General features: G+C 41.5%; 1 protein-coding gene across 1 annotated transcript; it reads left to right on the top strand.

The window, feature by feature from the left end:
* The first annotated feature begins 34,230 nt into the window (after positions 1-34,230).
* On the top strand, positions 34,231-65,742 carry LOC126482055 (odorant receptor Or2-like). Its single transcript, XM_050106030.1, has 3 exons — positions 34,231-34,374; positions 51,499-51,603; positions 65,563-65,742. The coding sequence occupies exons 1-3, from the start codon at positions 34,231-34,233 to the stop codon at positions 65,740-65,742; spliced, it is 429 nt and encodes a 142-aa protein (XP_049961987.1).
* Positions 65,743-72,089: the final 6,347 nt, after the last annotated feature.

Here is a 72,089-nt window from a genome sequence, read left to right as displayed (position 1 = left end):
CATCCGAATTCCCACGAACTTCACTCAGTGGAAGAGGAGTGAAAGTAAGCAGACACATGTCTCGACTTATCCATAGACACTCGACCTTGAAGTACTTTATATCACTTTGACCGCCCTATGTTCACCATTCAAATAATGGCTCAGTGATAACCATCGTGGCATTTTAATTTTGTGCCCCGTGTTCGAAGCCAGATTTTTGCTTTTTTTAATTTTTTAATTTTTTTTCCTACCCACGTCCGTAGAAGATTGCTACGCCAACGTTTCTTATCAAATTAGGGGATACAAGGGCGTTATACTAATTGTAAAATTACAATATATTTCACAGTAAGTGTCTCCTACTTATTATTATGTAACATATGTGCACAAAAAGCAATTTACAATTTGTACAGAAATCAGATTACAATTATAAGAGTCGAGGGACATGAAAGGGAAGCATTGCTTGGGAAGGGAGTAAGACGGGGTTGTAGTCTCTCCCCGATGTTATTCAATCTGTATATTGAGCAAGTAGTAAGGCAAACAAAAGAAAAATTCGGAGTAGGTATTAAAATCCATGGAGAAGAAATAAAAACTTTGAGGTTCGCCGATGACATTGTAATTCTGTCAGAGACAGCAGAGGACTTGGAAGAGCAGTTGAACGGAATGGATAGTGTCTTGAAAGGAGGATATAAGATGAACAGCAACAAAAGCAAAACGAGGATCATGGAATGTAGTCGAATTACGTCGGGTGATGCTGAGGGAATTAGATTAGGAAACGAGACACTTGAAGTAGTAAAGGAATTTTGCTATTTGGGGAGCAAAATAACTGATGATGGTCGAAGTAGAGAGGATATAAAATGTAGACTGGCAATGGCAAGTAAAGCGTTTCTGAAGAAGAGAAATTTGTTAACATCCTTCTGTATCTGCTTAGTGTATTCATCTCTTGGTCTCCCTTTACGATTTTTACCCTCAACGCTGCCCTCCAATGCTAAATTTGTGGACCCTTGATGCCTCAGGACATGTCCTACCAACCGATCCTTTCTTCTAGTCAAGTTGTGCCACAAACTTCTCTTCTCCCCAATCCTATTCAATACCTCCTCATTAGTTATGTGATCTACCCACCTAATCTTCAACATTCTTCTGTAGCTCCACATTTCGAAAGCTTCTATTCTCTTCTTGTCCAAACTATTTATTATCCATGTTTCACTTCCATACATGGCTACACTCCATACAAATACTTTCAGAAACGACTTTCTGACACTTAAATCTATACTCGATGTTAACAAATTTCTCTTCTTCAGAAACTCTTTCCATCCTATTGCCAGTCTACATTTTATATCCTCTCTACTTCGACCATCATCAGTTATTTTGGTCCCCATATAGCAAAATTCCTTTACTACTTTAAGTGTTTCATTTCCTAATCTAATTCCCTCAGCATCAACCGACTTAATTCGAATACATTCCATTATCCTCGTTTTGCTTTTGTTGATGTTCATCTTATATCCTCCTTTCAAGACACTGTCCATTCCGTTCAACTGTTGTTCCAAGTCCTTTGCTGTCTCTGACAGAATTACAATGTCATCGGCGAACCTCAAAGTTTTTATTTCTTCTCCATGGCTTTTAATACCTACTCCGAATTTTTCTTTTGTTTCCTTTACCCCTTGTTCCATATACAGATTGAATAACATCTGGGAGAGGCTACAACCCTGTCTCACTCCCTTCCCAACCACTGCCTCCCTTTCATGATCCTCGACTCTTATAACTACCATCTGGTTTCTGTACAAATGTAAATAGCCTTTCGCTCCCGGTATTTTACCCCTGCCACCTTCAGAATTTGAAAGAGAGTATTCCAGTCAACATTGTCAAAAGCTTTCTCTAAGTCTACAAATGCTAGAAACGTAGGTTTGCCTCTCCTTAATCTTTCTTCTAAGATAAGTCGTAAGGTCAGTATTGCCTCACGTGTTCAAACATTTCTACGGAATCCAAACTGATCATCCCCGCGGTCGGCTTCTACCAGTTTTTCCATTCGTCTGTAAATAATACGCGTTATTATTTTGCAGCTGTGACTTATTAAACTGATAGTTCGGTAATTTTCACATCTGTCAACACCTGCTTTCTTTGGGATTGGAATTATTATATTCTTCTTGAAGTCTGAGGGTATTTCGCCTGTCTCGTACATCTTGCTCACCAGATGGTAGATTTTTGTCAGGACTGGCTCTCCCAAGGCCGTCAGTAGCTCTAATGGAATGTTCTCTACTCCCGGGGCCTTGTTTTGACTCAGGTCTTTCAGTGATATGTCAAACTCTTCACGCAATATCGTATACCCCATTTCATCTTCATCTACATCCTCTTTCATTTCCATAATATTGTCCTGAAGTTAATCGCCCTTGTATAGACCCTCTATATACTCCTTCCACCTTTCTGCTTTCCCCTCTTTGCTTAGAACTGGGTTCCCATCTGAGCTCTTGATATTCATACAAGTGGCTCTCTTTTCTCCAAAGGTCTCCTTCATTTTCCTGTTGGCTGTCTCTATCCTACCCCTAGTGAGATAAGCCTCTACATCCTTACATTTGTCCTCTAGCCATCCCTGCTTAGCCATTTTGCACTTTCTGTCGATCTGGTATTTGAGACGGTTTTATTCCTTTTTGCCTGCTTCATTTACTGCATTTTTATATTTTCCCCTTTCATCAATTAAATTCGATATTTCTTCTGTTACCCAAGGATTTCTACTAGCCCTCGTCTTTTTACCTACTTGATCCTCTGCTGCCTTCACTACTTCATCCCTCAAAGCTACCCATTCTTCTTCTACTGTATGTCTTCCCCCCATTCCTGTCAATTGTTCCCTTATGCTCTCCCTGAAACTCTGCACAACCTCTGGTTCTTTCAGTTTATCCAGGTCCCATCTCCTTAAATTCCCATCTTTTTGCAGTTTCTTCAGTTTTAATCTACAGGTCATAACCAATATATTGTGGTCAGATTCCACATCTGCCCCTGGAAATGTCTTACAATTCAAAACCTGGTTCCTAAATCTCTGTCTTACCATTATATAATCTATCTGATACCTTTTAGTATCTCCAGGATTCTTCCATGTATACAGCCTTCTTTTATGATTCTTGAACCATGTGTTAGCTATGATTAAGTTATGCTCTGTGCAAAATTCTACCAGACGGCTTCCTCTTTCATTTCTTAGCCCCAATACATATTCACCTACTACGTTTCCTTCTCTCCATTTTCCTACTGTCGAATTCCAGTCACCCATGACTATTAAATTTTCGTCTCCCTTCACTACCCGAATAATTTCTTTTATCTCATCATACATTTCTTCAATTTAATCGTCATCTGCAGAGCTAGTTGGCATATAAACTTGTACTACTGTAGTAGGCATAGGCTTCGGGTCTATCTTGGCCACTATAATACGTTCACTATGCTGTTTGTAGTAGCTTACCTGCACTCCTATTTTTTTATTCATTATTAAACCAACTCCTGCATTACCCCTATTTGATTTTGTATTTATAACCCTGTATTCACCTGACCAAATGTCTTGTTCCTCCTATCACCGAACTTCACTAATTCCACTATATCTAACTTTAACCTCTCCATTTCCCTTTTAAAATTTTCTAACCTACCTGCCCGATTAAGGGACCTGACATTCCACGTTCCAATCCATAGAATGCCAGTTTTCTTTGTCCTGATAACGACGTCCTCTTGAGTAGTCCCCGCCCGGAGATCCGAATGGGGGACTATTTTACCTCCGGAATATTGTACCCAAGAGGACGCCATCAACATTTAACCATACAGTAAAACTGCATGCCCTCGGGAAAAATTACGGCTGTAGTTTCCCCTTGCTTTCAGCCGTTCGCAGTACCAGCATAGCATGGCCGTTTTGGTTAGTGTTGCAAGGCCAGACTGTTGCCCCTGCAACTACTGAAAAGGCTGCTGCCCCTCTTCAGGAACCACACGTTTGTCTGGCCTCTCAACAGATACCCCTCCGTTGTGGTTGCACTTACAGTATGGCTATCTGTATCGTTGAGACACGCAAGCCTCCCCACCAACGGCAAGGTCCATGCTTCATGGGGAGGGGGGGATAACTATGTAAGAAATGCATTTTCAGTGACATGTGGCAACCAAGCTTTTCATAAGATGGCAACATGTTATACAAATTGTTACAAAAAGGTAGGGCCAAACTTTCAGGAAACATTCCTCACACACAAATAAAGAAAAGATTTTATGTGGACATGTGTCCGGAAACGCTTAATTTCCATGTTAGAGCTCATTTTAATTTCGTCAGTATGTACTGTACTTCCTCGATTCACCGTCAGTTGGCTAAATTGAAGGAAGGTAATGTTGACCTCGGTGCTTGTTTTGACATGCGACTCATTGTTCTACAGTACTAGCATCAAGCACATCAGTACGTGGCATCAACAGGTTAGTGTTCATCACGAACGTGATTTTGCAGTCAGTGCAATGTTTACAAATGCGGAGTTGGCACATGCCCATTTGATGTATGGATTAGCACGGGGCAATAGCCGTGGCGCGGTACGTTTGTATCCAGACAGATTTCCAGAACGAAGGTGTCCCGACAGGAAGACGTTCGAAGCAATTGATCGGCGTCTTAGGGAGCACGGAACATTCCAGCCTATGACTCGCGACTGGGGAAGACCTAGAACGACGAGGACACCTGCAATGGACGAGGCAATTCTTCGTGCAGTTGACGATAACCTTAATGTCAGCGTCAGAGAAGTTGCTGCTGTACAAGGTAACGTTGACCACGTCACTGTATGGAGAGTGCTACGGGAGAACCAGTTGTTTCCGTACCATGTACAGCGTGTGCAGGCACTATCAGCAGCTGATTGGCCTCCACGGGTACACTTCTGATAATGGTTCATCCAACAGTGTGTCAATCCACATTTCAGTGCAAATGTTCTCTTTGCTGATGAGGCTTCATTCCAACGTGATCAAATTGTAATTTTCACAATCAACATGTGTGGGCTGATGAGAATCCGCACGCAGTTGTGCAATCACGTCATCAACACAGATTTTCTGTGAACATTTGGGCAGGCATTGTTGGTGATGTATTGATTGGGCCCCATGTTCTTCCACCTATGCTCAATGGAGCACGTTATCATGATTTCATACGGGATACTCTACCTGTGCTGCTAGAACATGTACCTTTACAAGTACGACACAACATGTGGTTCATGCACGATGGAGCTCCCGCACATTTCAGTCGAAGTGTTCGTGCGCTTCTCAACAACATATTCGGTGATCGATGGATTGGTAGAGGCGGACCAGTTCCATGGCCTCCACGTTCTCCTAATCTCAACCCTCTTGACTTTCATTCATTGGGGCATTTGAAAGCTCTTGTCTACACAACCCCGGTACCAAATGTAGAGACTCTTCGTGCTCGTATTGTGGACGGCTGTGATTCAATACGCCATTCTCCAGAGCTGCATTAGCGCATCAGGGATTCCATGCGACGGAGGGTGGATGCATGTATCCTCGCTAACGGAGGACATTTTGAACATTTCCTGTAACAAAGTGTTTGAAGTCACGCTGGTACGTTCTGTTGCTGTGTGTTTCCATTCTACGATTAATGTGATTTGAAAAGAGTAATAAAATGAGCTCTAACATGGAAAGTAAGCGTTTCCGGACAAATGTCCACATAACATATTTTCTTTCTTTGTGTGTGAGGAATGTTTCGTGAAAGTTTGGCCGTACCTTTTTGTAACACCCTGTATACAGTCTCCTTGTAATTTATTGGTCGTTTGTTTCCTAAGAACTGTAAAGAGACTTCTTAAAACATTCCCATGCATACTTCTGATCATCTTGTATGATTCCATCAAGAGTATGGTCTTCAAAAAGCTCTCGAATCTGTGGACATACAAAGATGTCCTCCTTTACGTTGGCATCACTTAAGTAAGGGAATTTTTACTTTAAGTACTTTAACTTATCACCATCTTCGTTCATTCCCTTAACAAAGTTTTTCATGGGACCCAACTTGATGTGCAAGGGCGTGAGCAGAATCCTTTTGCTGTCTACTAGAGGTTCACTCTTAATGTTCTTTATAGATGATTGAAGAGATTTTCTCGTGGGCGATTCACATTTACTGCAAGGAGATGCACGAGCTCGGTCATCCCATTCAGAGAGGAAGTAGCAATATTTAGTATACCCTAACTACATACCTAATAGCAATGCAACCGCTTTCAAGTCCCCACAAATCTGCCATTGAGAGTCATTATACTTGATGGCTTCTTGAAAAATTTTCATGTTTTGGTATGACTCTTTCATATGCACAGTATGCCCAACTGGTCTAGAAGGAAGCTCATTACCAATATGTAAAAGCAGTGCTTTTAAGCTCAACTTTGACGAATCAATAAAGAGTCTCCACTCATCAGGGTTGTAATTAATTCTGAGAGCTTTCATTAGACCATTTATGACTATAGATGCCACAAGACTATCTTGCATGTTAAAAAAAAAGAGTGAATTGTTGCTCTCTTCTGCGGTAAAATGAATCATTTACATTACTTTCCAGAAAATTGCGCTGCTGCAGTTTTGTTACTAAAATCTCAGCCTTAACTTTAGAGAACTCCAAATCTCTTATGAGATCACTTACCTCATTTTGAGACAATTTTTGTGGATCATCAGTTGATAATATATTTGGAAGAAACTCTGGATCTTGTGATGTACATGGTTCAGGATATTCAGAATCCCCATCAGAAGTAATCTCGTACTCTGTCGGTGGTTCAGGTATTGACACTCATTACCCATGTAGAACTGGACGTATGGCAGATGGAATGTTAGGATAGATCACTGTCCACTGCTTCTTCTTAGATATTCCCTTCTTGATAGGAGGAACCACACGAAAGTAGTAGTCAATGACATGATTGGCTGGTTCACGCTATTTCATGGGCACTGCAAAGGGCATTTAGCATCCTTTCCCATGCATCCAGTTCCTGAGGTTGCTGGCACAAGTGTTGCAGATTACATGTGGAGCCCAGGATTTATCCTGATCACCTATTTTGCACCCAAAATAACAACTGTAATCTTTTTTTAATCACTGGAATTATTTACTGTTTTTGTGAAGCAAATGGTACTTCTCCACACACACACAGCAAAATGTGTCAGCACTATTAACTCAAACTCGTGGAATTTTTGTTCACTTCTGTAGCTGTCAACTTGAACTACCGGTAGTTAATCTGGTAACAAATGTGTAAAACTTATTACATGCATTAATAAAGTCACTGAAGTTGAAGAGGAGGGAGACAAAAAGATCACTGAAACTGGTATCAAAATGGTTACATCCAAAATATTGCACACAAGTAAGACCAGGGACAATAATATAATCGATTGTTACTAGTTATTATGACTCTGACAAACCATTATAATATTTGATTTTAAACTTAACTTACAAATCCGTATATAATTATCTCACCGTTAAAACAGTGTAAAATGAAAACTAGACCTAATTTTGAATTGTCTTTGTGATATTGGAGGTCAGCACATTAGAATTTATAGGAATTGACTATTTTTATTTAGTTTACATTTTCATTGTTGCACAGTGTTATTTATGATTCCTGCTATTGGTTGAAGGTACGCGACGAACTCTACCAGTGGGCGACTGGTGAGTCTGATGCCGCACTGGTCGCGGATTCGTCTCGGCGCATGCGCAGTTTCACGCGTCTCTGCGCTCGCGCTGCGCTGGTGGCCTCTCTGTGCTGGTTGTGTGTTCCGCCGCTCCTTCACGGGGCCTCGTCGAAGGGCCTGCCCTTCATACTGGAGCTGCCCTTCAGCGTAGAGGGCCGGCCGTGGACCTTCCTCGCTGCCTGGACCTATTGCGCACTCGGCACATTCCACGTGGCCGTTGTCAGCGTCATCGCCGACACTCTCAACGTCAGTATCATAGTACAGCTCTGCACACAGCTGCGTATTCTGCGCAGGCACCTCGACGACTTATGTGAGCTAGGTGCGACTTCCCTTCTACTTGGGCATAATTACTGCCTTACGAAACAAGTGTTGGAAGCTTTATAATTCATCCAGATTTCGACCTGTGTCATTCGTCCAAAATATCTTTCTAGTCTGCCAGTCTCTTCGACTCTGTGTGCCAACAACCCAACAAATTGTATTAGATATTACAGTTATTTCGCCGGCCGCTGTGGCCGAGCTGTTCTTGGCGCTTCAGTCCGGAACTGCACTGCTGCTACGGTCGCGGATTTGAATCCTGTCTCGGGGGCGGATGTGTGTGATGGCCTTAGGTTAATTAGGTTTAAGTAGTTCTAAGTCTCGGAAACTGATGACCTCAGATGTTAAGTCCCATAGTGCTTGGAACCATTTGATTTTTTGAACAGTTATTTCGTCTTCCCCTGCCGTTTTCTCCCTTCATTGCTCTGTCTGTAGCTAAGGAAGTAAAAAGCGGATCACAATCCCTAAGATCTGGGATTGAAACCTCAGGTATTTCGCTTGTTTCACATCTATTCTTTAATTTGTAAAGGTAGCTGTATGTCCCCCATAAGTGGCTGGATAAGTCAGTTCATTCGTCAGTCGGAGGCTGGGCCAACAGTCTCTTCTCTGGTTTGTTACGGCCCGCCGGGAACTCCTCCCTTGTGGCAACCTTTTGCCACTTGCACCCAACGTCTTCAATTATTTGTTGAATATAGTCCAACACCTATCTGCCCGCACAGTTTTTACCATCTTCAGTTCCCTAACGTACCTTGGAAGCTGTTCCTTGATGATACAACACGCGGCCTATCAAAGTGTCCCTTATAGTTGTCAGTGTTTTCCACATATTCCTTTCTTCAGCTATTCTGCGGATCACTTCCTCTTTCTCATCTTATCAGTCCATCTAATTTTCAACGTCTTTCTGCACCACATCTCGAACGTTTCGATTCTCTTTTCCAACGGTTTTCCAACAATCCTTTCGTACAATACTGTTCTGAAAGGGTGCATGCTCAGGAATTTCTTTCTCAAACTAGCACCGATGTTTGTTGCTAGTAGACTTATTTTGTCCAGGAATTCTGTCTTTGTCTGTGGTAGTCTATTTTTTATGTCCTCCTTCGTTCGTCTGTGATTTTCTGTTTTCTTTCCAAGGAACAAGAATTCGTTAACCTCGTCTACTTTATTGTCATTTTTATGCCATGTTTATTGCTAATATTATTTCTGCTGGTCTTCATTACTTTCGCATTTTTTCCGTTTTTTATCAATCCATAATGTGTGCTCATAAGAATGTTCGTTCCATTCAACCTCTCCTGCATGTCTTCTTCGTGTTCACTGGGCATAGCAATGTCATCAGCGAATCTTATCGGTGATATTTTTTCACCTTGAATTTTAATCCTATTTCTGAAGTCATGTTTATTTCAATCATAACTTCTTCGATGTGTAGATCTACAACATCCTTGTCTTATACCATTTCCAATTTGAATATTTTGTTGATGGTCTTCCAATCTTAGTTTCCCTTCTCGGTTCCTGTACATACTGTACGTTACTCCCTGCCCCTATATCATACACCTATTTTCCTGAGAAATTCCATCGTCTTGGACCATTTTACATTATCGAACGTTCGTTTTAGGTCAACAAATCCTATCAATGTCTTTATCTTTCCTAGGCCATACTTCCGTTACCAAGTGAAACGTCTGAACTGTATCTCTGGTACCATCAAACTTTCATAAAGCAAAGGAATTGGAAGAGCAGTTGGACGCGATAGGTATTTTCTTGAAAAGACGTAATCAATATCAACAAAAGTAAAACAGGTGTAATGAATTGTAGTCGAATTAATTCTGGCAGTGCAGAGAGAGTTACATTACAAAATGAGACACGAAGTGTAATATATAAATTTGTCTATTCGGATTAAAAAACTGACGATTGTCACAGTACAGAGGACATAAAATGCAGATGTACAATAGCAAGGAATGTGTCTGCGAGGAATAGGAGTTTGTTAATATTTACCTAAAATTAAATTTCCGGAAATCTTTTCACAAGATATGTCTATGGAACGTAACCTTGTACGAAAATGCGACGTGGACGATAAGCAGTTTGGACGAGTTTAGACAAAAAAAGAATAGAATCTTTTGAAACATGATGCTACTGAAGAATGTTGATAATTAGTAGGTAGATCAGACAACTAATGAGGAGGTACTGATTCGAAATTGAGTAAAAGGTAATTTGTGACACAATTTGACTGAAAGAAGGGATCGGTTAATAGGACTCATCCTCAAGCATCAAGGAATCATCATATTTGGAAGGGAAGGACGTGGGTAGTAGTAATTATGCATGGATGAAGAGGCTTGCGGATGATAGACTAGTATGAAGAGTTGCATCAAACCAGTCTTCAGTCTGAAGTCCATAAGAACAGCAACAGTAATTTCTAACTCTCATGAGAGGAATTAAGTGAAAGAACAGCAACAGTAATTTCTAAATTTTATGAGATGTATTAAGTGTAACCTGTAACAGGTTTATCGGTTTGTCATACTAGAAGTCGTATATATAGAATGCGTGGTTAGTTGTAAGACAGTGTGTGATAACCCTAATCATGCCAGCATAAATAAATAAATAACTCGCCATCGGCAATATAATCTTTTCTGTGAACTGAAGGTAAGGTATATAATAAAAGTAGTCATCCCGTTGATTGAGTGGTAAGTGGACCAATGTTGCAAAATCAGGCCGTAGCGACTAAGTCACTGTCATGCCTACAATCTCTTGTGACTTCTACAAGTCCATATAGTGGTTAATTAGCTGTACATCTCTATCTCTATGCCATTTACGATCAGGACCATAGCACTTTCTTCCTCCTTAGTGTTCTGATCGGTCGCTTTTTTAATTGTGATCCACAAAACTACTTGTGAGTAAGATAAGATCTCTGATAACTTCAGGTGCTTCGGTTGGCGACGGCACTGAGGTAGCGAGACGTCGGTTACAGTCCTGCGTGCGCCACCATAACAACATCATTAGGTGAGCTTGACATCGTTGCAGTCTTGGGAAGGATATGCAAAGACAATTGTAGCAAATAGTTCTATTTAGTCTGTTTTCAGTGGATCTTCAGTGTTTTCCATGGAGCAAAAGATTATCAAAAATCCGATCAAAAATAATGTTTAAGTTTGACCATTGAACCAGCACCTGGTGTGGTAACTAACAGACCTGTGTCCATAGGCGTCCACAAGGGGAAGGCAGGAACTACACTGACCCCCTGGAATCTGGATTACAGAGTTTTTGTCCATTACAGAATTCTTACTCACGTCTAGAAGTGAGTAGATAACCAACAGGTCTCTGGGATATAAAAAGATTTTTCTGTCTCCTATAAAAAGAAGAAAGAAAATGGCGTTCTACGGATCGGAGCGTGGAATGTCAGATCCCTTAATCGGGCAAGTAGGTTAGAAAATTTAAAAAGGGAAATATATAGGTTAAAGTTAGATATAGTGGGAATTAGTGAAGTTCGGTGGCAGGAAGAACAAGACTTTTGGTCAGGTGAATACAGGGTCATAAATACAAAATCAAATAGTGGTGGAATGTCAGATCCCTTAATCGGGCTGGTAGGTTAGAAAATTTTAAAAGGGAAATGGATAGGTTAAAGTTAGATATAGTGGGAATTAGTGAACTTCGGTGATAGAGGGAACAACACTTTTGGTCAGGTGAATACAGGGTTATAAATACAAAATCAAATAGGGGTAAGGCAGGAGTAGGTTTAATAATGAATAAAAAAATAGGAGAGTAGGTAAGCTACTACAAACAGCATAGTGAACGCATTATTGTGCCAAAGATAGACACGAAGCCCATGCCTACTACAGTAGTACAAGTTTATACGCCAACAAGCTCTGCAGATGATGAGGAAATTGATAAAATGTATGATGAGATAAAAGAAATTATTCAGGTAGTGAAGGGAGAAGAAACCACAAAAAGGTGGGAATTTAAGTAGATGGGACCTGGATAAACTGAAAGAACCAGAGGTTGTACAGAGTTTCAGAGAGAGTATAAGGGAACAATTGACAGGAATGGGGGAAAGAAATACAGTAGAAGAAGAATGGGTAGCTTCAAGGATTGAAACAGTGAAGGCAGCAGAGGATCAAGTAGATAAAAAGACGAGGGCTAGTAGAAATCCTTGGGTAACAGAAGAGATACTGAATTAAATTGATGAAAGGAGAAAATACAAAAATGTAGTAAGTGAAGCAGGGAAAAAGGAATACAAACGTCTCAAAAATGAGATCGACAGGAAGTGCAAAATGGCTAAGCAGGGATGGCTAGAGGACAGATGTAAGGATGTCGAGGATTATCTCGTGAGGGGTAAGATAGATACTGCGTACAGGAAAATTAAAGATACCTTTGGAGAAAAGAGAACCACTTGTATGAATATAAAGAGCTCAGATGTAAACGCTCTAAACAAAGAAGGGAAAGCAGAAAGGTGGATGGAGTATACAGAGGGTCTATACAAGGGCAATGTGCTTGAGGACAATATTACGGAAATGGAAGAGCATGTAGATGAAAATGAAATGGGAGTTATGATACTGCTTGAAGAGTTTGACAGAGCACTCAAAGATCTAAGTCGGAACAAGGCCCCGGCAGTAGACAACATTACATTAGAACTACTGATAGCCTTGGGAGAGCCAGCCACGACAAAACTCTGCCATCTGGTGAGCAGCCTGTATGAGACTGTTGGAATACACTCAGACCTCAAGTAGAATATAAAATTCCAATCCTAAAGAAAGCAGGTGTTGACAGAAGTGAAAAATACCCGAACTATCAGTTTCATAAGTCACGGCTGCAAAATAATAACGGGAATTATTTACAGACGAATGGAAAAACTAGTAGATGCCAACCGCGGGGAAGATCAGTTTGGATTCCGTAGAAATGTTGGAACACTTGAGGCAATACTGACCCTACGACTTACCTTATAAGATAGATTAAGGAAAGGCAATCATACGTTTCTAGCATTTGTAGATTTAGAGAAAGCTTTTGACAATAATGACTGGAATACTCTCTTCCAATTTCTGAAGGCGGCAGGGGTCAAATACAGGGAGCGAAAGGCTATTTACAATTTGTACAGAAACCAGATGGCAGTTATAAGAGTCGAGGGACATGAAAGGAAAGAAGTGGTTGGGAAGGGAGTGAGACTGGGTTGTAGCCTCTCCCTGATGCTATTCAATCTGTGTATCGAGCAAGCAATAAAGGAAACAAAAGAAAAATTCGGGGTAGGTATTAAAATCCATGGAGAAGAAATAAAAACTTTGACGTTCGCCGATGACATTGTAATTCTGTCAGAGACAGTAAAGGACTTGGAAGAGCAGTTGAATGGAATGGACAGTGTCTTGAAAGGAGGGTATAAGATGAACATCAACACAAGCAAAACGAGGATAATGGAATGTAGTCGAATTAAGGCAGGTGATGCTGAGGGAATTAGAGTAGGAAATGAGACACTTAAAGTAGTAAAGGTGTTTTGCTATTTGGGGAGCAAAATAACTGATGATGGTCGAAGTAGAGAGGATATAAAATGTAGACAGGCAATGGCAAGGAAAGCGTTTCTGAAGAAGAGAAATTTGTTAACATCGAGTATTAATTTAAGTGTCAGGAAGTCGTTTCTGAAAGTATTTGTAAGGAGTGTAGCCATGTATGGTAGTGAAACATGGACGATAAATAGTTTAGACAAGAAGAGAATAGAAGCTTTCGAAATGTGGTGCTACAGAATAATGCTAAAGATTAGATGGGTAGATCACATAACTAACGTGGAGGTACTGAATAGAATTGGGGAGAAGAGGAGTTTGTGGCACAACTTGACAAGAAGAAGGGACCGGTTGGTACGACATGTTCTGAGGCATCAGGGGATCACAAATTTAGTACTGGAGGGCAGGGTGGAGGGTAAAAATCGTTGACGGAGACCAAGAGATGAATACATTAAGCAGATTCGGAAGGATGTAGGCCGCAATAGGTATTGGGAGATGATGAGGCTTGCACAGGATAGAGTAGCATGGAGAGCTGCATCAAACCAGTCTCAAGACTGAAGACCACAACAACAACATAAAAGTGCCCAACTCATTTAAATCAAAATTGGCAGTTTAAAAGTCTTGTGTTCTTCCCCGGCCCACGGATACAATTCTGGGGACGCTCTTGGGGTGAATACATTCCTTATTTTTCATAAGAGTGCTCTCTTTCGAAAGGATACTGGCAATAATCTGACGGAAAACGTAACTGCAGAGTAAGATTAGTTACTGAAGAATGCATGTTTACAGTGCTTCACATCTTGCAGAGTACGATCAGACAAGTGCGGTGAAATAAAACACTTTTGGTCGCAAACCTTGGGAAATACCTTAAAATTGGCCCTGCAGTTTCGAGACCAGTGACTTTTTAGCTCAGTCAGCTAATCAAAAGTGGCCCTTGTTGTCTATCCAGTGGTTGCTTCGATCTTAGCAGTTATTCCGGAGTTACTGCAGTTCATAAACATCCATTTGTGTATGGAATTCACCATAAAATTAACACCACATTAGCAGATAAAAACATAAAGTAGACTTAATTTAATACGAAATACCTTGACACCATCATAAGTTTATGCAACAGTTTGGTCGGAATATCTAACAATCACAGTTCATGATCCATACTAATATTATAAATGCGAAGGTACCTCCGTCTGTTCTCACGACTAAATTATTGAACCCAATTCATTGATATCTGGTAGGGAGAGAGTCTGAACCCTGAGGAACAACATACACCTTCCGAAAGCGTGTAGTACAAGACTTTAACTGATTTGAAGAATGTAAGGTGAATTGGTGTAAAATAATGACCCTTTGAAAAAGATATTTACTCTTTGACATTCGAACTTTATCACACTTGTGACAGTACTTTTAGTGGTTGGTATATCCTACGTAACACGATTCAACGTACAGAATAGAATGCTTATAAAACCTCAACGTGTTTCATCCATATTTCCATACTAAAAATACAAATATGTTTTCACGACTAAATCGCTAAACTGTTTTCTGAGAAACTAGCTGTCCAGCATACTCGAGCCCTGTGGAAGAACATAGTCTAGAAAGTGAAAATAAAAGAAAAAAAACATATTCTAGAAAGTGAAAATAAAAGGAAAAGAAAAAAAATAGACTGCTAAGAGGATAAAGTTAGGAATGGAGCATCTTTTCTTTTACATTGGTGGACATAAACCATATTAAAAATTACTAAATTTGTTGCATAATGTACACACTGTGTAATGTATAGATACTCCAATAGCACAATGAATAGATACAAGCTCTTGCCCACACCCCTGTCCATCTATTGCTCAGTTCCGGCACCGCACGTGTCACAAAATCGTGCATTGTAGCAGTTGGTGAGGAGGTGGTAGTGAACCCACAACGGGAACTATGCTTCCCAAAACTGCCGTTATTGCTTACTTACTCACTAAAAATCATCACAATAAAACTACTAGCACAAGCATAGTAGAGGGTAACAGCTGGTATAAAATAAATCTGTTTTTATTGTTAAACAAATTTTTATTTAATCTGGAATGGACAGTCACCCTTTAATAATAAAGATTTAAACTACAGCGTGACATTGCACCATTGGCTTGAATGCATGTATTACTTTTTCTAATTACTGTATGCACACTTTGGAAAACACAATCACAGCTTGGATGTCTCTTGCAGCTGTATCAGGTTGAGCAACCAGAGCCATTTCAGAGCTAATGCGGTTGCTGTAAATAAGTTATTTTGCTTAGAAGAAAACAAAAAATCTGATTTTATGCCACTTCCGTGCATAGTAACCAGATAAGTGGTCCCCCATGAAATTTCCCACTGACAGAATATTGTGCAGATACACAGTTATGTTCAATTGTACTTGGAGGGGAACTGAACTGCTATGCCACATTCTGCAGGCATGGAAAACTATAGTCACCACGTTGAAAATATGTTAATTAGAGGTTAACATACCTTTGAGGCTAGCAAAGGTATTAATTAATTTTGAACTTAATTTAACCAATAATTTTATGTTTGATCTCAGGGCGAACGCAACATAATAAATAGACAGTAACGATGCACTGGTATACAGGTGTAGTCCATATTTTCTTTTCTCATTATAGTTGGAATTAATTCATAAATTGGAAGTTCTCGCTGGGATTGCGTTTTCCACTGCGAGGGAGATCTTTGAGCGAAATGTGGACGGTCATACGCCCAATAATACACCAGAGACACTCCAGAGAAGAATTTCTGGTCGTTGGAAGAAGACAGCATCTGGCAACCTAACGCAGCTAAGCAGCCTGCCCAAAACTGTGTAAATGAGCGCAGTTAGGGTGGCTGTGGAAAGCAGTGTCCTTTGCGCCGTGCTCCATTTCTTCGAAACGCAAGCTTTTAAATAGCACTCACAGCAAGAGCTGCCTCACTGGGACCTGAGTCTTTCTGCAGTCAATCCGCGTTTCTGTGGCTGATGTAGTCAGTTTTCAGACGAAATGCTCATAATGTTCAGCCCCAATATTGAAACAGTTTAATCTCGCTATATTGTTCCCTTTTACTACACAAATATATTATTTGGATCAACATTACCTGACATTAAAATACCAGAAAAAACTTCTGCCAACAAACCTTTTTCGTACAGCCGGCCGCGGTGGTCTCGCGGTTCTAGGCGCGCAGTCCGGAACCGCGCGACTGCTACGGTCGCAGGTTCGAATCCAGCCTCGGACATGGATGTGTGTGATGTCATTAGGTTAGTTAGGTTTAAGTAGTTCTAAGTTCTAGGGGACTGATGACCACAGCTGTTAAGTCCCATAGTGCTCAGAGCCATTTGAACCATTTTTTTTTTTCGTACAGTTGTTGACATCGTTATATATCAATATGTTGGTGAACAGTATAGTCTTGCCTTATTGTTCACTTGGGTCAACATGATCAAACATTAAAATACCAGAAAAAGCTTCTGCCAACAAACCTTTTTCGTACAATTGTTGACATTGTTATACATCAATATGTTGGTGAGAATAATAATAATAATAATAATAATAGCAGAAGTAATAATAATAATGATCAAAACTTTATTTTAAATATTTCTTTTACTAATAACAATAATGTACACAACTTTATTTAAGAAAATTTCTTATTTTAAAATTGACATATGATAAATTTGGAACAACAGACAGTTTTCAGTAAGGCATCTTTCTTAGAAAGCATTGCACTATTTTTCTTTTCTTACAATTTTTGGTTACTTTACTCATTGCAGTTTGGACACAAATAACCACATAAATATCGACAGAATCGTAAATATGAAACAATAGTTTTCAACACAGGCAATTATTAGGCCTTAACTTTTTTCTAAATTTTATTCTTGCTCATTGCGATTTGGTCACAAGTAGGTGAGACGTTTTCTGCAAACATGTTTATTACATAATCCTCATAACACACTAATTTGAATGTCATTGATATCTGGACACAGCTTACAGTATGCACGTTTAGAAGATTTCCTTGCTGTCAATGATTTTGCCACATCTGCCGGAGCTTCAGGGTTAAGAATGCACATGACAATTCTCAGAGAATCTTCTGTTCTTGTAAAGAACTATCGTGATACAGTGTGTTCTGCTACCAATGACTTTCGAAGCTACTCCACGAATATTTGACATCTCTATTACTTCATTTTGGAAATGTGCACAAAATACTTTTTACGTTATTTATTGTGCTGGTTGCATACCTAGTTCCTTCCATTTGCTCCTGTTTCTGTTATTTTTTCGTTTAGGTTATATATTACTATACCTCTCCTTATATCTTGATTTCGTTTTCTAACTTCCCTTGTCTTTTCTTCCACTCTTCTCATTTTTCGAGCCCGTATTCTACTTGCTTGGTGTTTTGCTGTCGCCCATGCTTCACTTTGGCAGGTAAGGATTGGTACTGCTGTTGTTTTATAAAACTTCAGCTGTGGTTCTTTCCTTGTTTTATTCTGCAAACTTTTTACGATAACTTAACATATGGAAGCAAATGTATTTAATTTTTGGTTCACATCATGGTCATGGACAAAAGTAGAATACAAGCTAGTGAAATGAAGTTCCAGAGGAGCAGGTTGAGTGTAACAAGACGAGACAGATTGCGAAATGTGTATGTGAGGGAAAGACTAAAGGAGGAACCAGTACAGGACAGGATAGAAAAATCAAGACTGCAGTGGTATGGACACATGAAGGGAATGGATGAGGGAAGAATTCCAAAGAGGATGTTTGATCTGCAACTGGAGGGGAAGAGGCCCAGGGGAAGACCAAGAGATAGATGGGTGAAGGGAGTGAAGGAATGTGTGACGAGAAGAGGAGAGAACTGGACGAAGGTGGAAGAGGGGGAATGGTGGAAAGACAGAACACGATGGAGAGGCTTGTGTTCCCGACAGACCCAGCCAGTGGCTGGAAACTGTCCAAGATGATGATGATGATCATGGTCATATTCATAAGTGATGTCTCATCCGAGATATTTAAAATGTTTTACTCGTTCCAAGATTTCATTAGCCAAGACTATTATAGTTCTCTCTGTTGTCCGCCCTGAAATGCCATCACTTTCGTTTTATCCACCTACAATGTTAGATTGTAATCTGAGGCTGTCTGTTCCAACATATAAACTCTCATATGAAGGTCATCTTCTTTCTCTGTAATCACAGTTAGGTCATCCGAACGTAAAATTGCACTACTAGCCATTAACACTGCTACACCACGAAGATGACGTGCTACAGACGCGAAATTTAACCGACAGGAAGAAGATGCTGTGTTATGCAAATGATTAGCTTTTCAGAGCATTCACACAAGGTTGGCGCCGGTGGCGACACCTACGACGCCCTGACGTGAGGAAAGTTTACAACCGATTTCTCATACTCGAACAGCAGTTGACCGGCGTTGCCTGGTGAAACGTTGTTATGATGCCTCGTGTAAGGAGGAGAAATGCGTAGCATCACGTTTCTCGTTTCCGACTTTGCTAAGGTGGGTTGTTGTAAAACAACAAGGCCCATCGCGATTGCGGTTTATCGTATCGCGACATTGCTGCTCGCGTTGGTCGATATCCAAGGACTGTTAGCATAATATGGAATCGGCGCTTCAGGAGGGTAATACGGAACGCCGTGCTGGATCCCAACGGCCTCGTATCACTAGCAGTCGAGATGACAGGCATCTTACCCGCATGGCTATAACGGATCGTGCGCCCACGTCTCGACCCCTGAGTCAACAGATGTGGACGTTTTGCAAGACAACAACCATCTGTACGAACAGCTCGACGAAGTTTGCAGCAGGAAGGACTATCAGCTCGGAGATCTTGGCTGCGGTTACCCTTGACGCTGCATCACAGACAGGAGCGCCTGCAATGGTATACTCAACGACGAACCTGGGTGCACGAATGGCAAAACGTCATTTTTTAGGATTAATCCAGGTTCTGTTTACAGCATCATGATGGTCACATCCGTGTTTGGCGACATCGCGGTGAACGCACACTGGAAGCGTGTATTCGTCATCGCCATACTGGCGTATCACCCGGCGTGATGGTATCGGGTTACACGTCTCGATCACCTCTTGTTCGCATTGACGGCACTTTGAACAGTGGACGTTACATTTCAGATGTGTTACGACCCGTGGCTCTACCTTTCAATCTATCCCTGCGAAACCCTACATTTCAGTAGGATAATGCATGACCGCATGTTGCAGGTCCTGTACGGGTCTTTCTGGATACAGAAAATGTTCGACTGCTGCCCTGGCCAGCACATTCTCCAGATCTCTCACCTATTGAAAACGCCTGGTCAATGGTGGTCGCGCAATTGACTCGTCACAGTACGCCAGTCACTACTCTTGATGAACTGTGGTATCGTGTTGAAGCTGCATGGGCAGCTGTACATGTACACGCCATCCAAGCTCTGTTTGACTCAATGCCCAGGCGTATCAAGGCCGTTATTACGGCGAGAGGTGGTTGTTCTGGGTACTGATTTCTCAGGATCTATGCACCCAAATTGTGTGAAATGTAATCACATGTCAGTTCTAGTATAATATATTTGTCCAATGAATACCCGTTTATCATCTGCATTTCTTCTTGGTGTAGCAATTTTAATGGCCAATAGTGTACATTCAATCTAGTTTTATGATTATAAGAATTCCATTTATTATCAGCATTTTCCATTTGCTGATAGCCTCACCTGTCTCCACGGTGAGTCACGTAAGACTTTTACCCCAAATAGTGCGGAAATGGAAAGTTCTGTACACAGAATGCATTGGCAGTCAGTGGTTTGTAATGTTAGCCAACATACTGATTGTACAGATTGTAATAATACTCAGAAAGTGTATTTTTGTACAGACGTACACTGCCTTAAATGGAACAATGCACATTGACATTAACAAACTAAAAGTGGAGTAAATTAGAGTGTCAGGATGTTTATTGCAGGATTCTAGTGAGAGTCGTTCACGAGATGGTGTATTGTTCCGTTGAACCTGCGTGGTTGCTAGGTACAATGTTGTTATGTTTGCTGGCAGTGAGCTTGTGTATCCCTTCAGGTCACTGCAACTTCCTTGTCGGATAATGTGTGACAGTCCAAGCAGTAGTTTGTGAATGGACGGTGGACTCGCACGAGAAAGTGGCATGAGTTAGGCAAAAGTGTCCTTCGCATTCTCCATCGACATAGGTTACAGCCCTATCGCACCTCTTTACCAAGAGCCGCACGGAAACGATTATGATAATCGTGTTATCTTCCGTATACGTGCATTACTACAGCGTACTCCAGGTGTATCATGTATCTTGTTTTGCGATGAAGCCATATTTACCAATAAGAGCTGAAACATGCGCTATTCGTCTGTTGAAAATCGCCTTTGGCTTCCTCAGGTGGAACATCAGCGTTCGCGCCGTGTAAATGTGTGGTGTGGGATAGTGAAGCATCAGCCCGTAGGCCGTTTTTCATAGACGGAACACTGAACGCGCACAAATATCGCAGCCTCCTACCAGACCTTCTTCCACGAATGCTAGAAGACGTTCTTCTGCAGACTATGAGGAACCTGTGGTACCAACATGACGGTTATCCAGCCCATAGTGCACGAATTACTACAGTTTGTCTTCAAGAATTAGTTCCAAATTGTTGGACTGGACGCAAAGGATCTGTACCTTGCCGGTCCGCTCCTCGGATTTGACTACCAATCCATTCTGTGAAAACCGCACATCAATGGCACTTTTATTTCCACAATATTTGCGGTGAAGTTCTAGGTGATTCACCCTGTATACAGGGTGGTCCATTGATCGTGACCTGGCCAAATATCTCACGAAATAAGCGTCAAACGAAAAAACTACAAACAAGGAAACTTGTCTAGTTTGAAGGGGGAAACCAGACGGCGCTTTGGTTGGCCCCCTAGATGGCGCTGCCATAGGTCAAACGGATATCTACTGCATTTTTTTAAATAGGAATCCCGATTTTTATTACATATTCGTGTATTACGTAAAGAAATATGAATGTTTTAGTTGGACCACTTTTTCGCTTTGTGATAGATTGTGCTGTAATAGTCACAAACATATGGCTCACAATTTCAGACGAACAGTTGGTAACAGGTAGGTTTTCTAAATTAAAATACAGAACGTAGGTACGTTTGAACATTTTATTTCGCTTGTTCTAATGTGATACATGTACGTTTGTAAACTTATCATTTCTGAGAACACATGCAGTTACAGCATGATCACCTGTAAATACTACATTAATGCAATAAATTGTCAAAATGATGTCCGTCAACCTCAATGCATTTGGCAATACGTGTAACGCCATGGTATGTGTTTCGACGACCAATCCACCTGTCATGAAATATGCTCTTCAATACCACTTCAACCCCACGCGAGCTATGTGCCGGACATCCATCATGTTGGAAGTACATCGACATTCTGTCATGCAGTGAAACATCTTGTAGTAACAACGGTAGAACATTACGTAGGAAATCAGCATACACTGCACCATTTGGATTGCCATCGATAAAATGAGGGCCAATTATCCTTCTTCCCATAATGCCGCACCATACATTAACCCGCCAAGGTCGCTGATGCTCCACTTGTCGCAGCCATTGTGGATTTTCTGCTGTCCAATAGTGCATATTATGCCGATTTACGTTAACGCTGTTGTTGAATGACGCTTCGTCGCTAAATAGAACGCGAGCAAAACAAAAAAACAAAAAAAAAAAACAAAAAAAAAAGTCCTCCATACAATTCCTGGTGCATACAAATATGGTACGGGCGCAATCGATGTTGATGTAGCATTCTCGACACCGACGTTTTTTAGATTCCCGATTCTCGCGCAGTTTGTCTGCTACTGATGTGCAGATTAGCCGCGACAGCAGCTAAAACACCTACTTGGGCATGATCATTTGTTGCAGGTCGTGGTCGACGCTCACATATGGCTGAATACTTCCTGTTTCCTTAAATAACGTAACTATCTGGTGAACGGTCCGGACACTTGGATGATGTCGTCCAGGATACCGAGCAGCGTACATAGCATACGGCCGTTGGGCATTTTGATCACATTAGCCCTACAGCAACACGATATCGACCAGTTCCGCAATTGGTGAACGGTCCATTTTAACACGGGTAATGTATCACGAAGTAAATACCGTCCGCACTGGCGGAATTATACGTGATACCACGTACTTATACGTCTGTGACTATTACAGCGCCATCTATCACAAAGCGAAAAAAATGGTCCATCTAAAACATTCATATTTCTTTACGTACTACACTAGTATGTAATACAAAATGGGGGTTCCTATTTATAAAAAAACGCAATTGATATCCGTTTGACCTATGGCAGCGCCATCTAGCGGGCCAACCATAGCGCCATCTGGTTTCCCCCTTCAGGGCAGACGAGTTTCGTTCTTTCTAGTTTTTTCGTTTGATGCTTATTTCGTGAGATATTTGGCCTGGTCACTATCAATGGACCACCTTGTATATTGAGGAGTGTTGAAGGAATACATCGTCCTGGTCGTATCGCATTGTTCGTGTACATCGGCTGCGTTGTTGTATTTCCCATATCTACAACAATTTCGTTTACCGTGAAGTATAACAGGAAACTGCCGGCCGTTGTGGCCGTGCGGTTCTAGGCGCTTCAGTCCGGAAGCGCGTGACCGCTACGGTCGCAGGTTCGAATCCTACCTAGTGCATGGATGTGTGTGATGTCTTTAGGTTAGTTAGGTTTAAGTAGTTCTAAGTTCTATGGGATTGATGACCACAGATGTTAAGTCCCATAGTGCTCAGAGGCATTTGAACCATAACAGGAAACTGAAAAATATTTGACAGCAGAGCAGTGATATTTCTGTCGAGTCATTAAGATCCGAAAGTTACTCGTACATTTGTAATTATTAATGTTTATAACAAAACTGCTAAAAGTAATTTAATATATTTTTAAACGCGTAATGCTTACACGTTTTCACAGAAATTCACTAAATTTCATAATGTTATCTTGGTCTTTAAATAACGAAAAACAAAATTTACAACCATTTCGGATCATATAGACCCACTAATGAGTGATGCAGGAACCAGAAAGGTCGATAATATATCGGTAATTGCAACAATCAGATCATCGTGATTCACGATGACAACTCGCATCCCGACGACTGCTGCCTCCACTACAGCAGTGTGCCACGTTCTACTACCACGTGCCACATTTAGACAGTATCTCTCTCTCTCTCTCTCTGTCCCTCAATTACGTGTCTTATTTATTTTGTGTTCTCTGACTACTTACGTATTTGGTTTTCTTGACTGAGCGAGCGTCGTCCACCGGTTGAAGAAAAACGTTCTTGTACGCAGCACTTCTTCCACCAATTCAAATGCCCTTTTACCTTACGCAAACTGTGAGCTTCATTTTTAATATGTATATATACGTGTTAAATTAGATTGAAGTCGACTCTGGTTTAAATAAAGTTGTGCTATCTCTTCCGTCCTGAATGTATCCGCTGTGATTGCGAAGACAAGATCTAATCACAATTGCAGCAGGAAATGAATTCGTTTCTTTAGGCACAGTCAGGGCAAGGAGAAAGGCGTTGGGTGCCCGTTTCCAAACCACACAGCCGAGAATGCCGTTTCACCTTCACACGGAATGCTCTGAAGTATTTCTGAAAGGACTTCCCCCAAAAAGTTCAGTTAATCGTGGCCTTTTAAACTGTTTGGTAAAAAATACGTGCTATAACACAGTCAACAAAAACGTCCTCCTACACAATAACTCTCAAATTAATTCGGCACACTTGTGTGCAGGTAGCACGTACTTTCATCGAGGCTCAATGGATTTGCTTGTTTTTGTAAAAAATACATTCTTCAGTGAAAGTTATCTCGTCACAAATCAACGAAGAAAAATGAAGTTCATAATTGTACTTGACCTCCGTCGAGACATATACACTTCAACAAGCACCGTCATCTAGATCTATACTGTGTTCATAACACTGCGACAATACCCTACGTGTTCGCAGACTCAAATATATAATGTATGATTCAACAAGATTATCATTCTACCAGCAAGTACTGCAGAAACGTGTTGTTTACTTATCTACACACTAATGGTGTCTAGAAGCCGTCAGTAAACGATGCGAAAGAAAAACTGCATTTTAAAAATGCGGGAGGAAATTTTTCTCCACAGGACCACGTTACTTGAAGTACATTACAATTAGATAGATCGTTACACAGATGCATGTCCGCCAATTCATGAAATGTACGCTGATTTGTTCTACTAAAGGAAATTCGCCTTACTACTCAGTGTGTACAATCGTAAAGCTACAGCTGTATGAAAGAAACAAGTTACATGGCTAAAGACAAAACCGCTGTGTGTTGAACCACTTTTAAGACTTTTGCGACGTTGTTTTCAAAGCTGAGTGTATTCTACAAATAATTTGACTCCCCGTAATGGATTCAATTACAATTATTAAATCTGAATGATTATTTGTCACAATCGCTATCGTGGTGTTTTAGTGTTAAGGAATCACGACGACATTATTACTAGTGTTTATCTGTTTAATAAGTATGATCACGTCACTTATGGGAGTGTTATTTATAGCCAAATAAACACTAGTGCATATAATGCAGGATTTGTACTTTCAGTGGCACACTCGACGAAATTAATGCTGAGGGTGTACACAGACGATTGATCATAATCAGTAGTGCCTGCAATTTCAAAAAAATAACATCTATGATCTGAGCATTTGTAAACTAACATTCACATACAACATATTACATATGAAATATCATTAGAATATACTCGCAGTAAAAATAACAATCACTTTACCAAACAGTGTAGGTTAATTGATTAGTGACTGATGATTGGCAAATCATACGTGATCAATATTCAATAATTTGTAAGAAAACTTAGCATTTTTAATCAGTCATTATCTTTAAGTATAAAGTTATTTAAAAGTTAACATAGCCAACAAACGCAGCACGGAATTTATAAGTAAACTAATAATTACTGAAACAACTACTTGAACAGTTACGTTGAAGTATCTGCTTCTCAACAGTCACTTCAGTACGAATTCAGAATACCTATCTGATCTGCATCACGTAGGAGCAACATTTACCCGCTGATGGCTAGTACTATATATCAATCAGAACAGAAGGTGAATATATATTGGCATCTCTTACAATATTTTGTCTCAGCTCGCGCTAGTATTTCAAAATACATAAGGACTCTTTATTTATAGTACAAACCGACACACTTTCTTAATTACTAAATAAATGCTAGTAATTAACAGCAGTTAACATAAACCTGGCGTACTGAGAGCTACCATATTCCAATAAACGCAATGAGCAGTCGGCAAACTGCAGAATAATTTAGCATCCTCGCTGCACACATGAACTACATGTCATTATAGCGAAAGGCTATCGAAAAACAAATCTGTCGTCCAGTTCGTGTCAACAGCAGAGGTGGTTCGATCAAAGTTCGCAGTTGCTCTCACACCTCGTTACAAAAAAAAATGTTTGCCTTTGGTTATTGTCAGACTGCATATTGCGCTGACGAATCTTTTTGCCAATAAATACGGTTTGTTATACAATATTTGTTTCTGATAAGTCAGCTATACATTCTGTTTGCAGTTCCCACAGTAATGTTGTTATTAAAAACATGGGACATTTACAGAACTGTAGGCATAGGCTCTGCATGAAGTAATTTAGTTAGTACAGTACTGATATTTACTTTGGCCGCTGTCAGATGACATTTCTTACGATATAAACTTACGCAACATGTTAATATTAATGTTTACTACTTCACATGAAAGGAAAGAAAACTCTACGATCAGGCCCTGAAGACCAGGTGATAGTCGACCGACCACCGTGTCATCCTCAGCATTCATCATCGTATGCGGAATGGAGGGGCATTAGGTCAGAACAGCCTGCTCCCGAGTTCCGGCCGTTGTCGGCGTTCCGACCTCCATCACCTCTCAATCAGGTAGTTCCTCAATTGGCGCTACGGGGCTGAGTGCAGTTTGGTGCAGTCCTTCTACCAAAGAAAAATCTCCGGTAGTACCAGGAATCGAACTCAGGTCCCCTGGAAGAAGATCTCTCGCGTTGACCACTTGGCTACAGAGGCAGAGACAGCTCATCATCAGACCGATGACCTCGCAGTTTGGTCTCTTCCCCCAAACAACCCACCCCAACAGCTCATCATCAAGTCCAGTTTAGGCATTCTTGCCTGTTCCAATCTCGAGTAGACTGCAGCTTATCTTTCCACCTTTTCTTAGGACGCCAAGGATTCCTTTTCCCGTGAGGTGTATACTAATTTAGGTGTTCGTTCTACTGAGATCCTTTGAATGTGTTCCTGCCATTTTTTCTGTACTTTTCTGTTTTTTGATGTATGCTTTTGACACCCAATTCATTCCGTAGTTCACTATTTTTATTCGATCTATGAGTTTGTAATCAGCTAGAGGTCTTAGGAGTCTCATCTCTGCTACATCAATTCTCCTGCTTTGACTGGCGGTTAGAGTCCAAGTGTCTGATCCATACATTGGAACTGGTGCTGCCATCACATTTAAAATTTTAGTGCTGTCTCTTTCATAACTGTTTTGAGTAGAGTGCGGTTTACAGTACCTACCAACCCCTGGAGCGTTGCAGTTTGTATGCTTGAGCACTAGGCATAATACACTGATAAGCCAAAACTTTATGATCACTGCCCACCGCGACGTTGGTTGCGCGCGCGACGCGTTAACAAAAGTATAAAGCGGAGCAGACACGGTCGGGGGATCAGTCTAATGAACACATGGGCCGCAAATGGGGATATCCATCGAGAAAAGCGAGTTTGACACAGCGCAGATTATTATTACGCAGAGCCTGTCAACGAGCATCTCGATAACGTCGAAGATGGTCAAATGTTCACGAGCTGCTGTCGTGAGCATCTACAGATAGAGGTAGAAGGACAGGGAAGCTACCAGTAGTTGAGTAGTTGCTAAGGTAGTTGGACGTCCACGACTCTTCACATAACGCGGGGTTCGGAGACTTGGTGCTCTGTAAAGTAGGATAGGTGGTGATACGTGGCTTCTTTGACGAAAGTGCACAATACTGGTCACGCACAAGTATTTCAGAGCACACCGTTGATCGTACATTGTTGAACATGGAGTTCTGCAGCAGACCATCCCTAAGTGTTCAAATTATAACGTACAATATATGCAACACGTACGTGTCTGTTCATCTGTGAAACTGGACTGGATAAGCAACCTGAGCAATCAGTAAATGGAATCTAACCTGCATAAAAAAAACTATGTGCATGTTGTATGAGTGTGAGTTTCACTGTCATTTAAGCCCTCAACAAATCGTTACATGAAAAACTTAAAACTGACAAATCGATGAGCTGTCTGATGGCGTATTTGAATATGAAAATCTACAGGAACAAATGAACGTCTAACAATGAACGCCTAAACTATCTGACTGCGTTTTCGAACAAGAATTTACAAGTGATACAGAGTCTGACTTGTGCAACGGAATTTACTGGATTACATGAGATTTGTGGTGTGTCAGTGTCTCTGATTTGGCCCTAAATTTTGCAGTCACCTCTTTAGATGACTGCCTTTTTCCATGTGGTTTACAGCAATTCGCAGCAGCATGCAGCAGCAGCGGCTAAAGCTTTTTGTTACTAAGAATGAATTTAATAGAAAGGAGTTTGCTTGGGTCCTGATAACTACTAAATAACTTGTGAGAAGGCATTTCATAATTTAAGTCTATTAAAACTTCAGAAACTAATAATAGACAAGGACAATAATAATGGCTGAAAGCCAGATTAAGAAATTATTTCAATTTCAAAGTTAAATTAACATTTAATAACCACAACATACTTAGTAATTACATGTAGAGAACAATTATTATTATTTGGAGGATAAGGAGACTTCTGTAACTGACAATCAAAACATGGTATTATTGCGAACTCGGACTAACAACTACGAGCCTAACCCTGCAATTGCATTGTACGCTGTGCTTACGAATATTGCCTTGAATTCCATCTACAAGCGTAGTTAAGCCATCTAAATCTCTCCTGGCTATATAAATGAAATCAGACCTTGAGTTTGGTAAGATCTGCCATCGCCCATGTGAGAGAACGTGACACGACTTCTGTCTCCCAGCTCTCGATCGACACTACTACTTTCACTCTCACAGACAGACCTCGTCTCACAACAATGCTTAGAATCGCGCTCCCATGTTTCGCCCTCACATTGTTATTATCGATATCTGAGTGCTTACACGATGCAAAGAATAGCGTTGACTATATTGTTTTCAATGTAATGGAGAGTTCTGACACACAATATGCGGAAAGCACAATTACAATCGCAAGATGACACCACTCCCAGAAAATGATTAGTGCTAACTAATACAAGAGGGCTCAAAGGAATTCCTCTATATTGAAGTAAGTAAATGAGCGTAAGATGCCTTGAGGGCCCACCGTGGACGCCTCCAACACTAAACATTTTGTAAGAAGGTCTGTGGAACACGCTTCGATTATTATATTATTAATAAGTCGTCATTGTTACGATTATTCTAGGCTAAGCAAACTTTTACTAATGAGTCAATGGAATCTCACAGAAATAGTTCAGGGCATAGCTAGAGAAGAAAAAAACGGAAATGTTGACAATGAAAATTATGAAGAAAGGTAAAACTAAAACCGTGGAACAAGGTAACATTTGGGTTTGTCTCGCATAGTTTTCCACTGTCACTAATAAACGTAGGCAAATACAGCGTTGTAGAATTTATAATGCATATATGTATGCCACTAATGAAATCTTTTCAGATAATAATAGAAATCAAACACAAACGGAAAGGACCAGAGATGGAAGTAAATCATAATAAAGTGAAAGCAAGCGAACCACAAAGGGTTAATTAAAAAACATGAAAATAATACCTGTACTAATAATCCTTTTGCAGGTGTCAGACGAAACTGAACTTGGCAGTCATTCAACAAAGAAGAAAACTTATTACTTGTTAGCTTAGACACTAATGAATTTCTTCCTTTAGAAACCAAAATGAGTACAATAAATGTTCCAGCACCCACTGAAACGTAAACCTTGAATGTGAAAATAGGAAGTAATAATAGTTTCTCGAAATAACAGGAGCTGATGATCTCCATGAGAAGAAAGAATTTTATGTAACTTTTATACTACTGCTAGTATAAGGTCTAATCAAATTTTTTCAGATAAAATGACAAGAGAGATCTTATATTGAACAGAATTCCATAGTGAATACAACAATGAAAAAACTAACTATCCCAGTCCCCTTTACTACATCCATATCCTGTAGAAAGGTGGCTCCGATTTATGTGTAATGTAGACACCGGTATGTTTTGTGGTAGTTGTGGTGATGGTAGAATAGTACTTCCATTCCCCAACAAAAGTACACTTCTGACTACACAAATAACTATTGAATAGTACTATATTATTCAATATATGATTATTAAGACATTAAGGTTACTTATGTAAAACACTGATGTATGTCACAGTTAAGATTTTTAATCAGTATGTGCCAAGTACTGACTGTGCTGACCAATATTTTTTAGCGTTCTTGCATATAGCTGCCTCACGCAGCATATCTTACGTCCATATATATACAAAGCATTTATTATGCAGTATAATATTTTTGTGTCATTTTGTGTATGACGCTGAAATATGCAAAGCTTTTCTTATGCGGTAAGTTTTTTTGTCATTTTTTTTTGTAACGCTGTACAATGCAGCACATTTTGTTTAATGTTTATGTTATAAGGAAATACTGCCTGTGCAGAATTACTTAATATTCAATTTATACTTCATGAGCAGGTAACTTAATTAGTAATGAAACACTTCTCATAATGCCACACATTTGAGTTTCATGTACAATAATCTTAGATTCATGTTAATATATTTGTTTCTCATATGAAACAATTTACAAACTTTCATTCATAATAACTGCATGTGCAGTTACTTGCTTGACTATTTTCACTTATGTTTACAGGAATATGTATACAAGTTTTGTAAAATTGTTACAATAAGTATGTTCTGTTTGTATATTTCCAAGTAACTGGGACCTGCCAGGCCACAAACATATGCACATGCACATGTGATGTCTGCAACAACGTTTCACTTCCAATGATGGCAGCAACAAAGGAGATCTGTCATAATGAAGGATGTCTGCAATAAATATCTGTTCTTGAGTGTCAATCAGCGACCAAGGCTGAGCTTTACCTTCGAGAGCCACAATTACACAGTGCTGTCTCAGTGAAAGGACACTGATAATATAAGCCACTGTGTCACCAAAAGTGCAATTTCCCCCAGTAAAGGTGCCAGTGAACTAGACACTGTACACACCACTGCATGATTCTGCTACACTCTACGTTGAGGTGTTAGTGATAGAGACACTAAACACACTTCCACACACAGTTAGCAACATTGCATCTCCTCTCATATTTCTACAAGTGTGCAAAGTGCATAACAATACAAAACTCCCTGTGCAGTGAATATTCCCTTTTTTTAAACAATAACACTCTACGTGTATTTCTTGTTATTTTTCTAAACTTTACAGGTTGAAATTTTTCATGTATTAAAATGTGCGTATATACTTTTTTTTAAAAGGATCCCAAACTGGTCACAAGATAATTGAATCAATAATGAACAATCTGTTTAACATTAATAGAACTTCTACATCTTTATGTATTTTGCTTAAATATTTCACCACTTTTAGTAAGCAGGAAATGGTTCACTATATTCTTTGTAAGAACAACATTTACTTTCTAATATATATATATATATATATATATATAATTTGAAAGGGACTTATGTACAAATACGACAAAAATCCTTAATTATCATATATATATATATATATATATAAGTCCCATTCAAATTCTTAAAGATTCGACAGGGAGGCTGTTAAGGAGTGTGCCAGAACTCTCCATCACAATAAAACAATACAGTCAACTTAGCGCTATTCTTTGCACTGTGTAAGCACTCAGATACCGAAGCGACAATCTGGGGACGAAACATAGGAGGGACTGCGAGAGTGGAAGTAGTAGTGTCGGTCGAGAGCTGGGGGACAGAAGACGTGTCACGTTGCCCTCACGCCTGATTTCATTTATATAGCCAGGAGAGATTTAGATGGCTTAACTAAGCTTGAAGATGGAATTCAAGGTAAAATTCGCAACCATATCGCAAAAGCAATTGCAAGGTTAGGCTTGTGATTGTTAGTCCGAGTTTGCAATAATCGTATGTTTTGCTTGTCAGTTAAAGAAGCCGCGTTATCCTCCAAATAATAACAATTATCCTCCATATCTCATTAATAAACAAATTCTGCGGTTATTGAATGTTAGTGTAACTTTGAAATTGAAATAATTTGTTAATCTGTCACTCAGCCATTACTGATACCTATGTCATTGTCTATTATTGACCATGGGTTACGATGATTCTGAAGTTTTAAACAGACTGAATGTATGAAATCCCTTCTCACGAGTTATTTAGTTGTTAACAGGACACAAGAAAACTCCTTTTTATTAAATTCATTCTTAGTAACATAAGCATTAGCCGCTGCTGCAGCATGCTGCTGAGAACTGCTGTAAACCACATGGGAAAAGGCAGTCATCTAAATATGCGAGTGTAAAACTTAGGACCAAAACGGAGACACTGACACACCACAAAATCTCATGAACTCTAATCCAGTAAATGTCGTTGCACAAGCCAGTTTATGTATCACTTGTACATTCTTGTTCAAAAACGCAGTCAAGGTAGCTTAGGTATTCATTGTTAGAGGCTCATTTGTCCCTGTGGTTTTACATATTCAAATACGCAGTCATATACCTTATCCAAATGTAAGTTTAAGTTTTTCATGTAACACTCTGTTGAGGGCTTAAATGACAGTGAAACTGACACTCATACAACACGCACACATGGAGATTTCGATTACTGATAGCTCAGGTTGCTTTTAGAGTCCAGTTTCACAGATGAACACAGTCACATATGAGTTGCATATACAACATATTGACCCAATGACATCGTCAGTTACGACTGCAGCGGGTTCGGGACCGTAGGGATGCGGCCGCCGATCAATGGAAATGTGTTGGCTCTTTGCGTGAATTACACTTTTACTGCACTAGGTCGATGGTCCTCTTCACAAACGCCGTCACGTGGTGAACGGTGACTCGAAACGTGCAGCGTACCACGGACGCAGGCTGGTGGGAGCAGTATTATGCTTTGAGAGACATTGTCCTGCGCCGGCATTGGACCTGTGACAGGAACCGAAGACACGCTGACAACTCCGAACCACATGCATCCCTTCATGCTTGATGTCCTCCCCGACGACATAGTCATCTCTCAGCGAGATAATTGTCCGTGTCTCGGAGCCAGATCCATGCTACAGCTGTTTGACGAGCATTATAATGAACTCACGTTGATGTCTTGGCGACCAGATTCACCTTATATAATTAATATAGAACCTAACTGTGTCAATTGCAAATCGGCCGGCCGGTGTGGCCGTGCGGCTCTAGGCGCCTCAGTCTGGAACCGCGCGACCGCTAAGGTCGCAGGTTCGAACCTGCCTTGGGCATGGATGTGTGTGCTGCCCTTTGGTTAGTTAGGTTTAAAGTAGTTCTAAGTTCTAGGGACTGATAACCTCAGATGTTAAGTCCCATAGTGCTCAGAGCCATTTGAACCATTTGAACTTGCAAATCAGCGGCCCATTATTTACGCGAATTACATGACCTATGCGCAAACATCTAATGCCACATATCCTCAAAAACCTACCTACAAACTGTCCCTGATACGCACAATTAGTGATGTGTTTCGTTCCAAAGACGCACAGACAAGTTATTAAGCAGGTGGTCATAATGTTTTGACTCATCAGTTTATCTGAGACCACACATCACAGGTAATTTAAAATGCTCCTTGTCATGGAATGTCATTATCTTAGTTTTAGCTTTAGCTGTTGTCGAGCTATGATGGAGGGAATGCCAGATCCTGGTAGGGCCACCCAGCTAGACAGGTCGTTTGGACAGGAGTCAGACGAAGAGCAGTCCACAACATAGGGGGACAGAATTGGGTGGGGGGGGTGGGGGGGGAGAGGGGGGAGGGTGCGTAGTGAGGCCGACCCTCCTAAAGGAGTTCAAAAATGGCTCTGAGCACTATGGGACTTAACATCTGTGGTCATCAGTCCCCTAGAACTTAGAACTACTTCAACCAAACTAACCTAAGGACATCACACACATCCATGCCCGAGGCAGGATTCGAACCTGCAACCGTAGCAGTCGCGCGGTTCCGGACTGAGCGCCTAGAACCGCTAGACCACCGCGGCCGGCCCTAGAGGAGTCAACCTTGATTAAAAACAGGGAAGGTCAGTCTAAAAATCTAACTTGACGGATAGATAACCGTAGTGAAGGTAACCACGTAAGGGGAGACAACCTCTAAAGAAAACAGATGTGCTGGGACACTCGGAGGTGGCAGCCTTACCTCCTAGCTGCCCTGACTACAAGTCGGTGTCTTGTAACGGAGGAATTACAACATAACTCACAAAAATTAAGTTGAAAAACGGGCTGATCTTTTGACGATGACCAAATAGATGTGTGAAGGTGGACACTGCTTACCATATTAACTAAAAATGCAAAAATAGACTATAAGAAACCAATTACTGGTAACATGCTCTGCCGTTAGAAAACCTAGTATGTAAGAAAGAGCAATATTATCTACGCGCCACATATTTGTGGCAATAAGTCGTTATCGCCAAATGTCTGATCGAAATACATCTTTGTTGTACCTCATACAATAGTTCTATTTTTCTTGATACAGATTACAAATATATTTCACTACGCCTATACCTTTTAGTCGCTTCAGCTGGCACGGTTTTGATGTACACGTTCCTCCTTTAAGAAATGTCCGCCACATTCCAGAGGATCAACCACTTGTGGTGTTTCAGGAACGCCCGGCTACTACAGGACGTGGTGAGCGGTATGCTGCTGGCACAGAGTTTCTCCATTGGCGTGTCCCTCTGCTTCCAGCTGTACCAAGTGGTGACGGTAAAAAATAACTCTTACAACACTTTAGTAGGCTTCTAGCTTACCATGTACTTTTGGTTCAAATTGACTGTTAACTACACGATCATCAGTGGAACAAAATAATTATAGAAATTCTTTAGTTCTTTCATAAAATTGTTCAGGTAATGTTGTTTTTGCCGTTTTCTTCGAGCCGAAGACTGGTTTGCTGAAGTACTCCACACTTCTCTGTCTTGCGCGAGCTTCTTCGCCTCTGAGTAGCTAGAACAGCCTGCATCCATTTGAACTTGTTTACTACGCTCCAGCCCTAAAATTTTTAGTCCCCACACTTCCCTCCATTGCCAAATCGACGATTCATACATGCCTCACGTTGTGTCCCCATCAACCTATCCCCCTTTTTCCCATTTCGGTTCTGTGTCTCCTCACTGGTTACCCGATCTTCCCATCTAATCTTCAGCACTCTTCTGTAGCATTTCAACAGCTTCCTTTCTCTTCTAGTGTGAATCAGTTATTGTGCACATTAAGTTACACTACAGACAAAAGTATTTAGATTGGACTTCCTAATACACACATTTTTATTCGATATTACCACATTTCTCTTTTCCAGAAACACTTTTGCTCTCTCTACTTTGGCCAACCTCAATTATTTTGGTGTTCAAACCTACCTACTACTTTTAGTGCCTCAAATCTACTCTAATTCCATTACCATCACTTGTTTTAAATCGACTACATCATTTTACCCATGTTTTAATTCTGTTCATATTTATCTTTTAAGATCTTCTTTCCTTTCAGTTAGTCTTTGAAGCCCTTTTTTAACAGACTTACAGCCCCATATTTTATACGTATTTCTCTTTTCTAAACCTTAACTGCCTTTCCAAATTCCTCCGCGGTTTCCTTTATATCTACATCTACTCTCCACAAGCCACCTTACGGTGTATGGTGGAGAGTATTTTGCGTACCAGTGTCACTTCCCACTTTTCCTGTTCCAGTCGCGGATGGTTCGTAGGAAGAAAGATTGCTGGTAAGCCTCTGTATGGGCTCGAATCTCTTTAATTTTGCCTTCAAGGTCATTTCCTGAGATATACGTAGGAGGAAGCAACATATTGGTTGACTCTTCCAGGAACGCACGCTCTCGGAACTTTAACAGTAGATCATAACGTGACGCAGAACGCGTCTCTTGCCGCATTTGCGATTGGAGTCTGCTGAGCACTCTTCCGTGTTCATTAAATGAACCTGTAACGAAACGCGCTGCTCTTCATTGGATCTTCCATATTTTCCTATCAAGTCAGTATAACACGAATCACAGAACGAGGAGCAGTACTCAAATATTGGCAGAACGAGGATTTTGTGATCTGCCTTCTTTGTAGGAGGACTGCACTTCCTGAGGATTCGTCCAGTGAATCTGAATCTGAGATCTGCCTTACCTGCGAATTGTTTTTTGTGATCGTTCAACTTTAAATGCCTCCGTACACATACTCCCAGACGTTTAAGAAGGGATGTAACCGAAAATACAAACATTTGTTTAAAACATCATTACAGCCATAGTTGTTAATGTATAGATCTAAAATTTTGCACATGTAAAGAAAAAGGGCTTTATTTTAAAGGAAAAATATAATAAAAGACACAATATTAATATTTTGCCAGAAATTTGAATTTTTAAAAGTTTTATTGTCTTTTTTTTAATAAAAAGCCGTAACTCAAATTGTAATCATACAAATAGTGTTATTTTAGTGTCCCAAGAAGGTTATAAGACCACTGAACTACAATCATTAATTTATGGTACAAATTGAATTAACAGAATTTTGCGTACCCAAAATTAAGCTTTTTTCTATGTACAAACCTATAAATATCAGAATGTAATAGCAAGATCTCGTATTTATTTAGGCCAAATCCGACAGCAATATGATTTGAACAACTCCTGACAATTTCATAACATTAAAACATATGCTTTTCGAGAAAAGGCTTTTAATGACGGGAAAATTTAAAACCGAAAAAATTCGGTTCAGAAATTTAAAATGGAGAAAATGGGGTTCAAAGGTTTTCTTCTCGAACATCTACGTTTAATAAGCTTTCTTTAAAATCCTTCATACTGATACTCCTCATACTCGAGGTTTCTCTTCTCCCCCCCCTCCACCCCCACCCCCCCTCGACTCTGCCTGCCCTGTATTTGCAGGTGAGACACTGATCTGCTGTAAGCTATCTGGACCCTCACCTCACTGACGGTGTAAAATACTTTTGTCGTAAATACATCTCTCTTCAGCACCTCAATTCTGCCATTATTTCCGTCACTAAAACATAAAACTGATTCATAGACACCTATTTTGAGTACTTCAGGTCCACAGAATGTCCTCTTTGAGCATGTAATCGAAATTAAATTACTGAGGCTTCCATTTGCACTCTGTATCTTCCCGTGAAGACACTTACTCAGTAAACCATGGTTTGCAAGAAACCTGAATGAAGGTTTAACTGTATTCATGAGGGCTTCTGGTTAAGAATGTTTACGTGAATAGGTGTTATTTTATATCTTCTGTTTTACTTATACCAATCGCCTTTCGGACACAAATTATGTATTCGTGTTTGGTCAGAAACAGTTTGCGGAAAAAAACTGTCCACACAGCTCGCCTGATTGCCTCTAAATTGTTTGTATTTTTTCTGATAGCTCTCCCATAAAATAACTGAAGAGAATCAATTTCTTTCAGTGTAAGCCTGCCCTTTCCTCCTAATGGGTTTCCATTCTCAAGTACTTCATCTTCTTCTCCTTCAGCAAGTGATGATGTCTACCATTAAACCCCTTTTGGATGTGGTCAGCACATTCCAGCTTTTCTATTGTAGTGTTGTAGAGTTTTTTTTTATCTGTTACAGCACGTGTTGAAGGAAGCAGTTTCATAAATGTCGGGAAAGCTGGGAGTGGCTATCAGTGCAGACTTAAACAGTTTCATATTTTAAAAGCATTTCTAAAGTTTCTGTCACGATAAAATTCACACATAATTTGGATTGAACTCTGTGGATTAAGAAAATGTTTTTGAAAAATCGATTTTTTGGACCCAAATCCATTACAACCCTCCTCAATGGATATGACTAATTCCAGCGATTGTTCTGCTATCGTGTAATTGTACAATATCAGCTTTTTCTTCCTATTTATTAGCAGTATTTTACATTCGCCTATGTTGAACGTCAACTGCCAGTCCCTCCACCAAACTTCGAATTCTGCAGGTCCTCTTCCATTCGCTACAATTTTCTAGTGTTCTACTTCTCTTTATACAACAGCACCATCCGCGAAAATCCACGGGCAATTTCCAGCTTTATACACTGGGTCATAAGAGTTGCGAAAAGTAATGGTCCTGTCACACTTCACTGAGGTACGCTCCAAAGTAGTTTCACGTCTGACGATTTCCCTCCGTTAATGATGACATGCTGTGTTGTGTTTGCTACGAACTCTTCGCTCCACACAGCTGATCAGGTATTGAACATGCTCGCATTTTGTTCATTAGGTGGTAGTGCGGAACTATATGGAACGCATTCTGGGAGTCAAGGAGCACGGCACAGGTTCACTCGGGCGCCTGTATCTGCTGCTTTCTGGGTCTCATGGACCATCAGAGCGAGCTGGGTTTCAAGCGATCGTCGGTTTCGAAACCCATATTCATTCCCACAGAGGAGCGTACAGTCTCCAGAAATTTCATATAACGCGAGCGTAAGACATTTTCCAGAATTCTAGAACAGACCGACGTTAAAGTTATAGGCCTATAGCTTTGTGCGTCTGTTCGATAACTCTCATTGAAAACTGGAATGACCTGTGCTTTTTCCAATCAGCAGGAACTCTTAGCTCCTCCAGAGACCTACGGTACATTGCTGCTAGAAGAGGGGAAAATTCTTTCGGATATGCCACGTAGAATCCTACTGGTATCCCATCAGGTCCAGTAGCCTTCCCTCTGTTGAGCAATTCCAGTTGCTTTTCTATCCTGTGGTCACTTATTTCGATATCAGCCATTTTGTCTTTCGTGGGACGATTTAAGGGAAGTACTACATTGCTATCATCCTCTGCAAAACAGTTTTGCAAAAAGAGGCTTACTACTTATGGTGTTTCCATGTTGTCCACCGTATCAGTGCCATTATGGTCACAGAATGTCTGGACAGAGAGCTTAGATCCGTATACTGATTTAACATAGAACCAAATAATTTAGGATTTTCTGTCAAGTCAGAATTTTGCTTTCGAATTCGTTGAACGCTTCACATACGGCTCTCCTTAAGCTAATTTTGAGTTCCTTTAATTGTTGTTTGTCTTTGGTGGCTTTGGGTGCCTCTAAATTTGCAGTGAACTCTCCTTGTTTTCCTATCAGCTTTCTAACACTGCTGTACAACCACGCTTGGTCTTCGTCATCCCTCACGGCTTTATTGGGCACATACATGTCTAAAGCGTATTCTACACTGCTCTTGCACTTTGCACAGTGGTACTCAATAATGTTAGTGCTGGAGATGAATTTCTCATGCTGACCATTCAGGTAATGTGGAATCTGTTTCTTGGCCGGCCGGTGTGGCCGTGCGGTTCTAGGCGCTTCAGTCTGGAACCGCCTGACCGCTACGGTCGCAGGTTCGAATGCTGCCTCGGGCATGGATGTGTGTGATGTCCTTAGGTTAGTTAGGTTTAAGTAGTTCTGAGTTCTAGGGGACTGATGACCACAGATGTTAAGTCCCATAGTGCTCAGAGCCCTTTGAACCATTTCTGTTTCTTGTCGCCCGTGCTAAACAGAACGTCTTCCCACATTTCTTTGTATTCCTAGTTACAGCGGTATTCACTGATGCTACTTGATGTACCACTGAACTACTGCTTTCCTTTCATGTCATTCGTTTCTTATCACTGCAGCATGGTTTCAGTACAAGCTGTAGACAACGTATCAGTCTCTCTATTTTATCCACGCTTCTCTCAGAATTTCAGTGCGAATGCTGCAGTCAACTCAGTCAAAAGCACTACTGAAGCTACAAATGTGCTGTGAAGCCATAGTACAGGTGTAAGACAATATCAGTACGAGATTGTCAGGCATCAGTTGTCCAATCGTGTAGGTCATCTAATTTAAAAACACAACATATTTCTAAGAGACGTGATGTCAGTATGTGAAATAATGATCTGTGTTTTCTTTGTTTGCAGAACCTAATAATGAAGTCATGTCACCCCTAAATATGAATTGTTATTAAATTAAATAAATCACAGATTTCGATAACTGGTGCGTCATAATATCCGTATTGATTTCAGATTGTTCTTATATCGAACTATTACTTTTCCATGCACTTGGTGACTCTTAAGATCCAAATAGGGTTAACTCAACAGTATGCGTTAAATGAGAGGTCAGGTCCCGGAGGAGGCTTGATGGGGAAGCTTGTGAAGAAATTGTCGACCTACATGCACTGGATGAGGGGGACAGTAATGACACAAATCGTACCGTCAATGCAGTATGGTCATGGTGAAATCTGGGAGGAGCAGTTATAAACCTCTAGTGTTATTCACAGCCGGCCGAAGTGGCCGTGCGGTTCTAGGCGCTTCAGTCTGGAACCGCCTGACCGCTACGGTCGCAGGTTCGAATGCTGCCTCGGGCATGGATGTGTGTGATGTCTTTAGGTTAGTTAGGTTTAAGTAGTTCTGAGTTCTAGGGGACTGATGACCACAGATGTTAAGTCCCATAGTGCTCAGAGCCCTTTGAACCATTTCTGTTTCTTGTCGCCCGTGCTAAACAGAACGTCTTCCCACATTTCTTTGTATTCCTAGTTACAGCGGTATTCACTGATGCTACTTGATGTACCACTGAACTACTGCTTTCCTTTCATGTCATTCGTTTCTTATCACTGCAGCATGGTTTCAGTACAAGCTGTAGACAACGTATCAGTCTCTCTATTTTATCCACGCTTCTCTCAGAATTTCAGTGCGGATGCTGCAGTCAACTCAGTCAAAAGCACTACAGAAGCTACAAATGTGCTGTGAAGCCATAGTACAGGTGTAAGACAATATCAGTACGAGATTGTCAGGCATCAGTTGTCCAATCGTGTAGGTCATCTAATTTAAAAACACAACATATTTCTAAGAGACGTGATGTCAGTATGTGAAATAATGATCTGTGTTTTCTTTGTTTGCAGAACCTAATAATGAAGTCATGTCACCCCTAAATATGAATTGTTATTAAATTAAATAAATCACAGATTTCGATAACTGGTGCGTCATAATATCCGTATTGATTTCAGATTGTTCTTATATCGAACTATTACTTTTCCATGCACTTGGTGACTCTTAAGATCCAAATAGGGTTAACTCAACAGTATGCGTTAAATGAGAGGTCAGGTTCCGGAGGAGGCTTGATGGGGAAGCTTGTGAAGAAATTGTCGACCTACATGCACTGGATGAGGGGGACAGTAATGACACAAATCGTACCGTCAATGCAGTATGGTCATGGTGAAATCTGGGAGGAGCAGTTATAAACCTCTAGTGTTATTCACAGCCGGCCGAAGTGGCCGTGCGGTTAAAGGCGCTTCAGTCTGGAACCGCAAGACCGCTACGGTCGCAGGTTCGAATGCTGCCTCGGGCATGGATGTTTGTGATGTCCTTAGGATTAACTAGTTCTAAGTTCTAGGGGACTAATAACCTCAGCAGTTGAGTCCCATAGTGCTCAGAGCCATTTTTTTTGTTATTCACGGCAAGGCGCATAAAAAATTCTCACTGGCTGCTGGCGGATAGTGCAGATCCATGAGCATGAGTATCCAGTCATCTCACATAATTATCCATCCTGATCCTGCGCCAGTGCGAGACAAGGGAAGATGAAGAAGTTTTTAGGTAGAATGCTTTGATAGCAAAAACCCTGTTGCTTTAGTGTAAGCTACACTGTGTGATCAAAAGTATCCTGACAACCCAGAAACATACGTTTTTCGTATTAGGTGCATTGTGCTGCCACCTACTGCCAGGTACTCAATATCAGTGACCTCAGTAGTCATTAGACATCGTTAGAGAGAAGAATAGGGCGCTCCGCGGAACTCACGCACTTCGAACGTGGTCAGATGATTGTGTCATACGTCTGTACGCGAGATTTCCACACTTCAAAACATCATTAGGTCAACTGTTTGCGATGTTATAGTGAAGTAGAAACGAGAAGAGACACGTACAGCACAAAAGTGTACAGGTCGACCTCGTCTGTTGACTGACAGAGACCGCCGACAGATGAAGAGGGTCATATCGTGTAGTAGGCAGGCATCTATCCAGATCATCACACAGGAATTACAAACTTCATCAGGACCCATTGCAACTACTATGACAGTTAGGCGAAAGATACGAAAACTTGGATTTCATGGTCGAGCGGATGCTCATAAGCCACACATCATGCCGGTAAACGTCAAACGACGCCTCACTTGGTGTAAAGAGCGTAAACATTAGACGATTGAACAGTGGAAAATAGTTGTGTGGAGTGACTAATCGAGGTACAGAATGTGGCGATCCGATGGAAGGGTGTGGGTATCGCGACTGCCCGGTGAACGTCATCTGCCAGCGTATCTAGCACCAAAAGTAAAACTCGGAGATGGTAGTGTTCCAGTGTGGTCGAGTTCTCATGGAGGGGCCTTGCACCCCATGTTGTTTCCTGGGGCACTATTACAGCACAGGCCTACATGGCAACTCGGGGATGGCAGTTGTATCTTTCAACACGATCGTCCACCTGTTTATCTTTTTTTGGCATCAGTCTTCTGACTGGTTTGATGCGGCCCGCCACGAATTCACGTCCAATGCTAACTTCTTCATCTCAGAGTAGCACTTCCAACCTACGTCCTCAATTATTTGCTGGATGTATTCCAATCTCTGTCTTCCTCTACAATTTTTGCCCTCTACAGCTCCCTCTAGTACCATGGTAGTCATTCCCTCATGTCTTAACAGATGTCCTATTATCCTGTCCCTTCTCCTTATCAGTGTTTTCCACATATTCTTTTCCTCTCCGATTCTGCGCAGAACCTCCTCTTTCCTTACCTTTTCAAGTTCACCAAATTTTCAACATTCGTCTGTAGCACCACATCTCAGTTGCTTCGATTCTTTTCTGTTCCTGTTTTCCCACCGTCCATGTTTCACTACCATACAATGCCGCACTCCACATATACATTCTCAGAAATTTCTTCATGAAATTAAGGCCGATATTTGATATTAGTAGACTTCTCTTGGCCAGGAATACCCTTCTCGCCATTGTTAGTCCTCCTTGCTCCGTACGTCACTGGTTATTTTACTGACTAGGTTGCAGAATTCCTTAGCTTCATCTACTTCGTTACCATTAATCCTGATTTTAAGTTTCTCGCTGTTCTCATTTCTACCACTCCTCATTACCTTCGTCTGTCTTCGATTTACTCTCAATTCATACTCTCCACTCATTAGACTGTTCATTCCGTTCAACAGATCATGTAATTCTTCTTCACTTTCACTTAGGATTGCAATGTCATCAACGAATCGTATCCTTGATATCCTTTAAACTTGAATTTTAATACCGCTGTTGAACCTTTCTTTTATTTCCATCATTGCTTCCTCTATGTACAGATTGAACAGTAGGGTTGAAAGGCTACATCCTTGTCTTACACCCTTTTTAATACGAACGCTTCGTTCTTGGTCGTCCACTCTTATTATTCCCTTTTGGCTGTTGTACATATTTTATATGACCCGTCTCTCCCTATAGCTTAACCCTAGTTTTCTCAGAATTTCGAACATTTTCCACCATTTTACATTGTCGAAGGCTTTCTCCAGGTCGACAAATCCTGTGAACCTGTCTTTATTTTTCTTTAGTCTTGCTTTCATTCTTAACCGCAATGTCAGAATTGCCTCTCTCGTGCCTTTTCCTTTCCTAAAACCAAACTGATCGTCATCTAGCGCATCCTCAGTTTACGTTTCCATTCTTCTGTATATTATTCTTGTAATCAACTTGGATACATGAGCTGTTAAGCTGATGATTCTCGCACTTGTCAACTCTTGCCGTCTTCGGAATTGTGTGGATGATACTTTTCCGGAAGTCAGATGGTATGTCGACAGACTCATACATTCTACACACCTACGTGAATACTAGTTTTGTTGCCACTTCCCCCAGTGATTTTAGAAATTCGGATGGAATGTTATCTATCCCTTCTGTCTTAATTGATCTTAAGCCCCCAAAGCTCTTTTAAATACTGATTCTAATACTGGATCCTATGAATTTTCTAAATCGACTCCTGTTTCTTGTTCTATCATATCATACATATCTTCCACCTCATAGAGGCTTTGAATCTATTATTTCCACCTATCTACTCTCTCCTCTGCATTTAACAGTGGAATTCCCGTTGCACTCTTAATGTTTTCACCCTTGCTTTTAATGTCGGCGAAGGTTGTTTTGACTCTTATTATGCTGAGTCTGTCCTTCCGAAAATCATTTCTTTTTCGATGTCTTCACATTTTTCCTGCTGCCATTTAGTCTTAGCTTCCCTGCACTTCCTATTTAATTCATTCCTCAGCGACTTGTATTTCTATATTCCTGAGTTTCCCGGAACATTTTTGTACTTTTTCCTTTCCTCGACCAATTGAAGTATTTCTTCTGTTACCCATCATTTCTTCGCAGTTACCTTCTTTGTATCTGGTTTCCTTCCCAACTTCTGTGATGGCCCTTTCTAGAGACGTCCATTCCTTTTCAACTGTACTGCGTACTGATCTATTCCTTATTGCTGTATCTATAGCCTTGGAGAACTTCAACCCTATCTCGTCATTCCTTAGTGCTTCCGTATCCCACTTCTTTGTGTGTTGATTCTTGCTGACTAATGTCTTAATCTTCAGCCTACTCTTCATCACTACTACATATATTGTGATCTGAGTCTAGGTCTGCTCCTGGGTAGACCTTACAATCCAGTATCTGATTTCGAAATCTCTGTCTGACCATGATGTAATCTAACTGAAATCTTCTCGTATAACCCGGTCTTTTCCAAGTATACCTTCTCCTCTTGAGATTCTTGAACAGAGTATTCGGTATTACTATCTGAAACTTGTTATAGAACTCCATTAGTCTTTTTCCTCTCTCATTCCTTGTCCCAAGCCCATATTCAGCCTTTTCTTCCACTCTTTCCCCTACAACTGCGTTCCAGTCCTCCATGACTATTAGATTTTCACCCCCCTTTACATACTCTATTACCCTTTCAGTATCCTCATACACTTTCTCTCTCTCTTCAACTTCAGATTGCGACGTCTACATGTATACCTGAACTATCGTTATCGGTATTGGTTTGCTGTCGATTCTGATAAGAACAACCCTATCACTGAACCCTTGACAGTAACGCACTATCTGCCCTACCTTCCTATTCATAACTAATCCCGTTGTACCATTTTCTGCTGCTGTTGATATTACCTCATCTGACCAAAAATTATTGTCTTTTTTTTCACTTCACTTCACTGACCCCTACTATACGAATATTGAGCCTCTGCATTTCCCTTTTCAGATTTTCTAGTTTCCCTACGTCGTTCAAGCTACTGACGTTCCACGCCCCGACTCGTAGTACGTTACCCTTTCGTTGATTATTCAATCTTTTTCTCGTGGGAACCTCTCCCTTGGCAGTCCCTCCCGGAGATTCGAATGGGGGACTAGTCTGGAATCTTTTGTCAATGGAGAGGTCATCATGATACTTCTTCAATTACATGCCACATGTCCTGTGGATACACGTTAGCCGGTCGAAGTGGCCATGCGGTTCTAGGCGCTTCAGTTTGGAACCGCGTGACCGCTACGGTCGCAGGTTCGAATCCTGTCTCGGGCATGGATGTGTGTGATGTTCTTAGGTTAGTTAGGTTTAAGTAGTTCTAAGCTCTAGGGAACTGATGACCTCAGATGTTAAGTCCCATGGTTCTTAGAGCCATTTGAACCATTTGATTTGATACACGTTACGTGTCTTTAATGCAGTGGTTTCTATTGCCATCTGCATGCTCATGCCGTTGATCATTGGTGATTCTTCCGCCTTTAGGCGCGGTTTCCCACCCCTACGACTTTTTTTACAATTTGTTCGTTAATCTTCGTTGTATTTAGTCGTAGCGGACGTCACATGACATCCGTTGAAGTTCGTTGTTGATCACTTCACTCAGTTATTTTATTACAGAGGCCTAAACCACGGATGGTTATACGACAACAACATCCCTGTAATGGAGTGACTTGCATAGAGACCTGGCCTGCATCCTATAGACCACCTTTGGGACCCTGTGGAACGCCGACTTCGTGCCAGGCCTCACCGATCGACATCGATATGTATCCTCAATGGGCTGCCATTCCCCAAGAAACTGTGATTGAACGTATGCCTGCGATTGTGGAAGCTGTCATCAAGGTTAAGGGTGGGCCAACACCGTACTGAATTCCAGCATTAGCGATGGAGGGCGCCACGAAATTGTAAGTCATTTTCAGCCAGGTGTGCGGATACTTTTGATCACATAATGTAAGTATGTAACTCTGTGTTATTGATGTGAATATGAAAGCCACCATTCTGATTTAAATATATGACACTACATTAATTTTATGATTAATTTCAGGGTGTTGAACGAGCATCCATAAGAAATATGTTTAATTTGCATATTCATACTTTCATGATGCAATGATTGTTCCATAAAGTTTCGGATGCGCAGACGCATAAATTTCACTTCTTCTTGCGATACTGCTGCTGCATACCGTCCAGCCATCTTCAGAGTGAGCCGAGGTGATTGACGCTCCAGAACATGCTCCGTCCTTTTAAAAACACGGACCGCGCCACTCCGCATGCGGCCACAGGTATACAAGGCGTCAGAGACGTTGATCGGTGGCACAGAGGTATAGCTTATGCATGAAATTAGATCTAGGGGTGCGCAGTCGATCCACGTGGTGATACCGAGGTATCACTGCGAGCTTTAACGTTGCGACGTCTTTGTGAGTTTATTACAGAAAGTGCCGGATTCCAAGATTTGTCCAGACTGAAGCCTCTATCCCTATTATTTAAATTCGTCGCCAACCGAATTCCAATTGCTTCTTTCGCAAGTGAAACCCACAACTCTGAAGTCGAGGCTAAAATTTCGACGTTGTCATACATCATGGAGTGCCGAATGTCGATTCAGTGCTCTGCCACCGCCACTTTATTAGGCTGTAAGAGCCGAGTGTACCTGCGGTGCTCAGTGGATCTCTCATGGACTTTACGTGTCGCCTGTCCGATGTAGCTGGCCGGGATGGCCGAGTTGTTCTAGGCGCTACAGTCTGGAACCGCCCGACCGCTACAGCCGCAGGTTCGAATCCTGCCTCTGGCATGAATGTGTGTGATGTCCTTAGGCTAGTTAGGTTTAATTAGTTCTAAGTTCTAGGGGACTGACGACCTCAGAAGTTAAGTCCCATAGTGCTCAGAGCCATTTTTTTTGTCTGATGTATGAAGGTAGATACCCAGAGGGTATCTTGTAAACTCCAGACTTCCCATGTTCCAAATCATCTTTAACGAAACCCAGGACCGCTGCTGTCTTTGGTGGTAGGCGAAACATCATTTTCACTTTATGTTTGCTGAGGGTCTGTCCTGTTTGTGACGACAGGCAGAGATGCCGTGGATTTAAAGTTTTTGTATCTTCTTCTGCATTCCTTATGCCCACAGTCCGTTTCATTCGTAGCGCCTTACGTGTCTGCCGTGGAGAATACACGTTGGCTTCCAAAACTCTTCTCGAGTGTGAAGATCTTTCTCCAGACTGCCCTCGTCAGTGACGTAGTTTGGTCTTTGTACCTACCAAAGTCTGTGAAGGATCGTGCCAGCTATTTGCACATAAATACAAATATGGGTCGGTTTCCCATAAGCAGCATGTCCCAAAGTGCCATCATCTTTGCGCCGTACCAAAACATCCAAAAATGGAAGCCATCCATCTTTTTTCCACCAGAAGTTGTGCAAAGGTTGAATCCAATTGGTGCAGTTCCTCCGAAGCTGCATGGACTTCCAGACATCCATAAGAAAGATGTTCCTCTGCGACCGATAGTGAGTAACATTGGCTGTCCAACCTACGGCTGTGCCAAACATTTTGCGTCGTTATTAAGGACTCTTGTAGGAAACTGCGTTCATCACATACGTAACACTGTGCACTTAATTGGAAAACTAAAACCACCTAAATGGAACAGTTCCGATTTATTTGTCAGTTTCAGTGTAGTATAATTGTTCACAAAGGTTTCTCTTTCAGAATCATAATTTCTCATTGGCAACACCCCTGATAAAGAGATATCAGCTTTGTTTGAACATGTCTTGACCTTGACATATCTTTTCATTCAGAACAGACTGGTGGTGTCACCATTGGTAGTCCTCTTTCGCCCTTGGCGGCCATCTTCTACGAGGAAAAGGCGCTGGAATCTGTAAACTTGAAGCCCGCAGAATTTTGAAGCTATCCTGACGCCGCGTTTGTATTGTGGCCGCATGGTAAAGATAAAAGACTTTTTAAATCATCTGAATTCCATCCATAGACAACTTCAGTTCACAATGGAAACTGAAAAAATGGATGCCTTCGTTTTTGGATGCTTTGGTACGACTCAAAGATGATGACATTTTGCCGGCCGAAGTGGCCGTGCGGTTCTAGGCGCTGCAGTCTGTAACCGCGAGACCACTACGGTCGCAGGTTCGAATCCTGCCTCGGGCATGGATGTGTGTGATGTCCTTAGGTTAGTTAGGTTTAACTAGTTCTGAGTTCTAGGGGACTAATGACCTCAGAAGTTGAGTCACATAGTGCTCAGAGCCATTTGAACGATTTTTGATGACATTTTGGGTCATGCAGTATATTTGAAACCCCCCCATACGGATTTATATTTACGTGCAAATAGCTGGCACCATCCTTCACAGACGATGAGTGTTCTCAGAACTCTGGTGCGCAGAGCAAACGTCGTTGCTGACGAGAGCAGTCTGGAGGATGAACTTCTACGCCTCAGAAGATGTTTGGATGCCAACGGATGTAAGTAGCCTGTTTGTATGTAGGCAGCGCTATAGACTGTGTTAATATCGCTGACAGCTCTCTGTGCCCTCGTTAAGAGATTCTGTGGTTGGATGGACTAGCAGTTAGCGAGTGGATTGAGAAGTGTATGGGTATATTTTTCTTAGTGGAGACTGTTTTGGCAAGAGATGCATTGTAAAGCGAGACGCAAGAAAATGTAAAATGAGGAAGGAGGTTGTTGCTCATGTTTGCGTTGTGGAATTATTGGCAACTATATAATTTTTGGAACTGGATGTCACATGAATAAGGTAAAATTTTCTATATACATTGTTTCCTCTTCAACAAAATCTTTCTTCTGCTTACCATATGCCTCCTAGTAATTAGAGTCTATGGTAGTTAGAATATTTTTATTTAGGTGGATGTAGTTGCTGCTTGCTGTAATTTCTGTAGTTCCTGTTATGAAGATTTTCAGTGAGGTAAGTGACTTATAAAAAAAAAATGGGGTTCGTGATTGAAATGAGTTCAGGCAATTAACAGAGCTGGAGGTAGTTTTTTATTACTTTAATTTCATATTTTTGGACTTTTATTATTGTTAGGATTTCTTGCAATTCAGGGCCATTCGTTTGTGTAAAATTATTGGAAGTCATGTTGTCACTGAATAGTAGTCAGATTTTGCTGAGCTTGTATATTCTGGGAAATAAATGAATCGGTTAACTTCGATTTGTCTCTGTTAGGGAAATTCTGTAGGTCAGTGTTTAAATAATAAAAATAATTAAAGTCGTAGTTTCTTGAGTATTCTCCAAAACAGACACGTAAGGCGCCAGCTGTTGGCATAAGGAATGCAGAAGAAGACACGGAAAGCTTTAAATCCATGGCATCCCTGCCATACGTGGGAAGTCTATCGTCAGAAATAGGACGGATCCTCAACACACACCAAGTGAAAGTGATTTTTCGCCCTCCACCAAAGGCAGCAGCATCCCTGTGTTGCCGGCCGTTGTGGCCGAGGGGTTCTAGGCGCTTCAGTCCGGAACCGCGCTGCTGCTGCTGCGGTCGCAGGTTCGAATCCTGCCTCGGGCATGGATGTGTGTGATGTCCTTAGGTTAATCAGGTGTAAGTAGTTCTAAGTCCAGGGGACTGATGACCTAAGATGTTAAGTCAGATAGTGCTTTGAGCCATTTGAACCATCTGAACTCCTGCGTTCCGTTAAAGATGACTTGGTGCTTCAGAAGCCTGGGCTTTACAAGATCCCCTGTGAGTGTGCTCGTTCATACTTCAGACAGACGACCCGTACAGTTCATGAGAGACCCACAAAGCACCGCAGGTGCACCCGGCTCTTACAACCTAACAAATAGGCGGTGGGAGAGCACTGTATTGACACTGGGCACTCTTTGGTCGAAATTTTAGCCTCGACTTTATCGTTGTGGGACTCAGTATTGAAAGAAGCAATTGATATTCGCTTGGCGACGAATTTAATTAATAGAGACGGAGGCTTCCGATTAGACGAATCTTGGAATCCGGTGCTTTCTGTAATAAACTCACAAAGACGTCGTAATCGTGCAACTTGCAGTGATATATTGATATCACCGTGTGGATCGACCGTGCATCAACAATGCTACTTTCAAGAAAATGTTGTACCCCTTTGCCACCGATCAACATTTCTGGCGCCTTATATACCTGGGGCCGCATACGGCTCTCTCTGAAGAGGGCTGGACGGTATACAGCCGAACTATCAGAAGCAGAGGTTAAATTAATGCAGCTGCATGCCTGAAATTTTATGGAACAGTTTTTTTATTAATAGACCAATAATGTTAACTTATTACTAAAAATAAAAAATCTGAAATAGAAGGAAAATCAGAATGATGGGAAAAATCCTGTTACAATGCAACAAAAGTAGTCAGGAAAAATTCTTCCCCAACTGGAGAGACAGATACAACCTTAGAAAGAAACTGAATTTCCCATCGTGTCAGTGCTAAAAGTGCCGTTTAGTAGGACTGTACTCTACCGTTCCTAGTACTGCGAGAGAATATTCCAATACATACAAAGGTTCCCGCAGGTAGCATGTAGCAGGTAGCATGTGCGCCGTTCTTGCCTCACGTTGCGAGTGCATCTGGCTCCCTTACGTAAACCGACGGCTGTGGCGACAGGAAGAAAAGCGGGCCACAAAATGAAAAATAGAAAAATACAGATTTCTCAAACGAAGTAAACAGCTGGTCGCGTACAACGGGACATTCACTAGGAGAGGAACGTTTGCACTCTGTAGAATACGTCTTTTATTGTGCTCAAGAATCTGGCTCCAGATGTGCTGCGGATCTCGTGTCTGATACATTATCCGTCACCGGCTCACTGCGATATTTGTTGTCCACCGTACATATCTTTACAACATTGACTCCAAACTGCAGGTAGCATGGAAAGACTCAACTGAATACAGCCGAACTATCAGAAGCAGAAGTTAAATTAATGCGGCTGCATGCCTGAAATTTTATGGAACAATTTTTTTATTAATAGACCAAGACTTAAGTTCTCTTCCTTTCTACTGCTGGTTTCATCTGTATAGTTTCGTAAACTGAACGAGTTTCTGATATAGACGTCAATGCAGCCGGTGAAGCTATTTGGAGAAATGCTGGAATATTGACGAATGAGGCACTCACTGTAGCAGTGAGTGAGTTTTGCATTGCATCTAATTTTGCAGTATCAACCAACGCAGTATTATGTACTAACTGCCCGACTGTGGATTCCCTATTTCCTGGTATATACTGATATAAACTTTGTTCCTTATCATGCCAGAAACAACTTCCCAGTTTATGTCCCTATAGAGTTCTAACGATTATTAGGTACACTAGGACGTTAACTTCATCACAATCTAAAAAAATCTCCTCCTCTCCTCGAAACTCGTGCCGCTTCCATTTCCTGACAATAACGTTGGCAGACTACAGAAAGTTCTTTTGCTACGATACAGGATCAGGAAGCTCAGCATTTACTGCTTGTTTAATCCCATAACCAGGAGCTACACAAATGCATCGCGGTGAAAAGCGAACTTAAGACGGCCGTGAAGCTGAATTTACAGACGTGATTACTACAGGGATCACTCAAGTTTGTATGTTTAGTTCAGAGGACTCCACTTGCATGCTTTCTACAGGGTACGTTACTTTTCATGATTTTATGTACAGCGCAGAGAGGAGCATACGATCATAAATCCATTCGGCATGGCAACATAACAGCGCTGTTTCTCATTTCAGGCAAGAGGAAGCCTCGGCGACGTTCTCAAGTACGCTGCCTACATGAGCGTTATGGTCACCGAGCTCGGCGTCTACTGCTGGTTCGGCAATGAACTCATTACAGAGGTACGCGACATTACCGTCATTCTATGATAGTACACTGAACCATAATTCTTCATTTTGTCCTCAGTATTTTACGAGGTGCATTCAGTAAGTAATGGCACACGTTTTTTCCTGAAAGCAGATTGATTTTATTCAGGATTCCAATACACCATACTATTCCACGGTCTTTTGGCTAAGAAACCCTTCTTGTCAACATAATCTCCGTTCAACGCGACGGCCTCACGACACCTTACTGGGAGGGTATGCATGCTCGCGTGGTACCACTCTATACTGGCCGACGTCGGAGCCAACCTCTTGCTGCATCAGCAGCCTCCCCATCATCCAAGTATTGCTTGTCGCCTAGTGCATCCTTCATTGGACCTAACAGATGTAATTCGGTAGGTGTGATAGCAGGGCTGTAGGGTGATGAGGAAGAAGAGTGCAATGAAGACTTGTGAGTTCCTCTCGCGTGCATATGCTTGTGTGAGGGCTTGCGTTGTCATGGAGAAGGAGAAGTTTGTACGCATTTTTTGTGGCAACGAACACGGTGAAATCGTTTCTTCAATTTCTGAGGGTAGCACCATGCACTTCAGAGTTATCGTTGGACAATGAGGGAGGACGTTAACTAGGCAGAATAACCACTTTATAGTCCCAGAAGACCGCAGCCATGACTTTAGCGGCTGAGGGTGAGACTTTGAAATTTTTTCGGGGGATAGATGGTGTGGCGCCACTGCATGGATTGCTGTTTTGTTTTAGATTCGAAGGGATCAGCCCATGTTTCAACACCTGTGACTTCGTTCGACTAAAAATTGTGACTATCAGCTTCGTAACGTGCAAGCAATTCCGCACACACGGTCCCTCATTCCTCTTAATGGTTATGTTGCGCAGCGATAAACTCATCCCTTTGAATACCCCAACTGGCGGACGAATGTGTCAGCACTTCCAAAAGTGACGTCCAGTTGTGCAGCGAGGTGACTGATTGTGATCTATCGATCTCATAGAATGAGAGAGTCCGCATGTTCCAACATGGCGGAAGCGACAGCAAGACAGCAAGAAACAGTCACGATCGCAAGATACGATGGTAAGTCAAATGGAAACCTTAAATTTGTAATAACGAATCGAAATTTCGCGCCGTTATCCTGTGAGTTGGTAAGAGTGCTACAAACAGCTTGCAGAATGGCCTTTAGGTGGCAGCATAGTGCAGATACCGTCGCAGTATCGGTATAAAGATGGCCGCCCCACTTGCGACTTGCACAAGGGAAGAACAGCATTCTGTTATTCGGTTTTTGCGTAGTGAAGGTGTGAAACCTATTGAAATTCATCGACGAATGAAGGTTCAGTACGGTGATGCATGTTTGTCACAGCACCAAGTCTACGAATGGAGTAGGAAGTTCGCAAATGGTGTGACTTCAGTGGAAGATGCTCCTCGTCCAGGTCAGGTACAACGAGTTGTGACTCCACAGAACATTGCAGCAGTTGAAGCCATAGTGAAGGAAAACCGCAGAGTGACACTGAATGACATTGCGGCATGTTTACAGATTAGTCATGCGTCAGCACACCACATTGTGCATGATGTGCTCCAGTTTCACAAAGTGTCTGCAAGATGGGTGCGACGGCAGCTGACTCCTGAAATGAGAGAACGACGTGTTGATGCTTGTGAAGAACTTCTTCGGCGCTTTGAACGGAAAGGTGATGGCTTCCTTGGAAGAATAGTTACTGGGGATGAAACCTGGGTTCACTTCCACCAACCGGAAACGAAGAGAGCGAGCAAGGAATGGCGCCATTCCTCATCACCAAAGCCAAAGAAGTTTCGAACAGAATCATCAGCAGGGAAGGTTATGCTGACTCTCTTTTGGGACGAAAAAGGCGTCATTTTGGAGCAATATATGCCTAGAGGGACCATCTTCACCAGTGCATCATACACAGATCTCCTAAAAAATCATCTGCGGCCTGCAATCAAATCAAAGCGACTTGGATTGCCGTCAGCAGGTGTCCTTTTGGAGCATGACAATGCAGGGCCTCACACTGCCCGTACAACAGTTGCAACAATCACAGACCTGCATTTTGAGTGTCTTCCTCATCCACCATACTCACCAGACCTTGCCTCAAGTGATTTCCATATGTTTGGACCACTCATAGACGCAATGGGAGGAAAGAAGTTCCGTCCTGATGAAGAGGTACGCCGCGCGGTGGACTAGTGGTTACATGGACAGCCAAAACAATTTTTTTATAAAGTAATTTATGCACTTTGTAAGCGCTGGTGATACAGCTTTGTACCACTTCTGCACAATAAATAATATTTAAAATAATAGTTAAGGTTTTCATTTGACTCACCCTCGTATCATTTAAAATGACCGGGTTCGGCACCTACAGTAGGCCACACTGATTGCAGCATTTGCTGGAGCTGGTGTAGTTCTGAGCAGCTGTGTGTTACCAAGACGATAACAGATGGTGCGGCCTGCCGGCACGTTGGATATCGAACTGATTTGCAATACTTTGCTGCGATGGTTGTAACGCCGGAAATGCATATCCTCCTATTTCCATCTATTGTACTATTATTTTTTTTCCTTGTTTTGTTACCTCAAGATATGACATTTCTGTCTCTTTATATATTGTAATTGCTTTACTGTTTGGATATACTCGTATATATATTTATGCACTTATGTCGATGTATAATTGGTTTGTTTCGTAAATATTATTTGTATTTTTACGCTGGGTCTTGCCTAGGGAAAACTGCTATCGAACGATTACGTCGATAGGTCGTGTGAAGAATCAAAGTGTGTAGGATCTTTGGCAGTGTTAACTCTGCCGCGTGGAGCGCGGGCAGGGCAGTCGGAGTCTGGCGGGAGTAACGAGTGGAGCAGGTGTTGTGTGACGCTCCCGCGAGTTGCCGCGCTTTCGGGGTTTGGCAGCATGTAATTGCGCTCGACTCGCGATGATAGTTTCTGACATGGTGTCGCGGACGGGAAGCATTAGCTGGCGCACATCAAGAGCCCGTTTCGCCTGGTGACCGTGTCGAGAAGAAGGCGCGCCAACATCCAGCTTCTGCAACAGCGACGGCCGACAATGAGTGACTGTCGCCACCTCCTCGATCGACGGCTTCAAACCTTCAATCAACCAACAAGGAAGACTAAAAGCACGTAAAGTTTCAGAACTGTATGGCAGACCTCAGCTTTTCAAATTGTTCCATTTGCCTCGCAAAATTACAGCAACTTAGCATGAACCTTTGTTGCTCATTGTCCCAATTGCATTGCCAAGCAGGGTCCCTTCCTTTTCCGAAATGAACCCGAGTGTCGTTGAAATTCAAACGCCAGCATTAAAATAATATAATTAGATTTCACTGCTTTAATTTCAAAGTTCAGTAGCTGGCTACAATATTTAGGTTACACGAGCACAAATTTAGAGTGCGAGTTTTGTTAGCATATTTTAGCTTACCTGTGACTGCAGCTCAGCTTGGTACGTACTAAATTTTACTATTGTTAATAGTTCAGAATCATTTAATTCAAGTTCAAAGTAAAATCTCTTGTTTCTAAATTGCGCAGAGTCAAGTTGCTTTTGAAATGGTTGTTGAGGTAGTCCAAGACTAACCGTATTTTACTGGATTTCGATGTGCTTCAGAAAGAAAGCTCACTATTAACTTCAGTCACTAAATTAACTTTCGATTTTCCGGTTTTATTAATTCTTTTGCTAAATTAAGTCAGAGTGTAGCGAAATTTATTACTTCTGACAAACTTTCAGTTTTCACACTACACGTGTCAACCTTCAGTTGCCACGCTTCTAGTGTTAATTATATGTGTAATAACCTTTCTTTTTCAGTTACTATAGTAATTGTCCTTAGGACTGGCGACCGTGATTTCCCCCAAATCTCAAATATCTAATTACCGCTAGTTAATTGTTAACGTAACGGCCGCACATTTACTTTCTTTATTAACTTTACCCCTTTTCAAAATTAATTTCCACCAGTTTCATTTGCATTTTTCCTTTCATTTAGATGTAACCCTTTCCTCCCTCTTTACCGACAGGTTAACTTCGGTGACGATTGCTTTTCCAAAATTCCCATTAGGTACACGCGGTTTCATTTTTCACTGTCATTAAGGTCGATAAGTGAGGGGGGGAGGTTACACGTGGCGACCTGGTGACAGGACAATCTTCAGTTTTGAGGTTGTTCTGGACACGAATTTTGTGTGGTGCAAATCTCGTAACAAAGTATTGGTTACGAACAGGTCGTTACGTCAGCGACATTAAGTAGTGGGAGTAAATCTAATTATATTTGAGATTTGGCAGTTATATTGAAAATTATTAAAATGAGTGAAGGCAACAATTGCCAAAATTTGGTAGACTTGGATACGGAACAATCGGTCGAACAGTGGGAAACGCGCGCCGCGGTACCCATTGTTCAGGGGCAGGCGGCTAGCATGAAAGACGCGACCGCCGAAACGCAACAAAGAGCAGAAATGGAATTCCAAAGTTTAGAAAATGTTTCGGAATCGGAAGTGAAAATCAAATCTGAATCCCTTGATGACGAATACGGGGGGACAATTAAAGAGGAAGCCGCTACGGAAGTAAAACCGGTAGTTTCCGGGAATTTAACTGATTTATTGAACGTTTTGATTAACGAAATCAAGAGTCAATCGGTCAAGCAAGAAGATCAGGCTGCCAAGCAAGAAGCTCGGGCTGCCAAGCAAGAAGCTCAGTCTGAAAAATTTGAACGGATGCTAGACAATCAGAACAAAGCTATTAACGTTGTTATCAACAATGTTGGAGTTGTTAACACAAAAGTTGGTAAAATCAAAGAAGATATTGTTGTAATTAATACCGAAATCGGTAATCTTAAACAGGAAATGATAGGCGTTCAGGCGGAAATTGCGAGCATAAATACTCGTTTTAATTCCGAAATTAGCAGAATCGAAAAAAGTGTAGGAGAAGCAGTTGCTCCGATCATCGAGAATAAGGTGACGGAACAAATTCAATTAGTGAAAAAAGAGGATCAAAAGAAGGTGGAAACTTTAAAGGCTTTAGTATCCGAAGTAGATACCAAAGTGACGAAGCAGGCTAATACCTGCGAAGAGAAAAAGAGGGAAGTAGAAACGCTCTGCGACAACCACTTGCCAAGTAATTACGAGAGTGTTGGAATTAGAAAAGAAACTTGACGAAAAACAGAGCTATGTGCTAATCTATGCACATAGTTCGGAATTGTTGACGAAAGAGGAGCGGTTCGACCCCTTGAAAAAAGGCGGTATACACCCGACGGATTTCATTAAAAATTGTGAAAGAGTTTTACCCAGATCATGGACTAATGAGAGAAAAATTAATGCGGTTATTCATGTGTTGGCTGGTGATGCCAAGCGTTGGGGTTTAAACCTCAACATTACGAACATGACTTTTGACGAGTTTAAAAATTTGTTTCTGGCTGAATACTGGTCAGAGCAAAAACAGCAAAGTGTCTGGCGCGAATTTGTCGTATCGAGGCCTTTCGATGCGAATTCGCGCGGCTCGATGAGGGAGTTTTGTGAGGGCTGGATCCGCAAGTTGGAATATTTGCGTGATCGCCGCACGGAATCCGAAATAGTCTGGGAACTCTACAAAAAGCTTCCAGATGATACAAAACGCTACGTAGGAAGCAATTACAGGACAATAAATGATTTCCTGGAAAGAGTGGAGGACGAGGACAATTGGCGCAATAATCGCGACAGTGGTAGAGGCCGTGGTAACAACGACGGGTACCACAGCAACCACAACAACGATAACCATGGGAATAATGCATACCGCAACCATGGCAGCAATAACAATAATGGTTCGGACCGTAATAACAATCGGTACAATGCAAATAATAACTGGAATAACGGAAACCAGTATCATACTAGCGTGATACGGGCTTCGCGCAATAGTAATAACGTCAGAGGGTGTGATAAGCCGCCTCAGCAGCATCCGGGGAGCGTATCTGCTGGGACGAGACAGGGAAACCGTTAGCCGCGCCGGTGAGGGGCCGACCGGGCGTGGAGAAGTTTTGGCGGCCCAATAACAGCAGAAAACCGAGTTGTCGTCGTTATGAAAATTCCGTATGGAATAATCAACGGCGGGAGAGTGTGCCAGTATTAGGAGAAAGTAGTGCGCCCACAAGTAGTAGATCAGCTGTAGACACGGCAGTAGAAAATACATTCACTGTCAGTGAGAACAATTTAAGTAGTGTTCCGGAAATCGACTATAAAGTGGCAGCTGTAATACCCACAGTGGAACTGGAGATTGAGTTTAAGAATGATTCGCAAGTGTTGAAAGAAGATCAGATGTCGGATAAAACGTCCGTCATCGAGCGAGGGGATGCAGAGAGGGATGAGGTCTGGTTAAGGCAGTTCGGTCGCTTATACGACGAACTAAGAGATTATAGGGGCCTGTACGGGAGAAGTGTTTATGGGGAGCGCGGGCAGGATTTGCCGCGTCTCGTCCCGCAGGAAGATAGTGATTGTGAAGTGATGGAAAGTTCTGGCCCTAACCGGCAGACTTTACTAGAAATAGTTGATGTTAAGGGGGAGCACGAGCAAGATGCGTCGTGCTTCGTCCCGCAGGAGTTGAATGTTGAAGTAGTAACGGAAAGTTCTGGCCCTAACCGGCAGACTTTACCGAAAGTTATAGTGATAGAAGTAGCCGACACATCCGACGCAAACCTCCAGTTTAAACGTTGCGAGAGTATTAAGGAGAAATATTACGAAAATTTTAGTGATAGCCGGACACGAGTGGTAGAAAAGCACGTAGATTACAGCGTGTATGAGGTTAGAGCTGACGTTATGCGGTCAGACGGTAGCAGTGTGGGTTGCGCAGATCCAGAGGAAGTAATAGCAGATACTACTGGGTACATTCCTCCAGGTAGATTGGCAGGTGAGATCGATCTGGCCAAAGAGGAATCAACGAAGGTGACAATTAGTGAATTGATAGCAAAGCAACACTCACTAGTTGACGAGTTACAGGAAAAGGGTTCGGTATTGGAGGCGAAGCTACAGACTAAGCCTCAGAACAAACGTGTTGAAATTAAAACTGTATGTGAACAGAGGCTGAAAAAGCCGCCAGATAAACCGGATTTAGGATCAAAGCCGGATGGTTTATTCTGGAATGACCTGGATATAGACAAGGATTTACTGTGGGAAAGTAAAGAAACAGTCGAGGACAAGTGTAGACAGATAGTAGTGTCTGCTAATATGCACGGCCTACAACTAAACGTGTTGATTGACACCGGTGCAGAATTGAGTGCTGTATCTGGAAAAATATTTCAGTTACTGAAAGACAGACCTGGCATCGTAGTTATGCCAGTAACAGGGGTGAAAATTATCAGTGCTACTGGGAAGGCCAGTAAACCGGTCACAAAACAGACTTTTGTCAACTTCGAGATATGTGGGGCACGATTTGAACAAGAGTTTGTCGTCGTGCCAGACTTAACTACGGAAGTAATTATCGGGTTAGATTGGCTATTAAAGTACCGTGCAGTGATTAACTGCGAAAGCAAAACTTTGACATGTATGTCACTAGATAAAACAATGATAGTTAGTTTTGACGAGGCAGGAGACGGTGTGCATAGGCAATACCAGCCTATACACATTGTTAACTGGCCGGATGACATTGACGTAGGAATGAGTTTGAACTGCCGTAATGTGAGGAAGTTCGGCATTGACAAAAGTGTAGAAAGTGAATTGGAAGAGATAATCAAATTCCCTCCACGGATTGACATTAGTATTGGTGTGAAAAACGATCGTTTGCGAGAAGTAATGAAGCTAAAAGCCGATGCTCGCATACGTCGTAATGACGCTAAAGTGCGTTTTGCTAAGTTTGCAATCGGAGACTTAGTACTTGTAAAAGCTCATGAGAAATCGAGCGAGATAGACAATGAAATCTCTAAATTTAAGTTTGTTTATAATGGACCACTGTAGACCTGAAATTGTACCAACCAAGGATTGATTAGTACCACAGATAGGGTAATTTGTACAGTATGTAGATATAGAGTGTAAGATTTAAGGATGTGCCATGTGGCGATGCTTTTGCCTGACCTAGAGGTCATTAAAGAAGTTGTAATTAATAAGTAATTTATGTTGATTAAATGATTTAAAAGTTACTGAATATTAATCAATTTAAAAATCCAAGCTGCTAGTTTAAGTTTTCAGCTGAGTCACAGTAGATTAAGGAATGTAAATATGATTTTGTAAATAGCTGTAAGATTCCGTAAATATGTGATTTACTAGTCATTGCCGATGTACTTAGACGCTGTTTTAAGTTTCAGGCTAGTACATGCGTGTGATGATGGACAGTGTTGAGTTATCCACTGTGATAGTATCAAGGGACTCCTTGAGATTACTCGGGAGTGAGTTTTTCCGAAAGAATTCAGTGAAACGGACGTTCTGGAAACGCCGTCACAAGGGCGAGTGAGATCAAGCGTGCCGCACACGCGGGCGCAACAATACTGGCGAGGCGAGCCGCTGTCGGCTCTTGTGCCGCTGTTGGCTCTTGGGCCGCTGTCGGCATTCTTTGTACTTGCAAGTACGGAAGGCGGAATTGTTTTTCTTCCTGGACAGCTGAAAGAATTCTACTGTCAATATTTATGTTTTTTTTTTCGATCTGATGTCTGTTATTTTCTTGTTTAGCGTTTAATGGACTCCCATGACGAGAATATTAATTATGAAAGGGTTATGTAAAAATGTGTATTCTATGTAATTAATTATTAATTTGCGTATTTTGATCTACCTGTTATTATGACCATGTACTCTGATTAATTTTGTAAATAGTATTCCATTTCTTGCTACTGTTGGGAATTTTGACAATTTTAGAATAGCTAAACCATTTTCTATGTTTTCTATGAATTTTAATATGTTGTCAACCTGTTTTATTTAGTGCAAGATGACAGAGTGGAATAAGATTAGGAGTGTCTCCACTCAATTATTATGGTCTAAAAATTGATTTATGCTTAATTAGGCGAATGCTAAATTTTGTTGATGTTTTGAGCATATGCATTTCCGCTGTTTCTTTTTTGGGACATTTTCTGAGTCTGTTTACGTTACACGAACATCCTCAGACAATGTGGGGCACGTGTAACGCCGGAAATGCATATCCTCCTATTTCCATCTATTGTACTATTATTTTTTTTTCCTTGTTTTGTTACCTCAAGATATGACATTTCTGTCTCTTTATATATTGTAATTGCTTTACTGTTTGGATATACTCGTATATATATTTATGCACTTATGTCGATGTATAATTGGTTTGTTTCGTAAATATTATTTGTATTTTTACGCTGGGTCTTGCCTAGGGAAAACTGCTATCGAACGATTACGTCGATAGGTCGTGTGAAGAATCAAAGTGTGTAGGATCTTTGGTAGTGTTAACTCTGCCGCGTGGAGCGCGGGCAGGGCAGTCGGAGTCTGGCGGGAGTAACGAGTGGAGCAGGTGTTGTGTGACGCTCCCGCGAGTTGCCGCGCTTTCGGGGTTTGGCAGCATGTAATTGCGCTCGACTCGCGATGATAGTTTCTGACATGGTGTCGCGGACGGGAAGTATTAGCTGGCGCACATCAAGAGCCCGTTTCGCCTGGTGACCGTGTCGAGAAGAAGGCGCGCCAACATCCAGCTTCTGCAACAGCGACGGCCGACAATGAGTGACTGTCGCCACCTCCTCGATCGACGGCTTCAAACCTTCAATCAACCAACAAGGAAGACTAAAAGCACGTAAAGTTTCAGAACTGTATGGCAGACCTCAGCTTTTCAAATTGTTCCATTTGCCTCGCAAAATTACAGCAACTTAGCATGAACCTTTGTTGCTCATTGTCCCAATTGCATTGCCAAGCAGGGTCCCTTCCTTTTCCGAAATGAACCCGAGTGTCGTTGAAATTCAAACGCCAGCATTAAAATAATATAATTAGATTTCACTGCTTTAATTTCAAAGTTCAGTAGCTGGCTACAATATTTAGGTTACACGAGCACAAATTTAGAGTGCGAGTTTTGTTAGCATATTTTAGCTTACCTGTGACTGCAGCTCAGCTTGGTACGTACTAAATTTTACTATTGTTAATAGTTCAGAATCATTTAATTCAAGTTCAAAGTAAAATCTCTTGTTTCTAAATTGCGCAGAGTCAAGTTGCTTTTGAAATGGTTGTTGAGGTAGTCCAAGACTAACCGTATTTTACTGGATTTCGATGTGCTTCAGAAAGAAAGCTCACTATTAACTTCAGTCACTAAATTAACTTTCGATTTTCCGGTTTTATTAATTCTTTTGCTAAATTAAGTCAGAGTGTAGCGAAATTTATTACTTCTGACAAACTTTCAGTTTTCACACTACACGTGTCAACCTTCAGTTGCCACGCTTCTAGTGTTAATTATATGTGTAATAACCTTTCTTTTTCAGTTACTATAGTAATTGTCCTTAGAACTGGCGACCGTGATTTCCCCCAAATCTCAAATATCTAATTACCGCTAGTTAATTGTTAACGTAACGGCCGCACATTTACTTTCTTTATTAACTTTACCCCTTTTCAAAATTAATTTCCACCAGTTTCATTTGCATTTTTCCTTTCATTTAGATGTAACCCTTTCCTCCCTCTTTACCGATAGATTAACTTCGATGACGATTGCTTTTCCCAAATTTCCATTAGGTACACGCGGTTTAATTTTTCACTGTCATTAAGGTCGATAAGTGAGGGGGAGGTTACATGGTGACAGACGACTAACCCAATGACTCACCGTGCTTTTGTTTACTATCAGAACTTCGTAGACATTCTGCAAGCTCCTACAAACATCTGCGATGCTCTAGTTATTAGGTCAAAAGAAAGTGACCGCTCTCTGCCTGGAACGCACCTCTTATTACAGACGCCGTTTTGAAGGCTATAGCTCCTTCACCTATCGGAAATTCATGAAATTATAGGGGCTGACACGAGAATCTTCCGCGATGTTCCATAGCAAATTCCACATTTTTTCAACTGAAACTGGCCGAGACAAGTAGATGTTGCATTACTTATGGAACGACTTTCGAACGTATTAGATGCTTGTCTTCAAAAGGAACTTGTTCGTGTTTATTTGATGATTTAGGGCGCCCAACAGTGGGTTTATCAGCACCATTCCTAAAACAATCTGAAACGAATCTGTTTCAAACTCATAAAGGAACAATAACGTACGTAATGAGAATACCAGATGGAAAAACGACAATAATTACGCCACATTAAGGTTTTCCTTAGCACAAAAAGTGTTGTACAATGCTGCAAAATTGTTGATCAGTTATCTAGTGAAATAAAATCTCTGACATATGGCAAAATAGAATTTGATAACAAACTAAAAAAGTCTCTTCTTGATAACTCATTCGATCCGTAGATGGATTTGTATTATCGTGATGAGTAAAATTTGGGAGGAGAAGGGGATGGGCGGAGGGGAGTAAGAATTATTAACTCAAGCCCTTATATTAAATAATAATGATAATAAAGAAAAAGAAAAAAGAAAAACTTATAAATGTTCAGCCTGTAGAAATATTTACTAATTAATTTGCGATGTGAATGCGAAATGATTCGTTCCACATCATTACGATTTCTCATGCAAATGGTCCATAGAACAAAAAAAAAAAAATCTCCAATATTTGTTTACCTAACCGTGTCAGTTCTTCATATGACCAGTTACGATGGTTATGGCCAGATAATTTACGTGACAACCTTCTTCATCGGCTACTCAGTGCACATCCACACCTATACCTCGCAGTAGAGATTAAATAACTCTTATTTATCTCACAGTGTCTCACATATGTAGCCCTATTTGGTATGGGTCTCACACACTTGAGCAGCATTCTAGAATGGATTGCACGAGAGATTTGTATGGAATTTCCTTTGTAGGCTGACTGCACTTCCCCAGTAATCTACCAATAGACCGAAGTGTCTAGATATACCGGGTGATCAAAAAGTTAGTACAAATTTGAAAAGTGAATAAATCACGGAATAATGTAGATAGAGAGGTATGAATTGACACACATGCTTGGAATGACATAGGGTTTTATTAGAACCAAAAAAATACAAAGTTCAAAAAATGTCAGACAGATGGCGCTTCATCTGATCAGTATAGCAATAATTAGCATAACAAAGTAAGACAAAGCAAAGATGATGTTCTTTACAGGAAATGCTCAATATGTCCACCGTCATTCCTCAGCAATAGCTGTAGCCGAGGAATAATGTTGTGAACAGCGCTGTAAAGCATGTCCGGAGTTATGGTGAGGCATTGACGTCGGATGTTGTCTTTCAGCATCCCTAGGGATGTCGGTCGATCACGATACACTTGCGTCTTCAGGTAACCACAAAACCAATAGTCGCACGGACTGAGGTCTGGGGACCTGGGAGGCCAAGCATGACCAAAGTGGCGGCTGAGCACACGATCATCACCAAACGACGCGCGCAAGAGATCTTTCACGCGTCTAGCAATATGGGGTGGAGTACCATGCTGCATAAACATCGTACGTTCCAGCAGGTGTTTATCAGCCAGGCTGGGGATAATGCGATTCTGTAACATATCGGCGTACCTCTCACCCGTCACGGTAGCAGTTACAAAACCAGAATCACGCATTTCCTCGAAGAAAAAAGGCCCGATAACGGTAGATGTGGTAATCCAACCCATACCGTGACTTTGTCGTCGTGCGATGGAATTTGATCACCCGGTACATAAGTAAGACCGTACGGAACCCTCAGTGCGCGAGTCCTACTCTCGACCTGGCCAATTTTTTCCAATCAGTAAGAACGCTTTGCAGTACACCGCTGCTGTAACAGGTGCAAGTACTGCCAAGGTTGTACAGTGAACCAGAAGAACAGATTACTTCATAAGCAGCAGTGTATTGTTGGCCTTATGACTATAAAGTTAGCAGTGTTTGAGGTTGCAATAACTTTTAATGGTGGGAACTATGAAAGACTTAAGGTTCTGTGGAAGTTAGGGGTAAGATTTGGACAGAACACAGCTAAAGGACTGCGGGAACTGGATGAGCTTCGTGTACGTGAAGCAGAGTAAACTGCTCAGCAAATGACACAAGAAACAAGAAAGAAAAGGAGGAGACAAGCACTGGGCTGTTGTGACACTGAAGAAGACACAGACTATGGACCAGGGCCATTCTAGTGCATAAAAGATGCAGAAATGTAAGTCTGTATAAGAATTTGTAATAAAAAAAGCTTTAAACCTCAATATCCCTGAACTACATTTTTTGCAATAAATGATACATTTTCTAAAAAAGTACTGATGGTAGGGACGAAATTTTCGCAGCATGCCAACACATATGGAACTAGAATAATTAAAATATCAAGAGTTTTTGGTTTTATGTTCATTTAATTACAAAATTCTGTCAAAAAAATTGAGTGTTTGAAAAAAAAAGAAAGAAAAATAAAAAGAAAACATGCCCCACAATACAATTTTAATAATAATTCTAGTTCAATGTGTCTAGAAAGGTGAATTCAATAATTCAATAATTATGGAAAATAAGTAAGTTTCCAAGATAATGGGTCACAAAATTCAATAATTTGACATTGGTTGCATAGGACATACAATGTCCCCTTAAAGCAGGTTTTTGAAACTGTGTTAGTAGACTTTCTCGGGGTAGTTTACATCTATCTTCAAGAGTTTGCCAGTTCAGCTCTTTCAACATCTCGGCGACACTCTCCCATGGGTCAACCAAAACTGAGACCATTTGTGCTGTCCTTCTCCGTATTTGTTCAATATTCGCTGTTAGTACTATCTGATACAGGTCCTTCATAATTGAGCAATGTTCTTGAAGTAGTTGCATGAGTGCATGAGTCCATGAGTGATTGATTGCACTTCTCCAGTATTTCAACAATAAATCCGCCTACCACCTGCTTTACCCACAAGTGGACCTATGTGATCATTTCATTACTGATTTTCTTAGTGTATCTTTTCATTTGTCTTCCCAAGCACAGCCTTCAGTTACTCTGAGTACCTGTATCTGTCAGACACCTTACGTTCGCACTTGCCTGTGATTTGCAGAGCGAGACGGTGGCTGAGAGCGCGTGCTACTGTGCGCACGGGGCGCGGCCGGTGGCCTTGAGGAGGGGCCTGCTACTGGTGGCTGTGCGTGCAGGCCGGCCGCTCAGCATCAGCGCCGGGCCCCTCTACGTCTTCTGCAGGGAGGCCTTCGTCTCGGTCAGTAGTAACGACACTCTCTAAGATGCCCAGCAACATTGTCTTCGTCAGTGAAAGCCAAGGTTTCCCAATGTAAATCACGCTTGTCCGCCCCATTCTGGAGTATTTCTGTGCGGTGTGGGGTGCGCATCAGGTGGGACTGCCAGATGACATCGAAAAAGTACAAAGAAGGGAAACTCGTTTTGTATTATCGCGAAATAGGGTAGATAGTGCCACAGATATGATACGTGAATTGGAGAGTGTGGTGTCCGTACTGTAAGACCTTTGGTACACACACCATCAGATTATTTGACTTGTCGTTCTAACGAAGTAGGCGAGTGTCAGCAATATGTTTCGTGGTCTTATCATAGCGTGTTTATCTTCTGCCGTTAGGTCAGACGATAGAAATGCCACTTGCACGCTTAGAGTAGCAGATTTACGTTGACCAACTTTAAACAGAACTTGATTAAGTTTCACACACATTTATTAAAATAATAAAAATCATAGACCTTACTTAACTTGATTCTGGATGCTATTTACAATTGACAATCTGAAGTTCCTTTGGTCTTGGTAGGTTAATCTTATTCTCACATATCTCTGATACTTGACAAAGTGTCTATACATTTCTCTTGATGGCTATGAACAGGAATATCATAATCTTATTAGGCGCAGACCGAAACTTGACTATAGACTAACGCAGACTGACTAATTGGAGGTCTGTACACTCGTTATAATACCTCGCGCGTTCAGGTAACACTGCGCGAGTGTGATCCGCAAGGAGAAAAGGTTCTACGTTAGCAGCAATCTCATTGGCTGCGTTACATATTAATACGCAGATCGGCGGAAGCAGAATTTGGTCCGTCTCTAAGACAGCGCCATCTCGTAGTGCGGAGACGGACGAGCGCTGCGCCTGCGCTGTTGTGCTTAGCGGGGCGCGCTCTAGTGGGAAAGTTGTGTACGCGCTGACTACGCGGAACTATGTACACAACAGAGTGGCAATCATTAAAGCAAAGGCGTTTACCGATGCGACGGGATCTTCTCATAAAATTGCGATCACCAGTTTTCTCCTCCGATTGCGAAAACATTCTCTGGGAACCCACCTACATAGGGAGAAATGGTCATCACGATAAAATAAGAGAAATCAGGGCTCACACAGAAAAATTTAAGTGCTCGTTTTCCCCGCGCGCCGTTCGAGAGTGGAAGGGTAGAGAGACAGCTTGAAGGTGGTTCTTTGAACACTATGCCAGGCACTTTATTGTGAATAGCAGAGTAATCAGTAGATGTCGATGTAGATCTCTTTGCATGGCCATGGATGTAGTACATACACTGAAATGATTGCTGGGTCAGTCTTCCGGGTTATATGACTGTGTCCAAAGAAACTTTCCGGTTCCTGACGTTTCGTCCAGAGCTGCGCTGGTCTCCATCAACATCTAAATCTCATTCCATACTCCACAAGCCACCTGACGGTGTGTGGCGGAGGGAACTTTGAGTACCTCTATCGGTTCTCCCTCGTGTTCCAGTCTCGTATTGTTTGTGGAAAGAAACATTGTCGGTATGCCTCTGTGTGGGCTCTAATCTCTCTGATTTTATCATCATGATCTCTTCGCGATATATACGTTGGATGGAGGAATATACTGCTTGACTCCTCGGTGAAGGCACGTTTTCGAAACTTTAACAAAAGCCTGTACCGAGCTACTCAGCGTTTCTCCTGCAAAGTCTTCCACTGGAGTTTGTCTATCATCTCCGTAACGCTTTCGCGATTACTAAATGATCCTGTAACGAAGCGCGCTGCTGTCCGTTGGATTTTCTCTCTCTCTTCTATCGAACCTATCTGGTACGAATCCCACACTGCTGAGCAGTATTCAAGCAGTGGGCGAACAAGTGTACTGCAACTTACTTCCTTTGTTTTCGGATTGCATTTCCTTAGGATTATTCCAATGAATCTCAGTCTGGCATCTGCTTTACCGACGATCAACTTAAAATGATCATTCCATTTTAAAACACTCCTGTTCGGAGGTGCTCTTGTGACGCTGAGCCTTGCCGACTCACCAATCGGACATGAGAGCGGCATAAATACTGTGTAAAGTGAGCGTGGTCGAGTTTACACGTGATTAGAAGAGATAAACTTCCTCAGAGATAAAACTTAACTATCTACTTCCGCCTGTGAAGGATAAGGACTTATCTATCGATTCTCCAGTCACTGTCCATAAATCATTGAGTTTCACAGCTTCTCATTCTCTGTTAAAACTATCACTATCCTTATTCGCCGAAGCGCCAAAGAAACTGGTATGGGCATGCGTATTCCAATGAAAACAAGTACAATACGGCGCTGCGGTCGGTAACGTCTACATAAGACAACAAGTATCTGGCGCTGTTGTTGGATCGGTTAATGCTGCTACAATAGCAAGCTACCAAAATTTAAGTGTGAGTGTGGTGTTACAGTCGGCGCACGAGCGATGGGACACAGCATCTCCGAGGTAGCCATGAAATGAGTATTTTCTGGAAAAAATGGTTCAAATGGCTCTAAGCACTATGGGACTTAACATCTGAGGTCATCAGTCCCCTAGACTTATAACTACTTAAACCTAACTAACCTAAGGATATCATACACCTCCATGCCCGAGGAAAGATTCGAACCAGCGACCGTAGCAGCAGCGCGGTACCGGACTGAAGTGCCTAGAACGGCTCGGCCACAACGGCCGGCTGGATTTTCTCGTACAACCACTTTATGAGTGTACCGTGAATATCAGGAACCCTTTAAAACAGCAAATCTCCGACATCGCTGTGACCGGAAAAAGATCCTTCAAGAACAGGACTAACGACGAATGAAGAGAACTGTTCAACGGGACGGAAGTGCAGCCCTTCCGCAAACTGCTAAAGATTTCAATGCTGGGAATCAACAACTGTCAGCGTGCAAACCATTCAGCGAAACATCATCGGTATTGGTTTTCGGAGCCGAAGGCCCAGTCGTGTACCCATGATGAATGCACGACACAAAGCTTTAAGCTTACCTGGGCCCATCAACACCGACATTGGACTGTTTATGACTGGAAACATGTTGCCTGATCGGAAGAGTCTTCTTTCAAATTGTAGCGACGGGATGGACGTGTACGGGTATGGAAACAACCTCATGAATCTGTGGACCCTGCATGTCGGTAGGGAACTGTTCAATCTAGTGGAGGCTCTGTAGTGGTGTGGGGCGTGTGCAGTTGGAGTGATATGGGACCCATGGTACATCTATATACGACTCTGACTTATGAAACATACGTAAGCAACCTGTCTGATCACCTGTATGCGTTCATGTCCATTGTGAATTCCGACGGACTAGGGCGATTCCAGCAGGACAATCCGACACCCCACACGCACACAATTGCTACAGCATGGCTCCAGGAACACTATTCTGAGTTTATACACTTCCACTGGCCACCAAACTCCCCAGATATGGACATTATTGAGCGTATCTGGGATGCCTTGCAACGTGCTCTTCAGAAGAGATCTCCACCTCTCGTACTCTTACAGATTTACCGACAGCCCTGCAGCATTCAGGGTGTCAATTCTCTCCAGCACTACTTTAGACATTAGTCGAATCCATGCCACGTCGTATTGCGGCACCTCTGCTTGCTCACAGGAGTCCTACACGATATGAGGTAGGTGTACCAGTTTCCTTGGCTCTTCAGTATGTCATCGTCCATGCTTCTGTATCTGCACAGTGAGTGTATCAATGTGTGCAAACTTAGCTTACCACTTAGCGTGCAAATGGACAAAACATCCGAACTGTCTTCTCAAGCCCAGGGTGTCAAACAGACATTATAAATAAATATGAACCTGGCCCTGTAAGGCAACTAATATCAAGTGCGGATCGTAACAAAAATCATTACAAATGCTGCTGTCACGTAACTAGAATGCATAAATTAATAAAAGTGAATGTTTGGGGTCTATTCCAGAAATACAAAACAGCTATTCCCTTTTTTATTCTACACATAATTGATCAACTGTGGTTTCAGGGGTCAAGTGATACACAACAATCGTATTCAATTACTTTTGACACTCAATAACAAAACATTTAACTCTTGGACATATTGAACTGACGATTATTAAAATCGTTATCTCTACGTATGAAAAAGCTTTTATCACAGGAACGAATGATTAGAAATCTTCATCAGCTCATTTAAATGCCGTGCTAGGTAGTAGCCATGGTCGAGGTGTAGGCCCTCAGTTACAGGAAAGTTTAGGGGCAGCGTACAAGGCCACCAGTATATTCAAGCTAAATGCAGGGCAAAGTCATGTGACAGAGGACCTAGGGTCTTTATGTAAGGACTTTACGAAAGAGGACCATGTAGTGATAGTGGGCGGGGCGGGAAACAGTTTGGACAGGGATGGGGCATATGACATAGGTGGTGAACTGTACAAGATAGCTTCCCTGACTCATGGCACCAACGTACACTTTTGTTGAGCTGTTGCGGCGTCATGATTGACCACACCTTGATGGAGCTGTGAGGCGAATCAATGTGGGGTTAGGGATGGTTCTGAGGACAGCCAACTTTGCTCATGTTTCTCTGGTGCCCGTCGGGATTATCAACAGATGGGGTTTCACTAGGCATAACCTACACCTAAACAGGACTGGGAAGGGAAGATTGGTACAGCTGATTCATGCAAGTATAGGGGGTGGATCTCGGGCACACGTGGTCAAATACCTGTTTTCATAGGTAGGAAAAGTAGGTTGTTTTTAGGAAAAAGCCAGACAACAGGTTCCCCTACCTAAAGAGTATCTCTAGCACTGTAATAAATACTGAAACAATCACTCACAAGACAGATTTTAACACCTCAAATATCACATATACCAGATGTCACAAAGAAAAACAAACCATTGGAAAGAGTAACATGGGGCATTTCACAGACTTAACAATCCTCCATCAAAACATGCAATCAATAAAAAATAAAATACAACAAGTAGAAGTTGAGCTCCAATCTTTGAACTGCACAGTAGTTTGTGTTACTGAGCAGTGGTGTAGAGACACAGAAATCCAACATGTAGTATTATCATTGTATGAAAAGGCAAATTCTTACTGCAGAACTATTTCAAGGACTGGAGGATCATGCATTTATATCAGAAAAGGAACACAGTTCAAATCAAGACATAACCTCAGTACTGTAGTTGAAGAGAAACACTTTGAAATATCAGCTATTGAACTAACAGGGCTTGATATCACCAAGAAATTAATCATTTTATGTGTGTATAGATCTTCCAGTGGTAGCGTGGACACTTTTTTCAATAAGTTAATAGAATTTGTGGATAAAGTCTAAAATACAAAGGTCAACATAATTCTGTGTGGGGACATTAACATCAACACTAACATCATAAATGAATCCAACAGCACCTTCATAAACATCCTTCAAAGTTTTTGCATGTCCCTATTGGACAATAGTGCAACAAGGGTTACCACAACGACTTCATCAGTAATTGACCATATGGCCACAAATACGGACAGGGAAAAATGTGATGTAGCTGTAAAAGATCTCGGACTATCAGACCATCTCCGTCAAGTAACAACAGTAAAGTCAGGCATCAAATCATTCCCTAAACTACAAGCCTACAAACATCATCTAGCAGAAATCAAAATAAAAGATTTTTCAAAAGAACTAGGAAAACAAAGCTGGGATGAAGTGTATAAGACAACCAATGTGAATATGAAATTCTCTAAATTCTCCACATTGTTTAAATTGAACTTTGAAAAGGCATTTCCAAAAGTATGCATGTCTGTATCAACATCTCACAAAAACAGATGGATAACAGCAGGTATTAAGAAGTCCTACCAAACTCTTAAACACCTCCGTTCCATGAAAAAGATTCACAATGATCCAGAATTCTTAAATTTCCATCATATATAAAAAAGATCTATAGGAAGGTGCTGATTGCTGCAAGAAAGTCATTTAATGACAAACTAATACATAATGCAGAGAATAAAAGCAAAGCAGTCTGAGATGTTATAAGTAAGGAAACGGGGAGGGTCAAACAAACGCACAATAACATACTGATAAGGGAGGAGGATAAAGTAATAAATGACCCAAAGCATTTAGTAAACTATGTAAACGAGCATTTTTAAAGTATTGCAAAGAAGTTACAGCAAAAATTCCCCCAAACAAATATAACACCTGTGAATAATGTTGCACTAAATACAATGATGTTACTTCCAACCACAGAGAATGAAATCAGTAAAACAATCCAAAAAAATAAAAAATAAAAAGTCAATAGGCTTAGATGAAGTACCAATGTGTGTACTGAAACAATGCATAGGGATTATACAAGTCCCCTTAACAAATATAACAAATGAATCCTTCATACCAGGGACATTTCCAGAACAGTTAAAACAGGCAAGAGTTGTGCGTTTGCT

This window comes from Schistocerca serialis, chromosome 5 (assembly GCF_023864345.2).
Source record: "Schistocerca serialis cubense isolate TAMUIC-IGC-003099 chromosome 5, iqSchSeri2.2, whole genome shotgun sequence".
Classification (NCBI taxonomy): Eukaryota; Metazoa; Arthropoda; class Insecta; order Orthoptera; family Acrididae; genus Schistocerca; species Schistocerca serialis.
The sequence above is the reverse complement of the archived record's forward strand: the minus strand, read 5'-3'. Positions and strand labels throughout refer to the sequence as shown.

Bases quoted from the DNA above. Each gene is read 5' to 3' on its own strand.
- LOC126482055 (XM_050106030.1), top strand. From the start codon at position 34,231: ATGTCCGCCACATTCCAGAGGATCAACCACTTGTGGTGTTTCAGGAAC. The intron at 34,375-51,498 runs GTAAAAAATAAC...TTCTCATTTCAG, and splicing joins AGCTGTACCAAGTGGTGACG to GCAAGAGGAAGCCTCGGCGA. The intron at 51,604-65,562 runs GTACGCGACATT...TGTGATTTGCAG, and splicing joins GCAATGAACTCATTACAGAG to AGCGAGACGGTGGCTGAGAG.